At 41.2% G+C, this 68,273-nt stretch overlaps 1 protein-coding gene and 1 pseudogene across 1 annotated transcript; one reads left to right on the forward strand and one right to left on the reverse strand.

Moving 5' to 3' along the window:
- Positions 1-25,332: 25,332 nt before the first annotated feature.
- On the reverse strand, positions 25,333-26,459 carry LOC101675122 (annotated as a pseudogene).
- A 722-nt stretch (positions 26,460-27,181) lies between these two features.
- On the forward strand, positions 27,182-56,194 carry USP12 (ubiquitin specific peptidase 12). The gene is given in 7 exon segments (XM_045069572.1): positions 27,182-27,194; positions 31,774-32,003; positions 37,656-37,732; positions 37,851-37,934; positions 51,683-51,880; positions 54,492-54,570; positions 55,940-56,194. Coding segments are annotated over 7 exon segments (783 nt in total). The 3' UTR covers positions 56,042-56,194.
- Positions 56,195-68,273: the final 12,079 nt, after the last annotated feature.

Raw genomic sequence — 68,273 nt, forward strand, 5'->3', positions numbered from 1 at the left:
ACTCCTCAATTGGATCATGACTTCACGATTCTTTCTTACCCTTTTAAATCTTTGGTAGCACTGTATATATCAAAACTTCTTTTATTTAAACTCACAAGGGAGGGGTGCCTGGGTGGCCCAGTCAGTTAAGCATCTGCCTTCTGCTTGGGTCATGATCCCAGGGTCCTGGGATTGAGCAGCACATCAGGCTCCCTGCTGAGTAGGGAGTCTGCTTCTCCCTCTCTCTTCCTTTCTGCTCTCTGTCTTTCTCAAATAAATAAATAAAATCTTCAAAAAGATTTAAAAAATTAACTCACAGTGGAAACACGTTTTACAGTTAGATCTAATATACACGTACTTAATTATTGGAATAAAAGTTTCACACACCATTGTTCACTCATAAAGAGATATACCATGACCTCTTCTGTTTTACTGAAATAGCAAATGGTAGATCCAAATGGTAGAGACACTGATTTCACTGTCCACTAAATGGGTATTACAATTTGACAGTTATGTTCTACCACTTTTTGCACAGGACTGGGGAGAAAGTAGATACTCAGATACTTGGTGAATTTCACCTTCTATGAAAGACTTTTGAGATGATTTTTATGATGCCTGTGGAAAAAAAATTTTTTTTTAATACAGATTTTTGATGTCGCTGATACAGTTTCAGGGACACAGTATCTTCCAGGAGAACAGGTGTGGGTTTTTTGCCTTCCATTCTTTTCCATTCTCTGGGTTAGAATATTTGCTTCTTGTATCATCTCTATTTTGGATTCATCCTTTCACTGCTCAAATTCGCTTTGTCTCTTTGTGTTCATATCCTCATATGGGCTCTTCCTGTGCCTTTAGAATTTTTCCTAGTTTTACCAAGGTCACTTGATTGTCTCCTCTTTGGGAAGCCTTTCCTGCCTGTTTTGGCAGTTCTCCTTCGGGTACTGACCTGGTGTGACCCTCCAGTGTTATACTCGGAATGATAAACATAGGATTCAAAGATATGATTTGAAACAGAAGAGTGGGAAAAATGGATTTTATCATATTTGTTTTAAGCAGAAAGTTGTCTGGGAACTAATTGTTCACTGCAACTGTTCAGTATAAAAAAAGGAAGTAATCTTGATAAGTATATTTTCTAGGTAGTAGATATTCATCTTTTTACAATTTACTGTTTTTTTATTTCTTGCTCAAATGTAGTAATGTGTTGTCTTGTGTCTTTCTCATAATGGCAGAGTGGAGGGTGGTCAGAGAGGGTGTGATTGACCATGTAAAAATTATTTAACCAGAAACAGCCTCCCCCCGGGTTCTTTTGTTTTTTCCTTCTTGCAGCTGGTATCTTCAGAATGATAGGTCAAAGGCAGCTTTATAGAACTTACTCTTCTTGTACTTGGATGGTTATTTTTTGGCATGAAAAAGAAACATTGCTTAGCTTTCTAAGGATTCATAGTAGGCAGGTCGAAGGAGACACTTACTCCATGACCTGCAAATTATTGGATTGGATGACTGTTTCTGGGGATGTAATAATATATCCTATCTTTTCTTCAGAACTTGATGTTTGGTCTTTAATAGACTCTCCAAACTTTTTTCCTTAATGTCTTAATGAGATCAGAAGAACCAATAGATTCACACATTGCTAGACACATGGGGATGGGAGGTACTGTAGATTTTGAGGTCTTACTTATGAGATAACCAAGGTCCAGAGAGAGAAGCATTTTGCCTCAAGTTGTTTCAGCTAGTTAGTGACAAGGCCGGGACCAGAGAGACCCAAGTCTGTACCTTTCCTAGATCAGTGCCATAATAGTGTACCATGGTCTTGCTGCAGCAGCTCCCCAACTGATCCAACCCATTCTTCCATGAAATATTTTCTGTAAAACAACATTTCCTGTTTTTAATAAAAACATTAGTTTGAATTTCTAGCATTATATTGACAGGAATATTGACTAAAAAATACTACCCAGGGAGCCTGGATGGCTTAGTCAGTTAGGTGTCCAACTCTTAAGTCTCAGTTAAGGTCTTGAAATCAGGGTCATGAGTTCAAGACCCACTTCGGGCTTCATTTAAGAAAAAGAAAAAATATTAATTACTATTAACCTGGATTCTTAGGCCTAGCCGTTGAGTTTTTTCTCTTTTCCGACTAATTATCTTATTAAGACTTTCTCTTCTTGGGGGGTAGTACAGGGATTTTCTGTAAAGCTCTGCTCCACGTGTGCATAGCCTCCATCATTATCAGCGTCCCCCGCCAGACTGGTACTTTTTGATATAACTGATGAACTGCACTGAAACATCGTGATCACCTCAAGTCCAAGTTTATGATACTGTTTACTTTTGGTATACAGCCTAAAGAAATGTATAATGACCAGTCATCATTACAGTATTATACAGAATATTGTCAGTGCCCTAAAAATCCTCTGTGCTCTGCCTGTTCATCTGTCCTTCTCCCCAAATTCCAGTTTTTTTACTGCCTTCTATAGTTACCATTGAGTTTTTAGTTTCAATTATTGTAGCCTTTATATTTAGAAGTTTTTTTTTTTTTAAAGATTTTATTTATTTATTTATTTGACAGACAGAGATCACAAGTTGGCTGAGAGGCAGGCAGAGAGAGGAAGGGAAGCAGGCTCCCTGCTGAGCAGAGAGCCTGATGCTGGGCTCCATCCCAGGACTCTGGGATCATGACCTGAGCTGAAGGAAGAGGCCTTAACTCACTGAGCCACCCAGGTGCCCCTATATTTAGAAGTTTGATTGAGTTCTTTTAAAAAACCTGCATCAGCTTTGAGTCTCATCTCTGTTCTTATAATCAAGCAATTGTTATTTCTTGGCACATATTAAGCATTTGTTTTGTATCCTGTCTGAAATATTCTGGTATTTAGTATTTTGAGAGTCTAATTCTGCTGTCTGTTTTTCTGCTGGCTTTTATTCATAGCGCTTTATTTTCTTGTTTTGTGTATGTGTATGAGTTTTGATTGTGAACTCAAATCTCTTGGAGTTTTATTTGTGGGAATTTTTTGTGGAGTGGATTAACTTCAGCTCCCAGAGTGAACTTGTAATTCTGTTGGTTGCCAGGTAAAGAGGGCACCATCAACTCAGGGTCTCTTTGAATTATAGTATCTGCTTGAGTGGTTTGGTTTAAGATCATACAGCTTGTGTGGATTTGGGTTACAGTCTTTCATGAGGGTCAACTTGGGGTTATGAATTTTTGAAGCTGTCTTCCACCCCCAGTGCCAAGCACGTGTCACGCATGTTTCCTTGCTGCCTTTTGTGGTACAGGATTATTTCTTGCTCCCCCTGACATGAAGATCAGCCCTTTTAGAATCTTAGTGTCATGCTCAGGTCTTTTGTTGCCCTTCCTGTTATCCCAAGTTTTAGGTTTCTCTGCACTCTCTTTCATTCAGCTGTCAGAAAAGAGTATAAAGGTCACTAGTGTTGACACATAGCCTCACTGTAAAATCTCTCTTTGGCATTTGGCCTGTCTCCCAGGGTTCTCCCATCATTTTGTTTTTTGTTTTCTGTGGATTCCTCATTTTCTCACCAGGTCAGTAAATTACTAATTTTTTTTAAATTTTTTATTTTTTATAAACATATATTTTTATCCCCAGTGGTACAGGTCTGTGAATCACCAGAGCACTCACCAAAGCACATACCCTCCCCAATGTCCATAATCCCACCGCCTTCTCCCAAACCCCCTCCCCCCAGCAACCCTCAGTTTGTTTTGTGAGATTAAGAGTCACTTATGGTTTGTCTCCCTCCCAATCCCATCTTGTTTCATTGATTCTTCTCCTACCCACTTAAGCCCCCATGTTGCATCACCACTTCCTCATATCAGGGAGATCATATGATAGCTGTCTTTCTCTGCTTGACTTATTTCGCTAAGCATGATACGCTCTAGTTCCATCCATGTTGTCACAAATGGCAAGATTTCATTTCTTTTGATGGCTGCATAGTATTCCATTGTGTATATATACCACATCTTCTTGATCCATTCATCTGTTGATGGACATCTAGGTTCTTTCCATAGTTTGGCTATTGTGGACATTGCTGCTATAAACATTCGGGTGCACGTGCCCCTTTGGATCACTACATTTGTATCTTTAGGGTAAATACCCAATAGTGCAATTGCTGGGTCATAGGGCAGTTCTATTTTCAACATTTTGAGGAACCTCCATGCTGTTTTCCAGAGTGGCTGCACCAGCTTGCATTCCCACCAACAGTGGAGGAGGGTTCCCCTTTCTCCGCATCCTCGCCAGCATCTGTCATTTCCTGACTTGTTGATTTTAGCCATTCTGACTGGTGTGAGGTGATATCTCATTGTGGTTTTGATTTGTATTTCCCTGATGCCGAGTGATTTGGAACACTTTTTCATGTGTCTGTTGGCCATCTGGATGTCTTCTTTGCAGAAAAGTCTGTTCATGTCCTCTACCCATTTCTTGATTGGATTATTTGTTCTTTGGGTGTTGAGTTTGCTAAGTTCTTTATAGATTCTGGACACTAGTCCTTTATCTGATATGTCGTTTGCAAATATCTTCACCCAGTCTGTCAGTTGTCTTTTGATGTTGTTAACTGTTTCCTTTGCTGTGCAAAAGCTTTTGATCTTGATGAAATCCCAATAGTTCATTTTTGCCCTTGGTTCCCTTGCCTTTGGCGTTGTTCCTAGGAAGATGTTGCTGCAGCTGAGGTCGAAGAGGTTGCTGCCTGTGTTCTCCTCAAGGACTTTGAAGTAAATTACTAATTTTTTAATACTAAAATTCATTCACCTCATTGTTCTCATCAGGAGGGTCATGGATACCTCATTGCTTCTTTATGATGAATTCTCTAGTAATAGGTACTGACTCTAAAGTAATCTTTTGTGTAAGTTACAAAAATGGAGACAACAATCAGAAAAGAATGTCTTCTTCCTTCTCTGTGTGTCATGTACTCATACAATAAGAAGAATCCTGATACCTATGAAAGCTTTAGAGCAGAAATTCTAATCTGAGCATGCCAACATTTCTTTCCTTTATTCTGGGAAAGCAACACTGATGCAATAAACCACTGTTAATTGTAGTGGGATCATATTTCTCAAGTGTTGTAAGGATGGAGAATTGTTCAGAGCCATTATTATTGAATATTGACTTGTTCTAGGTTCAGTTTAAACCTTGAGGTTGCTGGTTGACCATTATTTGACACGATGGGGTTTGTCAACCTTCAACAACATCCTCAAGGGATGACATTGAGAACTCTTTTGAAGATACTAAAAATTCTACAGCAAACATTTGGCTTGGTGGCCCTTTCTCCCCAGCTATACCAAACTCTAGTGTTGAAAACCAGTCATCAGAAACCGAATTACTTCATCTCCTCTTTGCATTTGTAGTTAGCATTCTGCTATAGGTAGAAATATATGCTCTGATTGTTTCTGCAGAGAAGATCTTGAGTTCATGCTGAAAGACTATCCTGCACAGACACAGAATCTGCATTATACAGCATCATTATCATGGTAAGGTATATGTTACTATGTTGTCCTTTAATTTAGAACTGTCGTAAAGTGAATTCCATTCTCTCTTTGAACTTTCCATTTGGATCTGCTCCCCCTATTCAATCTGTTGCTCTGATCTTTCTCTTCTGAACTGTGTTGTTTGGCATGTATTATTGGTTGGCTTGGCCCTCCGTGGAGTTTTGTGCTGGTATAGTAAATGTTCTCAGAAATGTTGGTAAAAGTGATTGGTAATGGTAGAATGTTGAGTTGGAAATTACCTGGTCTTAATTTTCTAAACAGGCTTAGCTGTGAAAACTTTAATTTGGGTAAAGGCTTACTTGAGCACCCAACAGATAACCTGGGGGCTCGGGTTTTTGAAAATCAGTGAGGAGATGGACCCTTTTATTTTGCAAACAAAGCTTCATAAATCCAGAAAGTTCAATGGCTATGGTGTATGGCTGTTTCCATTTTATCACACTTAGCATCGTCTTCCCAGATCTCTGATTGGATTGTGGTTTTGCTTTATTGTCAGCCTCTGGAGACTACAGTGACTGTACCTCTGAGCCGCTTGGTGGAATTGGCCCGAGTGAGGAAATCTATGTTTTTAATAATACATTATTATTATTATTATTATTAAAGCGATCTCATTTTTCTTCTGACTTGTTTTCTTCTCTGTTGCATGGAGCAGATATTTATTAACATTACTGGCTAATGAGAGTAGCTTTCTTCCCCCACCTTGAATTTGAAGGGAAGGCAAAGAAGGGAACCAATATTTATGGGACATTGCTGGATGCTTTTATAGAGGTTTAAATTCCTTTCCTTGTAGCTATCCTCTGAAGTAGTTGGTGATATTTTCCTTTTGTAGTTAAGGAAACCGAGGTGCAGAGAAGCTAATAACTTGATCCATAGTGAGACTTACTTTGAGGATGCAGGACAGCTGGAGGATTTTCTAAGCAGGTATGAAAATCTGTGATGGAGGGGCAGGAATAAGTGGATCTTCTGGCATGGTTAGAATACACGGTCTGCGGTGTGTGATTGGCATTACATTGGAGAGGCAATGTTCATGTGTTACTGTGTTCACCCTAAGGGCCAGAAATGCTTTCCTGAGTTACATGTACTGGCATTTTACTGTTCCACATAAAAAGATGTAATAAGGTTGTATTTTGGGTAATAGAACCTTTCTTCTTTTTCCTCCTTCCCCTGCCTTCTCCCCTGCCCTTCTGTTTTGTGGGGAAGGGGTTATACTTATTTGAATAAACTAGTATTAGTTCTTAGAGTAGGTGGTAAACATCTGGGCCTACGGATATTTTTCAACATATTTGAGGAAATTTTATGACCTGATAACTTGTGCTGGTGGGGATGGGGAGAGGGGCTTCCAACATTCGCACCAAGACAGATTTGTTCAGTAGATCTTGTAGCTGCTGAAATATTTGAATTTGATGTTGTTCTGGAACAGTGGATAGCCAGATTAGAAATAAATGGTATCTGTAAACTAGCGATTATATGAAGGTTTTGCAGAAAGCCTAAAATAAGTCCTAAATTAAAAAAAAAATAATAAAAGCACTGTCGTGTTTATATACAAGGGCTGGAGGGCAGGAAGATGGTAAAGGAAATGTCTTGTTTTGGTAGAATTTGACCACCAGTCCACCAGGTCTGTGTAATCAGTACTTGCAATCAGGAAGTTGAGGATGTGTCGTCTAACAGAGGTTGGGCTTCCCAAGTCCAGGAGCGGAGCTCAGTCAGGACACAACAGGGATGGGCTTCTGGGCACAGAGGTAGCGTTAGCCTCGAGTCAGCACCTCAGAGGAGGCATAGCGTGTATGTTGTCTTGTGTGTGACTTTGCCAAGTGGTGTTCAGGTATTTTGTGAGTCATGCCGTATCAGTTTTATGTAGGTGGTGGTATGTTTTCTTGGGAGTTTTCAAGTAACCGTATCTAGAGTTGGGTTTTCAGTATTGCTGTCGATTCCCTTCCGGCTATGTTTGGAGTCCACTCAGTGGCATGTGCCACCACACAGGGACACCCTGCCCCCGGCCTCCCCCCGCTTTTTTTCAGGGACCCCAGTGCACAGAGTTGAGTCAGTCATATTCCTGAGACTGTGACACTCAATTGTTGTCTGGGCGCAGGGCCCTTTTTTTGTTGCATTTCATTTTATTTTTTCCCTTTTTAATCCCTCACCCTCAATGCCATGTCCCAGTCCTCTTTCAGCACCCACTCAAGTATGTTTCATGTCTGTTCTTAAGCCCATTTGCCATTTCCTATTTTTTATACACGTGTTAATCTCATTTTTTTCTTTAACGTTATCTTTTTGAGAAATGGTCGTGCTTTTCTATGTAAATCTAGTTCCAGGATTCTGACTCTGCTGCGTAGTAGGATGGTTGGCAGTTGCCCAGTCATCAGTGCCATTTCCCACAACGTTCTTGTCGTTTGGGATCCGTGGGGGGATTTTCAAGTATATCGCTTCAAAGAATCGTTAGGTTATTCCACCTCTGCATATTTGGTTTTCAGCTCTCCTGTTAGAGCACATGGTACAGCAGGGTCTTTAATGCATTACCCAGAAAATAGTAACACATTACAAATAGAATCTCTTTCTTTTTTTTTTTTTCAGTGTATGTAGTTCTTCTTTTTTTTTTTTTAAAGATTTTATTTATTTATTTGACAGACAGAGATCACAAGTAGGCAGAGAGGCAGGCAGAGAGAGAGAGAGAGAGAGAGAGAGAGAGAGAGGGAAGCAGGCTTCCTGCGGAGCAGGGAGCCCAATGCGGGGCTTGATCCCAAGACCCAGAGATCATGACCCGAGCCAAAGGCAGCAGCCGAAACCACTGAGCCACCCAGGCGCCCCTAAATAGAATTTCTTGATCCATGCTTTGGTTTCCTGAGGAAGTTCTTGCGAACTAGTTTTTAGTCATATTATTAAAATCCTTTACTCTGCACTATCATCCTTTATTTTCCAGTAATGTTAGGGAGTCAAAGGGAACATCGTTTTTAAAGGATTTCTCTGTAATGCCTCTATAACTGTGAAAATTTAATACTACAGATACTAAGATCTCTGCTTTTGTTTTTGTTTTTTTAAAGGGCGCCAATCCCTCGGCATTAGAGAAAGAGATTGGTCCAGAACAGTTTCCAGCCAATGAGCACTATTTTGGATTAGTCATTGTAAGTACCCATTGATACTTAGTCTTCACCAGTACCTTTGGAAATAGTTTTTAAAATAATGCATGCATCTCATCATTTATTAAAGGGAAATTGTTTATTTGCCTCACTAGGCTTAAGGCCAAGAAACTTGATTTGAAATTCCCTTTTTAATGAAAGGGAAACAAAGTTGCCCAAGGTCATAAGAGTTTTAAAATGGTTTTTAAATTTTTCCTATTTGGTGTCAGAATTTTTCATAACTTAAATTTTGTATGGCTTACACCAAATGATCTCTTGATTCTTTGAGAATCCTTTAAATGCCTAAATATAAGTGGTCCAAATGTACAGGTATAATAACCTTTTGTAAATGCCTCCCTGTGTCTGTAAAGTATTTGTCAACTTCTGGCTGTGTTTAACTAGTATAGATCTACAAGGGCAAAATACAAGTAAAGGGTACATTCCCCAGGCTTGTGGAGGTAATTCTAGTAATTATGCATTATTAAAACTTTGGAAGATCTTTCTTTTAGAACTTTTAACTCTTTTCTGAATCATCAGCACACAGCACAAATCTGTGTTGTAGGGTACTATTAAGTGGGTCCAGGGTGAGTGTTCTACACTATAGAGAGAGAGAGTAATACGGGTGACAAAGAAAGTTCCATTGAACACACCTGTGTGTTACTAAACACTAGTATGTAATTGTGATGTGTGAGGTGGATTTCTTGTGTGATTTGAAGCAAGCAGTTTAAGTGGTGTGGGTGTTTCCTTTTTCTTTGGGAGTCCTCTCGTGGGTGTGAAGCCTGTGACCGAATCAGCAGTCCCCACTCCACAGTGCCCTCTCCCCAGAGGAGGCTGGCCATTTTCCCTGGAATCTACCCCTGTGTTCTAGATCAAGTGCCTATGCTGCTATTAGAAACAGTCCATTGGGGCGCCTGGGTCATGAAGCATCTGCCTTTGGCTCAGGTTGTGATCTCAGTGTCCTGGGACCGAGCCCCGAATCAGGCACCCTGCTTGGCAGGAAGCCTGTTTCTCCTTCTCCCACTCCCCCTGCTTATGTTCCCTTTCTCACTCTCTCTCTGTCAAATAAATAAATCTTAAAAACAAAACAAAACAGTTCATTGACTTCCTGTATGGTAGGTAAGAAACTTAGCCCTCTTCTAGCACCATCCCTGCCCATTCTCTGGCATGGAATTCACCACTGCTTTATTTTTCCACATCCTTAATTTTCATTTATTCATTTTCATTAAATTTCATCCTTAATTTTCATTTATTCCAAGTCTTCAGCAGCACTAACAAATGCAAAAAGACTTCCTCAGTACCAGTTTGCACTGCCTCAGCCCCAGAATGTTAACATTCCTCTGGAGCCCTGTCATCCTGCCATGTGGCCTCTGCGTCCTTTTACCGTTACCCTGGACATCCCTTCGCTTCTCTCCTTCCCTGGATCCCCTCTTCTGCTTGGGTTTTTCCCTGCTTTGTGGGACATGTTCTGTAGTAGCTTCTTCTTCTTCTATTTTTTTTTTTTTTTAAAGATTTTATTTATTCATTTGACAGACGAAGATCACAAGTAGGCAGAGAAGCAGGCAGAGAGAGAGGAAGGGAATCAGGCTCCCTGCTGAGCGGAGAGCCCGACGTGGGGCTCGATCCCAGGACCCTGGGATCATGACCCGAGCCGAAGGCAGAGGCCCAAACCCACTGAGCCACCCAGGCGCCTCCTGTAGTAGCTTCTTTAGGGAGTGTGCACAGGAGGTGACTTTGAGATCTTGTGTATTTAAGAATGTTTTGGTTATTGTCAAAACTAGATGGAGATCCTAAGTTACAACCTTCCTTTAGAATTGTAAGGGGGTTTACTCTGTGGACTTCTGGCTTCCGTTGACATCGGCAGGACTGATGCCCTTCTGATTCTTCATCTCTTCTGTGTGTGGCTTTTGTCCCTTAGAAAGATGTTCTGGCCGGCTTTCCTTTCAGAATGTGAATGGATAGCCAGTGTTCTGAAATTTTATGATGTGTCTTCGTGTCTCCCGCTGTTGTTGTGGACCATTTAGACCCCAAGGCTCCATGATGTGGTCCTTTGTGTCTCCTGCTGTTGTTGGCTGTTTATCAACCCATTTAGACATGTTTCATTTTCCTCAGTTCTAGAATATTTCTGATACCAGTATTTGGATAATTGCTTCCAATCAGTGTAAATCTCTTTGTTCTTTTTTCATATAGTCTTAGTTGCATATTGAAATGCAGATTGATTCCTTGTTTTCCCTCCTTTTTCTTCCATTTTTTGATCATCTGATATTATTCTACATTTTGGACTATTGCCCTTTTTGGTCTAGTTCATTGCACTTTTTATTTCGTAGAGTGTTACCTTAATTTTTTTATCTTTGTTTTTTTCCATTCATGTTTATTGGGCCCCTTTCAGCCTGGAGCTGGGCCCTCCGCTGCTGCCCACCCTCCCGGGCTCTGTCCAGTTGCCCAAGGGCAGGGCAGGACAGGGCAGGCAGAGGGAAGGGGCTGGAGACAGATCATTAGCCCTCTCCCCTCCCCCCGGGGGAGGGCCATCCCAGTCTCCAGAGCTGGCCCCAGGGCCACCAGTCCAGCCGCCCCCAGCCAAATCCCAGCTATGGGGCACTGGTGGCGGCCCTCAAGGCCCGGCCTCTGCGAGCTATGTGGCCGGCGTGTGCCCGTTGGCCAGCCGCCCAGCTGTCCGGCTCCGAGGGCCGTCGGTTGGGCCGCCCCAGGCCTGGCAGCCGCGCCGTTCTTCAGCGGCAGGTGTTCGGGGACCGCCTCCCCGTCGCTCGAATCAGACTCGTCCACGTCGCTGCACACGTCCTTCTCCATCCGGTCTTTCTTCACAAAGCTGTAGATCATGCGGAGGATGAGGCATGACCAGAACACGTGCAGCAGCTGCAGCATCACCAGGAGGACGTTGAAGAAGTAGTAGCCGAAGAAGGGGCCCCACTTGGCGATGGACTCGTAGTAGGTGGTGTAGAGGATCTGCGTAGGGAAGAGCACGAGGCGAGTATAGAAGAAGGAGGCAATATTCTGTTTTTTTCCCCAAGATATTATTTATAATTTTTGTTGGTGAGGTTTTCTTATGCTTACTGGATTGTTTTGAGCCCCCCCCCGTTTTAAACTCCGTCTTTTCTAATGGAAACTTTCCTTAAATTTCATTCACACATACAAGTGAGATTCTGAAAAGCTGATTGGGACTTGGTGTACTATGGGTGGAGCTTGTCTGCTGTGGTTTCCTCTAGGGTGACCCTTGGCAGGCAGGTGTTAGAAATGATGAGGGAGCAGGAGGCTGGCTGAGGACAAAGCAAAAGCTGGCGCCTTGCACCCTTTCCCCTCCATAAGTGTAGCATCCCTCAGGCAGCCCTGACTGCCATGAACAATAAGCAAATAGTTAACTTGCAGAGCTCACAATCCTGCTAGACAGGAGTCTCCCTTGGCTTACAAATGTCCTAAATCTCACTAACAAAGACGATTGATAGCAGGATTGTGACACCCCACCAAAAAGTCTCCCAACTATCTTAATGTTAATGGCCGGTTTAAAGACAACACTGATCCAGCAGCAAGGGCAAGGCCTCCGGCAGGCAGGCCTGGAACATCCTGGCACCTTGTAGGCCCTCTTTAGCATATGAAAACTCCACTGACACCTCCCTTCCCCTCACCTTCCCCCAACAGCAGGGTACATAACCTGCCATCCCTCACAACCCGGGGCAGCAGCTCTTCCTGCCCACGGGTCCTGTCCCCGTGCTTTAATAAACCACCATTTTGCACCAAAGATGTCTCAAGAATTCTTTCTTGGTCGTCGGCTCCGGACCTCAGCCCACCAAACCTCACCTAGGTTCTAGAACTTCATCAGAAATGGCTGCATCCCCCCACCTCCCATTCCAATGGCTGGAGCATTTCCTCTGGGACTCTTAAACTTGGTGCTGAGGGACTTTCAGTTTCTGTCAGAGGTAGCTTAGTTCAGGGTTTTGTTGAGCCCTCTGTTTTCTGTTTGGTGCCTCACTGCTGTCCTCTGCTGTCCATAAGGGCTTTTGAACTGGATTCTTCTGTGCAGCTTCTTTGGAGACTAAACCTGCAGTTGAAAGAAAGGGTAAGTGTCATCTAGGGGTCTAAATGGTCCTTTTAAAAGACTTCTGACCAGACCGTGTTTTTAGGGGAAGCTCGATCCCTCCCCCTTTTTCTTGGCCTTTTGAGTTTTTGCTTAATATCTTCTTTTACTGTCATATTATTGGGGTTTTGTGGGGAAGGTGGGGAGTTGACTATTTAATTTCCCTGGTTTAACACGATCTGGGCCTCTTCTCACGTCTTAAGCATCCGTGCTTATGAGTAGAGGTGTCTGGTGATTGGAAGCCTGGTGTACATTCTGGCAATTCTGGCAAGGGCAGCACCCTAGCTGCTCCACTCCCATGAACTCCTTCCCTATGGCTCCCACCCGGATTCGGTTCACGTTCTTACGTTGATGTGTGTCTAGAATTGTGTCTCAGAAGGACCCATTTTCTTCAGCAGAGGAATGTTTTATATATTGAAGGCTGTTTTACCTTTAATCCTCTCCAGTTTAAATATTTCAGTCTCTCCGTTTTGTGTCTGACTGTAACTTTTTCTGTAGATAGACTCAGAACAACTAAAACAACATCCTTGAGAAAATTTATTATAAAATGAGTTCTGAAATTAGTCTATTTTTTTGTCATGCTGTTTTTTCTCTGATATATTGCTCTGTGTCAGCTGTGATAAAAAAAAGGATTTTTAAGAAGGTTTTATTTTTATTATTATTCTCCATGGATCAATCAATCCACATTAATAGGGTGGTATTTGTGCTTCTCCCTGAAACTGACTAACTGAACCTGAGTAACACCTAAGAGAAGCAGGAGGGAGTGGAGTTAATAAGAGATCTTTAGAGGAAGCTTTGTCTTTTATCCCTTCCAGAGACTCATTTAATGGGTAGAAATGTAGTTTCTGATCTCTGTGCTAGTTATTATGAAAAATTGGGATCTCTGAGGTAGCCAGCGCTCCAACTATGAAAGATTGATGAACACCTGAATTATATTGAGAAATTAATTGGTGGTCAGAGTAGATGCAGCAGAACTAGTATAGTGTTTAACTCTGTGATTTAAAATTTCAGGCTACCTCCGACTGTCTTCTATACTGTTAACTTTATTCTATAGGTCCTGTTTTGCAGCTCTTAAAATATCATCACACTTTCTCTGCCCCCCACCCCCGCACCTTCTTCCTGTTTACGAAATTTTTGGAGTTAATCACACTATAGGAGTCCCTTAAAAATGAAGGGTGGAGCTTTGTGGGGGGAGGGTAGGAGAGGGTAGCTTATTTAATTCAGAGGTAACATTGTGACTTTTTTTTCCCTCTCTGTACCTGTCTACAAGGTAGTTAGTGTTGAAACAACACTGGAATGTAACTGCTTTAAGAACTCTGGTTTATCTTTTCCAATAATTGAATTTTGTTAAAATGAGGCACACATGTATTTTCTTTCTTTTATCAGTATGCTCTTAGCTAAGTATGCATTTTCAAGGTTTATTTTAATTGCTTCTAACAAAAAGCTTACACCGAGAAGGGTTTCTATCAGAACTGCCTGTTTGGAGCCTTTTTGTGACTGGCTTTTTGTGACTGGCTTTTTTTGTGACTTTTTGTGAGTGGCACAATCATTCACTACCACTTGCCCTTTGGCAAATAGTACATGTATTGGGGCACTTAGAAAATCAGACTTTTTTTTTTTTTAAATGGACAGAAGAAAAATAACCACAGTTTAATTAACTGGCAGAAAATTCAACATAGGGGTTACTTTCCATATTGTTACTATAACCTATTTTCCATTACTTTCAGTTGCAGTTATCTTTTTTTGGAAGGATATTTTCACAGAGGATCGCTTTGATGGCAGTACTTTCTTAATATTCTGATGTCTGTCACTGTACTTTACGTAATACATTCAGTGGGGATTTCCTGTTGGTTTAATTCTTGTGAATGCTTTAATATTTCTGATGTTATTAGAAAGCAGGAGGAATACTACTGTGGAGTGGGGGTTCAGAAACTATCTTGAGTAGGCAGGGTAGCCTTTTGAAAGCTTTCTGTTGCAGCAGAATATCCTGCTTAAATGTCACCTTTATAGGGTCAGCTAACTTCTTTGAAAATGAATTGTTTTGATCCAATGAACCAGATTGCCTTTTTCCCCTTGTATCTTTTAGCTAGTGAGTACTTCTTTTTGTATGTAGATAGAAAAGGGGTGATTTCAGTTAGCAGTATCTCTTTTCTACTTTTGTACAGTCTACCTTTTTAAATAGTCTTTTCTCATTGTTTTATGATATGGTTCTGTATTAATTTTCTAATACAGTAGGAGCCAACAGACATGTCGCGTCAGCAAATCTATTTGTGAGGTTACAGTGGAAGGTGCTTTTCCCTAAGATCTTTGTTACGAAATAACAGTTGAGTTCCTACACCACCTTACAAAAGGCTTTTTACACCTGAATGGCTAGTGGTCATTGGTTCGAATTGGTCCAGGGGACAGGAGCATTGTGAAGAACAGCGACAAATAAAAATGAAACTTTCTTTCCATTTGTGGGTTATAAAAGGACATCCTCAAGAATAAAGTTGATTACGCAAATGTCTTGGTTCTGTTTTTGTTTGAATTGATTGATTGTCATTTTGTTTCTCTCCACCTGATGGCCATAGGCTACTTGAGGGTTAGATTATCAGAGATCCCAGAGAATGTTTACATTAGATCTGAGAGAACAGCTGTGTCCCAAGTCCTCTGCTGAGATTGGATCAAGTGTCCAGCCCTGTGGCAGGGTCTGTGAAAGGGTTTGTGATTGACAACCTTGCAGAATTTATGTAGAGAAGTTATTTTCTGTAAGAAAGGGTGGGGCAGCGGAGTTCAGGGGTATGTGGTGAGGAATGCATTTCCACTAGCACATGGAAGTACACTTTTAGATCTGGTCCACTTGGCTGTGGTGAGACTGGTGAGTAGGGTCATGTTGGGTACAGTGTTCTAAAACAGGGCCACCTAAACAAACTGTAGTAGGGGAAGAGGGTCTTAGAAGGGGATGTTCATATCCTTAGAAGAGGATAGGCATCATCGTCACCAGCCTCCAGCACGGGGGACAGTGGAGCATTTAAACATTTTAAAACTTTTTTTTTTAGGCGATACTGTTAACATAATAGTGGCAAACACCAATAGTCTCCAAATGATATATGTAAGATGAACGATTGGGCTGTGGAAAGAAATACAGAATTACTAATGTTTATTTTTATCTAAAAATGAAAGTGAAGCCTTACTAATTCTTGTTTTTAAAGATTCTTTTATTCATTTTATGGAGAGAGAGTGTGTGCACCCAACCGGGGCTGGAGATAGCTGGGTGGGGGGGGTGGCAGAGGTAGAGGGACTTCCCACTGAGTGTGGAGCCCGCGGAGGGTGGAGTCCAGAGGGTGGTGTCGGATGTGGAACTCCATCCCGGGACTCTTGAGATCATGACTTGAACTGAAATCAATATAGTCAGATGCTCAATTGACTGAGCCACCCAGGGGCCCCAGCCTTATTAATTCTTATTAAATGTTTGATACTAGTATCCACACTCTATCCATGTGTGAAGTGGTCCTATGTCACTTCAGGTTCCATAGCAACAAAGAGTTGACAGTGTAACTGTCTCTTATTCATTTATATGTTTATAAATTAGTACAATTTCAAGGTAGATTTAGAGATGATACGATTTAATTTCTGTTAATCTAATTTTTCAAAATGGTCAAATGACTTAAAAAGATAGTTTCAAAAATAACAGTGCCGTGATGAAGGCCAGGGAACTGTTGTTAGTGCTGCAGGTGGATTATTGGTTTAGTTCTTTTCAAGATTTTAGCAGGTGGGCCCTGTGTTACAAACCCCGTTTACAGCTGAGGACGCGGATAAGCGGAGTGGCGTGGCAGTTTCCAGAGGTCAGCGAGCAGGACCACACTTGGACCTAGACAGTTTGCTTTCAGAGCCTGTTCGCTTCGATGCTGAGCGGTGCTGCTTTCAAGGCCGATGATCACTCCAGTGAATTCAAGAAAATTTGGTAGATAGGATGGAGAATTTAATTTCAACAATACAGTAAGGCCGTAAAAGAAACTTTCCCCCTTGGACCTGTCTATGCATCTGTGTATCTATCTTTGATTGCCATTAAAGCCACATATAGAAATAACTGAACATAAACTCAGACCTGCAATCGAATATTAAAATCTATAGCCCACAGTTTATCACATGGAGCACTTTGTTTCATTGCTGTCACTTAAATATTAATAATTTTTAGTGAAAACAAAATTAATGTAAATAAGAAAAATTTTACATATTTACTTTGTCTCAGTCACATTCGTTACACAGTTGACTGTTGAACCACACAGGTTTGAGCTGTCTAGGTACATCTATGTGCAGTTTGCTTTTTTTTTTGGTACACAGTATAGTATTGTATTTTCTTTTATGATTTTCTTGATAGCATTTTCTTTTCTCTAGCTTACTTTATTATATATAATACACATAACATACAAAATGTGTGTTAATTAATGAAGCAGTAGTCTGTTATTAGTGAAGTTTTTGGTAAGTTGAAAGTTACACACAAATTTTTGGCTATGTGAGGGGTTAGCACCCTTAACTCCTGCACTGTTGAAAGGCTGACTGTATGTAATGTATATTTTTATATATATAAATTTACATTTTATAAAAGTGTATTTTCATGTATATGATGAACCATATAATTTTTATTTGTATTTATTAGGGATGTGTGTTCAAGATAATCTTAATGATGCGGCTATGATAAAGATTTGTGGAGGGGGCATTTATCTTAAAACTAGGAGCAAAAGGCAGTAGAGGATGTCATTGTGTCCAGTAAGCAACTGAAAAAATCAATGCTCAGACCTTGAGGAGAGTGGCGGCTTTAAAAAATTTGCTTCCCTTTATTTTGAACCTGGTTATACCTTTGATCTTCAAAACAAGCTGAGAAGACATAGGGTAGGTTTCAACCCTTAAAGCAATGTCTTTTTTGGAAATCGAGCATTCAGAAACAGGAGTGTGGGGGAAATCATCGCAGACAATCTTTTGCATGAAAGCTACACACTAGAGAGATACATTTTTAGGTTTTAGGAACTTGGAGGAAAGTTACTGTCAGGGAAGCTGAAGACAAATTTTCAGAGTTATGAATAAGATCGAAAGTTACTGCTTGTTCTGGAGAAATTGTAGTAGTTTCAAGCTTTGATTTTTCTTTAATGGGATTGATGAAGATCAGTGCAAGACCATAAGAGAAGACCCCAGAGAACTGATTATAATGTTACTCATTGCCTTATGTTCAGAAGATGAGCAGGAGTCTACCTCCCAGCATTCTGTACAAAAGAATAGACTCCCTCTGGTTCCTTAGCTTATCATTCCATTTGCTTCTTTTTTTATAATTTGGTCAACCTTTATTATAAATTTTTCTAATATACTGCGAAACGCTGTCTTTTGCTTTTACCTGTTTTGTGGAAGTCATTCGAATCCCTGTTGCGTATTCTTTAACAGAAGTGTCCAGTGATGGAGAGTGACTCTTCTCTCTGATGGCAGAGGCATAGTTTGTTGGTCATTAGCTTCATTAGACTGTGATACAAATACTAGTATTTTTCAGACTAATTAATACTGAATAATCGGTAAATTAATCTCAGTAATATTGTAGATTCTACTGCAGGTGTACTTAGCCCCCGGATAGGCTTTATTAAAGTATATCCAGAGTTACATTTATCAGTAGTACCAATGCATCATCTCCTTTTCATCTACTTCTTTTAGCATTTACCTAGAAAGCCTTTAAAGCACTTGTTTTTATGGAAACCACTTCTTGGCTCTGACCACCAATAGGAATGTAAAAATCATATATTCTCATTGGGCCTCATGTTCTATTCTTTTTTTTTTTTTTTTTTTTTTGTGGTATTGTGTAACTCATTTCTCTGTTCCTTAAATATCTTGTAAATTGGTAGATAGGTCTAGACATGTGATTGAAATTTAGTAGTTTAAAAAAAAAAGAAATTTAGTAGTTTAAAAAAATGTAGTACTTTTGTTTTTTAAGACAGGAATTCTTCCTAAGAGTTGCTACATATTTCTGCAAGAGACAAAGGTTTGGCTGTTCATTTTTATTTTTATTTTTATTTTTTATTTTTTTAAAGGTTTTATTTATTTTATTTGACAGACAGAGACCACAAGTAGGCAGAGAGAGAGAGAGAGAGAGGAGGAAGCAGGCTCCCTGCTGAGCAGAGAGCCTGATCTGGGACTCGATCCTCGGACCCCTAGATCATGACCCGAGCCGAAGGCAGCGGCTTAACCCACTGAGCCACCCAGGCGTCCTGGCTGTTCATTTTTAATTTGTAGTGCACTGGGGCTTCAGATAGTTTTTCAAGTTCCCATCAGCCACTAACGCTTTTGGTATCCATTGATAATTATTTCCTACTCCATTATTTGTAGTTATTTCTTCTGTATTTATTAGCTGGATTTATTCTATAAGCTGGAACTTCTTCATCAACTCTTTAGTTCCCTGTGAACTATAGTTCTTACAAGAAAGACAAGATAAGGGGCACCTGGGTGGCTCAGTTGGTTAAGTGACTGCCTTCGGCTCAGGTCGTGATTCTGGAGTCCCAGGATCTAGTCCCCCATCGGGCTTCCTGCTCAGTGGGGAGTCGGCTTCTCCCTCTGACCCTCCCCCTTCTCATGCTCTCTTTCTCAAATAAAAAAGACAAGATAAGGGGCACCTGGGTGGCTCAGTCAATTAAGCATTCAACTCTAGATTTTGGCTCAGGTCATGATCTCAGGATCCTGTGATCAAGCCCCTTGCCTGGCTCCATGCTGGGTGTGGAGCCTGCTTGGGATTCTCTCTCTCCCTCTGCCCCTACTGTCTACCCCTGTGCTCATGTGCTAGCTCTCGGGGCTGGGGGGAGGGAGGGAACAAGATAAAACATTGAGGTTCTCTTTTTATATATGAGTTTACAGCATCCATGGAGTCTAATGAAAGGTTTTATAAAATATCATTATTAATTCATAAATATTTATATGATTAATGTGCTTTTTATCAATTGCAGTATTTCTTTTGAATGAAATTTGGCTCTTGAATCGGTACAAAATATACTCCAGGCTGATCTACCTTTGTATATTTCTTGTCCCAGACCTAGTGTAGCCATATCTGTAAGACATCCTAGTTCCTTTTTGTGGGAAAAAGGTTCTTAAAGACTATAATCTGTGTGCCAGGGAAACTTGTTGCTGCTAGGCCTTTCAGTGGATAGAAGTTGAAAACACACACACACACACACACACACAAACACGAGTTTATACTAATACTTTAAATTCCAATTTAAGGGGCGTCTGGGTGGCTTAGTGGGTTTAAGCCTCTGCCTTTGGCTCAGGTCATGATCTCAGGGTCCTGGGATCAAGCCCTGCATTGGGCTCTCTGCTCAGTGGGGAGCCTTTCCCCTCCCCTTCTGCCTGCCTCTCTGTCTACTTGCAATCTCTGTCAAATAAATAAAATAAAATGTTAAAAAAAGGAATTGTTAAAAAAAAGATTTCTTCTTTTTATTCTTAGACTATTTCAATATGCATGGATAGTAAAAGCTCCATGTTTTAAAGTTGCTCGAACTAATTTTTTGTGTAGTTCTCCCACGGACTGGATAAACATTTAGGTGTCACTGATCTCTGTTTCCTTTCAGCTTTATGAATTTCTTTTTTTCCTCTGAGATATTTTCGATTTAATTTAGTTTAAAAAAAGATCGGTGCAAAGTAAATATTTTTAAAAAGGTACTTTGATTCCTCTCTACTCTTTCCTCTTTCTCTATAACCATTTTTATTAGTTTTTAATTTATCCTTCCTGGTTTTTAAATATAAGCAAATGTACATGTCTGTGGATGTGTTTGACATTACCCTTAAAAAAAAAAACTTATTTTTAGAGAGAAAGTGTGTGTGCAAGTTTGGGTGGGAGAGAAAATCTCCAGCAGATTCTCCACTGGGCACAGAACCTGAATTGGGGCTCGATCCCACAGCCTGATACCATGATGAGATCAGCTCCTGAGCAGAAACCAAGAGTCTGGTGCTTAACCGTCAGAGCCACCCAGGCACCTTGACACTGCCCCTTAAAACAGTCTCCTCTGCCTAGGCTTTTTAGGTTAGTGAGGATGTGACCTCCCTGCCTGGTAGTGCTTTGAGAAGTGTCCTCTGCCCTCTTCTTACACTTTCAAAGTCTCCCCATGTCCTCATCAATCAGCTCTCGGGTGTTTTGTCAGCTCGCTTTGGGAACCAGTGTCTGTTAGTGGGAAGGAAAAAGGAAGACAATGAATGTTGATCAAATTGTGTGTCATTGTCTCCTAAGGTAGGATTATTTTCCCCCATTATTAAAGAGGAGGACGTTAAAGTTCAGTAGGCTGTAGTTACACCCAGCTGGTAAGAAGTCGGTTCATGTGGAGGCTTCAATGCACCTGAAGTCTGTTTGTAATATATCAAGAGTGATGTGCAGGTATCTCAGCATTTCAGTGGTGGTTGTGCTAGCATACTGAAAAGTTGTTGTTGTTTTTAAGATTTTTATTTATTCATTTACTTGAGAGAGAACACAGTGTGGGGGGATGGATGGTAGGAGCAGAGGGAGAAATAGACTCCCCGCTTGGCAGGGAGCCTAATGTGGGGCTTGATCCCAGGACCCCAGGATCATGTCCTGAGCAGAAGGCAGACACTTAACCGACTGAGCCACCCAGGTGCCCTTGAAAATTTTTAATCTAACATTTCAGAGGATCTCATTTTATTTTCTTTTTATTATTAATATTTTTTAGATTTTTTAAATTTATTCATTGGAGAGAGAGCAAACATGAGTGGTGGGTGGCGGGGGAGAGATGGGGGGAGGGTCAGGAGGAGAGGAGGGAGCACACTCCCCACTGAGCAGGGAAGCCTGATGCAGGGCTCAGTGCTAGAACCCTGGGATCATGAACTGTGTTGGAGGCAGACGCTTAACCAACTGAGCCACCCAGGGACCCTTTGTTTTTATTTTTTGATGGCACTTAAGAATCTGATAGAAAACCTCACTTTTGTGTCTTTTCAAAAGAATTTTTGAGAGTTATATTTTAAAATGTATAATATATGAAATGCTTAATATCTACAATGTAACAATGGGAATTGAAAAAAGAATTATAAAGAAGTCTAAGCCTTTTAAGTACTCTTACTGTTTAAACTGTATAGTTTTTAAAATTAGTTTTCATGAAGGCCAAATTTATTGCATATATTTTCCTTCTGTTTTAACCTGAAACCAATGCCTGGAGCATCTGTTTAATGTTCAAATGGCAGATTAGCAGACAGAATAATTATTTCTACTCTCAGATACCTTGTAATTTATGAGGACCATAAATTCTCTATCTTCTCTCTGTTTTCGTAACTATACATGGAAATTCATTCTCTTGAAAATGTGTTGTCCCATATTTAACAAGTTTTTTTTTTTTTTCCTATTCTAGTTTGGGAATACCTGCTACTGTAATTCAGTTCTTCAAGCATATATTTTTGTCATCCATTTCGGGAAAAAGTTCTAGCATACAAGAGCCAACCTAGGAAGGAGAACCTTCTTACCTGCCTAGCAGACCTCTTCCATAGCATAGCCACTCAGAAGAAGATTCCTCCTAAGAAGTTCATAACAAGATTACGGAAGGAAAATGGTAATTCTTCTACTTCTGAATGTATTCTTACGTACCAGAAAGGGTAAATAATAGCACACCACAGTTCAGCAGGCACTGACTGAGCATCATCTAAGACTGAAAGTACGTTTGCCATGGAAAAACCAAAGCTGACGTTCCTGTCTTGAAGGAAGTGCTAGTTCAGTGAGGGAGGTAATCACACAGTAATTAATATGAGGTATGATTAATGTTGGAAGTATGTTCTACAAAGATTACATTTTGTATGCCAGGAAATGAGAAATGATAAATTTTTTATTTTATTTTACTTTTATTTATTTTTGCCTGCTTGGCTCTTCTATGGAGAATAAAGTTGGGTCTTCTTCCCATTATCTGTTGTTTTTGTAGTTTCATGCCTGTTTCATGTCTGCTTCATGTCTGTTTCATGTCTGTTAAGCCATTGGATCTTTACACTACCCTGATTAAGAGAGCATGTGATCTCTCCCACTTTAGCCCTGCAAAGAATAAAGGCTAAAAAGCTTTCCATAAACTTTTTGGCTTAGGGTAGGTGTAGGTGGTTTTAACTCCACAACCCCCTTTTTAAAATAGTTACTGATTAAGCCTGTCTTCTCTTTTCTCTCTTCAATGTTTTTCTTTTAGATTTGTATAATGTTCTAGCAGGCCCAGAATTCAGATGTTATTACCTCATTTTATATGAAATAGTGGATGCTCAGAGGAGTTAAAATGACTTACAAGGGTCCCACACATGTTTCTGACATCTAAGTCGCATATTCTTTCTGCTGTGTTATGTTACCTCAGAAAATTCAAGTAGGATTTATCTATTTTTTTTAATTTGCATTAGTTTTTTTTTTTTAAGATTTTATGTATTTATTTGACAGAGATCACAGGTAGGCAGGAGAGGCAGGCAGAGAGAGGAGGAAACAGGCTTCCTGCCAAGCGGAGAGCCAGATGCAGGGCTCGATCCCAGGACTCTGGGAATCACGACCTGAGCCGAAGGTAGAGGCTTTAACCCACTGAGCCACCCAGGCGCCCCTCAAGCATGATTTAAATCACATGTAGAATTCTGGGTTTTGTTTGATGTAGCCAGTTTAATCATTGTGGAAATAAAATTGAGTGGTATTTTTAGTTTGATTTATTATCAAAAGATGCTCACAGAAATAAGATTTGAGACGTCTTTAAGATTGGTTACCCAACGCACCATTGGATAATGCTGTCCTTAACTGCATGGACACTGTTCATTATCCCATGAACTGAGATAAGCCTGGGTCATATACAGTGTCCTGAGACGTGAGAAGACACTGAGATAACATGGCAGTAGGCTATTATTCTTGAATCTGATTCACCTGTTAAAAGATTTTGTTCATTTCCTCTGTAGACAGATACAAAGCAGTTGATCATTCATTCACAAAAACAAATCTTTTTGTGTTTTCCCTATGAAAGCCAAACATCTCTCTTAAGTTAGAAATCTGTGTAGTATCTTCTGTTTTTAAGAACACCAAATACAGCTCAGTTAAAGTTTGGTTGAGTGATTCAAGTCCCTTAAGTCATTTTGTCTGTATTGGTATGAAACTTCAGGGATTTTGTCTTGGTAGAAAATTCATGTACATGTTACTTGAACATGCCATCTTTCTCGGTGATTTTGTTAGTATTTTAGAAATGGTCAGCATCAGAAACATGAAACACAGAATACACAGTATTTTCTTTTTCAGTGAATAGTGCACTTTTCTTGACCATATTATTATTATTTTTTTAAGACTGATTTATGCGAGGGCAGCGAGGGCAGAGAAAGAGAGAGAATTTCAAGTAGAATTCCTGCTGAGCGTGGAGCTGGGCGCTGGGCTCAGAAGCAGAGCCTGGTCTCACCACCCTGAGATCATGACCTGAGCCAAAATCAAGGGTTGGATGCTTAACCAGCTGAGCCACCCAGGAGCCCCTTGACCCTATTCTTTTTTTTTTTTTTTTAAGATTTTATTTATTTATTTGACAGAGATCACAAGTAGGCAGAGATGCAGGCAGAGAGAGAGGAGGAAGCAGGCTCCCCACTGAGCAGAGAGCCTGGTGCAGGGCTTGATCCCAGGACCCTGGGATCATAACCTGAGCCGAAGGCAGAGGCTTTAACCCACAGAGCCACCCAGGTCCCCCGACCCTATTCTTTAATTTATTGTATGTGCTCTTAGTTTGGGCTGCTGTAACGAAAGTACCATAGCCTGGGTGCCTTAAACAAGAGACGCATGTTTCTTGCAGTTCTAGAGGCTGAGACATTCCGGAGTAACATGCCAGCAGCTTCAGCGTCTGCTGCGGGCTGTCTTCCTGGTTTACACATGGCTGCCTTCTCGCCGTGCCCCGCATGGTGAAGAGAGAGAAGCAAACTCGCTCATGTCTCTTCCTAAAAGGACTCTAATACCAGTCTTAAAAACCTAAAGGTAATCCCAAGGCCCCACTTCCAAAGAGCAGCACATTGGGGGTTAGGGTTTCAACATGGGACTTTGGGTGGACGTACATGCCTATGGTCCTGAAGTGAGCAGTGGCTTTTTAAATTTACAGTAAGTCACGCTGCACACAGAGCTCAAGTTACTGTGTTTTGGAAGTTGCATCTCTGTGGCTTTATACGTTTGCTTGTCAAAGCTGGAATGTTTTTGCAGTGTTTATATTTTTTTAATAATTCAGTATTTTCTGAAAAATTTTTAAATGTTTTGGCAGAGTACATTGTACAGTAGAATTCTTTTGTTTGATGAAATTGATTCCAGGGTGAATAGTCCAAACTAATGCTCTCATAGTTTTGTTTCATTTTTCTATACCTCAGAAACAATATTTAATGGAAAAGCATGTTTATTATTTGATGTTGCTGGCATTTGTATGAAGTACTGTTTTGCCTTTTGATTTTTTTTCCTGGTAATTTTGTGGAGGAGAGCATACAAGTTAAAGAGCATTTAATGGACTATCCATTGCTTAACTCTCCTACTGACCTTATGTTTGCTGGGGTTTTTTGTTTGTTTGTTTGTGTTTAAATCTATGGCACAAATGGATATTGCCCATTTCAGAATTTCCACTATTTTGACTGTTGGATTGTTGTTCTTTTTTTTTTTTTTAAATTCTAAAGAGCTTTAATATATAAAAAGGCCCATAGTTTCCAAATTCCCCTCAAAAAGGGAATTAATAATGAGTCCCGTCAGAGCTGGGGAAAAAAAAATGTTAAGGGGGTGGAGAGATGAAGGCTGACAATCATTCTCTTTCAAAAAGATCAATAATGTGTCCTCAAATAACCGCTCAGAAGGAAAAGAACTGTCCATATTTGCCTTACATACGGTATTGGGCAATTAAATGCCAACTTAGCTATTTAAGAATGACTTGCTAAAACGTTGAAAAAATGAAAGACTTCATCCTTGTCATAGACTGCCACTTCAGTGGAACATTCGGTGCACATGACTGGGTGGTAGAGTTCTTCTGCTTGTGCCTCTGCTGGCTCTGCAGCGTCCTCATGGCTGGACCTCATCTTCTCAGGGCCTCGCCTTTTCTTCCTGTTCTCTGGGATTTTGTATCTTAGAACCTCCTCTTTGTTGACAGAACAATTCATCACAAACATTGCTCTATACTGAGTTTTGTAGGATTCGTGCCTTTGGCCATCAAGACATAGTGTGGTCATGCAGGCAGGGCAATTCAAGACAGCATCACTATTTGGAACAGGCTGCTGTTGTTGATGTGGCCTTGTATTCCAAAACCATGGTAGCCTCTTCTCTGTGCATCAACCCAGGCCTGATCTCTGTTCTCTTTTTCAGGATCATAAAGTAACTCATCATTTGTTGGAATCCTGTGTCGCTTTTTCTTCTTCTTTTTGGTCACCTGTGCTGTTTTGTCTTCATCCTCAGAATCAGAATCAAAATATATATCATCATAGTACTTTGTCAGAGCTGTTCCAACTTTTCCAGTTCCCGAGGAAGACCCTGTTTCCAGAGAGGATAACTTGTCCTCCATTGTTTTTATGATAGAATTTAATTCGGCTTCCATTTCTTTTTCAAATTCATCTTCACTAGATGATTCCCTTTCTCCAGTAAGACATTCTCTGATGGGTTTTCGTTTTTGGTCAGGAGTTCCATGTAAAAGCACATTCACTTCATCTTCAGAACTGCTCAAAGCGGGTTCTTCGTCGCTAGGCTCTTCTACCGCGTAGGGGTCGCAGTCCTCCTGGAGCCGGTTCATGGTGGCCTGCACCCTCGGACACCGACTACGAGCTGCCGCACAGCATCTGTTTACTCCGCAGGTGCCCCAGCTAAAGCGTCTGCCACTCCACTTCCTGGATTGTTGTTCTTAAACCAGTTTTCTTCCATGGTATGCTGTAAATAAACACGTCATGTTTTGTACTTGCAGTCGATATTAGCTCCATATTATGTTAACCGCTGATACTTTATATAGCTAATCATTTCGATGTTACTTGGGAAGAAACTGTTTTAATTTCAGTAATGGATTTTTGCTTTTAAAATTTTAATTCATGTTCCCTAACCATAGCATATAAGAACTGTAGCATAGAAATTTTACAGTGTGATAAGACTTGCTCCATAAATGTGTTCTCCCTAATGATGGGAAACTAGCTGAAAGTTTGAATTGATTAACTATTATATATTTAGCTTCTGTTGACGGCCAGAAACTAGTGGAGAGAACCAATAGTCATGTAATTTAATGTGTTATCTCCATGAAAAAAAAAATAAAACATGGAAAGGGAGTTGATCAGTTATGTTAGTTCAGAGAGTTGAAGTGAGAAGCCTTTGGAAAATCCGAGGCAAACTCATTCCAAGTGGATAGAATCGAAATTGCAGTTGCCCAGAGTGCTTGAAGGATGACAAGAATATTCATGTGGCTGGAGTGGAGTAAGAGCAAAAGGGCAAGGGCCTAGAACTTGGGCTTTAATTTGAAAGCCATCTTGAGCCGTTAGGGTTGCTGAGCAGGTGGGTGATGTGTTTTGATCTGGCTGCTGGGTGGTGTGGTAGCATGAGCGGGCATGGGTCGCATGAGTACAGCCCAGGAAGCCAGCCAGGAGGCTGTTGCACTAACCTAGGTAAGAAGTAAAGCCCTCCGTTCTACACTGCTAACTTCCCATAGCCACTCTACCATTCTAGAAGACTCAAAACACAGACTGATGAGCTACTTGTGTGCTAGCTAGCAGTGACTTGGCTTGGGATCACTTCTGGGGGGCTTGAAAGTCCCATCAGCTGGCACGTGTAGCTGTGTGCTCTGACTCACTGGGTCTTTTTTTTTTTTTTTAAATATTTTATTTGATTATTTTGACAGAGAGAAATCACAAATAGGCAGAGAGGCAGGCAGAGAGAGAGGAAGGGAAGCAGGCCCCCTGCTGAGCAGAGAGGCCAATGCGGGACTCGATCCCAGAACCCTGAGATCATGACCTGAGCCGAAGGCAGCGGCTTAACCCACTGAGCCACCCAGGCGCCCCTGACTCACTGGGTCTTAACAGCACAGGTAGTTCACGCTATTGTTTGGGCCCAGATTTCTTCCCATGTTGTCGTAGCTGTTTCCGCCCCTGTTGTTCATTTGGTAGTTTATTCATTTGGTAGTTCATTCGTTCGTTCATTCATACAATGCCAAGCACATCTAAATATGTGGCAGGCATTGTCCTGGGTGCTGGAGATACAGCAGTGAATGAGACAGAAAAGATCCTTATTCTCAAGAAACCTGTATGTACCTAGCGATGCTACAGGTGATGCAGAGAGATACTGATATAAATATGTAAGAATATATATTTAAGGATTGGTCTTCCTTAAGTGAGGAAATTATTACAAATAACACCTGTTAAATAGATGTGAGTGAATAATTCCCATGTTCATTTTAATCCTGTTTCTCCAAAAGAGCGTAAAAGATTTTTGTATTAATGAAAGCTAACTATTTCTGAATTATGAAGAACACAGAACATTTTTACACGTTGATTTAGTTTCCCCCCCCTTTTTTTTTGCATTAATGTTGCAGCTATTTGGGATTAATAATTTATACCTTTCATATTCATTTATTTAATAATGAATTGTCCCATTAGACTGTCAGTTCCGTGATGAGGGGAAGCCATTTGTTTTTGCTCACCATTGTATTCCCAGCATGTAATCTAGTTCCTGGCACATAGTAGGTGCTTACTAAATATTTGATGAGTGAGTGAGTGAATGAGTGAATTTGTTTAATTTGCCAAAGCAACTTTGAAGCCCACCTTTCCCATCATGCTACTTAGCAGAAAAGAAAGCAAACCATAAGGAAACCAAGATTTTAGAAATTAAGTGTAATACAGTTTACGGGTCTTGTCTGTGGCCATTTAGTTGTTGTTTTGCTGTTTATGTGGTTCTGGTTGAAGTTTTTAAATCTGTATTGACTACTCAGGCATAGCAAGAGTCTGGCACATGTACCATAATATTTATAAAAAATGGGCTGCAAATTATTTTAAATATTTCAACAAAATGCTTTAAGAGTATTTTCTGGTTTACTCTATATCTCATTTCCAGAGTGTTCAAGTCAGTTGAGGTATGTCTGTGCATGTGAAGTCCTTTGTTCTGTGTTAAAAGAACAACATCTAAAAAAAGTTGTTTCAAGTTTTAAAAAAACAAAAGTATTTGCCTATTTTGCTTTATAAATTATTTTGAAAGACATGCATAGATGCTAAAATAACTTCTAACAGGAAAAAAAATGAGACTTCTTATTGTTTATTGTTTTTTCTTAACCAGAAGTTTTGAAATTTATATCTTTTTAGTTATTTTCTAATTTTATAGTTTATTTTAAATATTCACAGCCAAAATACATTTATTACAACTTTGGTTAGGGGGCGCCTGGGTAGCTCAGTGGGTTAAGCCTCTGCCTTGGGCTCAGGTCCTGATCCCAGGGTCCTGGGTTTGGGCCCCGCATTGGTCTCTCTACTCGTCAGGGAGCCTGCTTCCTCCTCTCTGTCTGCCTGCCTCTCTTCCTAGTTGTGATCTCTGTCAAATAAATAAAGAAAATATTTAAAAAACCCCAAAACTTTGGTTAGAAAAAACTTGATTTCATGGGGAAGAGACTACTTTAGACTGTGGCACTGAGCCAGCATATAGAGAGCCAGCATATAGAGTAAATTGTTCATATCTCACTTTAACTAGGCCCTTAGAGTTTTTATAAAATATTTTTATGGTGCTCTCCCATTATCCTTCCTTTTAGATTCCTCGCTGACTTTTCCAATTTGTTCGTATTTTCCTTGAAGACTAATCAACTCTAGCCTATTTCCTTCTTAGCAGACATGGGTGGTTGTTTTGTGACCTGGTGATAGATGAGTAAGTGAGAGATAAAAAGGGGACTTTTAAGGGTGTCCTGTACACTTCTAGAAGCTGCCCAGACACTCAAAGTGTCAAGGTTGGTGAAGGAGTCGGGATGGACAAAGAGGCCACGAATCAGGCCTTTAGGAGGTGAGGGGAAGTTGACAGATGACCACAGAAAGAAGGAGGTTCAGGGTAGTATGGCCAGACCTTAACAGCTTTTTTGACTGAGGGTGAGTTTTTCATATGCAAAGCAAAGTGTAATGATTTAGAAGTGGCTGCAGGGAGCTCAAAAATGCCAGAGGCTGAAAAGATGGGGAGTTTAGAACAGAACCTTGTTCTGGAGGGAACAGCAGAAAGGGTTGAGAAAGAAGAAAATCCCAAGGATGAGGAAGGAAATAAGGAACAATAAACGACTCAGAGCAATAGAGGATGGGAGAGTGGGGTTGGGAGGTAGACTAGTATTTTCAGGGATGAGGCATCATTGCACTGAGAGGCAAAGTGAAAGATGATTGACTTCAGTTACCCCAGCCTTGCCTAGACCCGTCCAGCGGTGGAACCATCTAAGGGTTCTGACCATGACTTGGTTTGTCTCAGGAAGATAGAGTAGACAGCTGGGAGGTTTTGCAGTGAGCTGTGTCAGTGTCGGGAGTGACACACAGACTTCTGGCGGCAACAGGGGATGGGGAATGGTGTCACAGTCTCTTGGATCTGTCCCTCATGGGCAAAAACCACTGGACACACAATATCATGAGTTAAATGTTAATGCCACATAGGCTAATGCAGTATCTCTCAGGACTCAAGGCTTTCATTGTTCTTAAACATAAAGGGCTTGTTGGAGGCTAATCAAATCCCTCAGGACAAGTTTAAAGAAGAGAAGTGGGGAGTGGCTCTAACTGCATTAGTATTATTGAGTTTGACTTGAACTCCAAGAAGGAGGTTTAATAAATTGCCTGTGACATACATGTAATGAAAGGTCGAACCATCCTAGGAATCCAGACAGTCTTGCTCGAGCAGCTGCACCTTACATCTGAGGCTCCTTACAGGTCTTTTTGACACCAAGAGTGAAATGAGGCTTTATTTTTATGACTGTACCTCCCAAATCCACATTTTCACTAGTTTCCATTCTGTTCGTACAGTAACTTTGCAAGAGACGATGGTATTCCGTTTTCCAGACCAGAAAATCAAGGCCTTTTTGATTACCATAAGATTGAACATTTTCTCACATTTTTTAACTTTTTGAATTCTGTTTCTATAAGTTGTTGATTTCCACACTTGGTATTTCCTTTTGTATAAGCTCTTCATGTGTTGAAGCTGTTAATAGTTTTTATGCTCTTTTTTTTAAAAACCTTTTCAGTGATTTCTAATGCACAGAAACTTAATTTTATGCAGTCATAACTGTAGCTCTTCTAAAATGTAATTTTTTGTTCTTTTTATCTTAGACTTTGCTTAAGTTTTGTTCCTAATTTGTTGTCTTTTATTTGAAAAATGTCAGCTGTGATATCTTTGGAATTTATTAAATGTGCCTTGAGTATCTAAAGGTAAAATATTGCTGGCCAGATCTTCTCAGTGTGTGTGATCGCTGAGCAGCAGGTGCCAGTTGTGGGGCAGGGCCTCCCTGGGCAGGCTGCTTTGTATGCAGCAGCAGGGCTGCTTGGGGACTGCCTGCTTTGTGTCCTGGGCCTGCCACTTCCTGGTGGCATGACTTTCCCTCTCTGATCCCATTCCCTCATTTGGAAGATGACAATAACATAGTCACAGAGTTGTTACAAAGAGCACCTGCAACACTGCCTGTGAAGTCCTTACCTTTCAGTTTCAGTGGTGTGATGTCCAGTGCTGGGTATAAAGCAGTTCATGTCAGTGACTGGTTTTTGGTGATTTTTTTTCATTTGTATAGTTACAGGGAACATTTCACAGAGTTACAAAATCTCACTTTTAGAGATTATCTGGATTGAATAGATCATTTATGATACCAATGTTTCCTATACCTGACTGCAGATCAGAGTCCCCTGGAGGAACTTTGGAAAGTTCCAGGTTCCAGGCCTCACCTCTGACTGAATCCCTAGGATGCATGGCCCACAATTCTCGTGGATCACTTAATATTGTTGCTTTAAAAAGAAGATCCTCATTTGTCTTAACTGTATTTTCTCCAAGTTTAGTCATATGTTTTTGTGAAAGATAATCTGTTTCTTGTACATGACTGACAATACCAGACGTTTGTAATTAGTTCTGATAGAATATTGGATATTTGTTTTACATCTAGTTTTAATCAGGTTATTAATTTTGAAGTAATTCTCTAATATATTTTTATTTTTAGAACTATTTGACAACTACATACAGCAAGATGCCCATGAATTCTTAAATTACCTGCTAAATACCATTGCTGATATTTTACAAGAAGAAAGAAAGCATGAGAAACAAAATGGCCATTTACCCAACGGTAATATTGACAATGAGAACAACAACAGCACACCAGACCCACCATGGGTTCACGAGATTTTTCAGGGAACACTGATAAATGAAACCAGATGTCTTACTTGTGAAACTGTAAGTATGTCATAAAATTTTGTATAGAGCAGATTGAATTCATTTTTATTAAAACTTCTTAGAGATGGAGTGTGAGAGATGAACATGAAGGTTGTAATTTCTTAGGTGTAGCATAAATGAATTATCAAAGCTGTACTTGCTCTTGTACTCAGTATGCTCTGTAGTAATGCTGCTTATAAACAGTGAGTACCTGGGCTGACAGAAAAATACTTACTGCGGTTTGGACCGTAGTTCACCCTTGAACAACAGGGGCTTGAACTGCATGGGTCCACTTATTTGTAGATTTTTTTTTTGTATACGTATACTACTGTAAATGTGAGGTTTTTAAAAATAATTTTCTTAACGACACTTTCTGTAGCTAACTTTATTATAAATACATACTATGATACATACACAAAGTGTGTGTTAATCAAGTTTTATGTTATCAATAAGGCTTCTGGTCAACCGAAGGCTCTTATAGTTAGCTTTTTGGAGACTCAGATGATTTTCAACAGTGGCAGCGTGGGTAGGAGGTTTCGGTACCTGTCACCCCCCCTGCATTGCTCAGGGGTCAACTGTATTTGTTTTTATTTCCGTGTAAGAGGCCATAGAGTCATGTTCTGGAAATTGTTCGTCTGTGTCTTACTTAAGTCCATAAGAAACTTACAGGTCAGGGAGGTACATTAATTTGTTTTCCCTTTTCCTGAAGTTGTGTTTATTGCTGATTGTTGGAATAAAAACTAAAGCATACTGTGTACACTCAAGCAGGGGGAAGTACCCACTGCTGGATACTTCGTAAAGCAGAGCAGTAGGGAAGAAGCCTGGAAATGGATTTTATGTGGGGTCAGATAGCCCAGTCCTTTCGTAGGATCATTACCTTCTTAAGACATTTACATTTTTAAAGAATATGTCCTTTTTAAAAAAGAAATCTAACATTTCTCATAATGAGTTTATCTGATGTTTCCTTCTAACTGAGACGCAGGTACGCATTCTTGGCTGGAGTGATTCAGTTAACGTGTCTTTCTCAGGGTCTCACGTGTGGGCACACAATATCCGTCTGCCTCTCGTTGGTAAAATTTTGATCTCTCATTCAAGGTGTTGTTCACTTTCTCTGGTTGATAATGTCTTGTTCTTATGCCTTGGTAAAGGCAGTCTGTGGGGAGACACAAATATCTTGTTCATCAGAATCTCCCGCAACATTTAGCATCCACTCAGGTCCAGTCCTACTATGATGGTTCTACGACTAGTCTTTAATAGCACAGAAGAGTAGCATCATCCATTGGAAAAGAGAATTCACAAGCAAGAAAAATAAGACAGATGTTTTATGGATGTTTGGAAGAATAGCATGGTTACTTGTTTTTCTAAATCAGATAAACATACCTAGTATGTTGAGTGAGGCTAATAGGAAATTACATTTTTTAATTAATGGACTTCAGAAAAATTGAGTAGAAAATACAGAAAGTTCCCAACTCTTTCTCTCTCCTTTCTTCTACTTTCCCCTATGATTCATGTCTGGTATTAATGAGGTACATTTGTTGCAGTTGATGGACCGATAATGATACATTATTATTATTATTATTATTTTAAGATTTTATTTATTTATTGGACAGAGAGCACAAGTAGGGGAAGCAGCGGGCAGAGGGAGAGGGAGAAGCAGGCTTTCCGCTGAGCAAGGGGCCAGATGTGGGGCTCGATCCATTCTGGGATCGTGACCTGAGCCGAAGGCAGATGCTTAACCCCTTAACTGACTGAGCCACCCAGGCGCCGCATGACACATTAACTAAAATCTGTAGTTCATATTTTGAGTTCAGTCTTGGTATTGCCTGTTCTGGGGTTCCATCTGTTTTGACAAATGTATAATGACACGTGTCTGTCATTAAAGTATCATCCAGAGTAGTTTCACCCTTTGTTTCACAAATTCATCCCGCCTTCCTCTCCAAATCCCTGGCAACCCCTGATCATTTTACTGCCTCCATAGTTTTGACTTTTCCAGAATGTTGTATATTTAGAATCATAGAAAAGTAGCTTTGTAGCTCATTTCTTTTTATCACTTAATTATATTTCATGATGTGGATATTCTGCAGTTTATCCATTCACCTATTCACTTATCCATTCACCTGCCTCCCAAGTTATGATGACTATTGCTTTGTCTGCTCTGGGCCTTGTGCTTCTCCATATAAACCGTAGAATCACACAATATTTAAAAACTAGCATTGTCCACAAGATAGTGTGCTGTGATTTCAAAGGGGATTGCCTTGACTCTGTAGATGAAGTTGGGAAAAACTGACGTCTTCACAGTCTTGAGTCCATTGTCCATTTACATAGACTGTACATTTATCTACATCTTCTTTGATTTAGAAAGAAATCATCTTGTAGTTTTCATGTTGATCTTGTACATATTTTATTTTGTTATTTGTATAGATGAGTGTGGGGTTTTTTTGTTTGTTTTTGGCTCTAATGTAAGTAATATTGTAGTTTCTTTCTCTTTCTCTCTCTCTCTCTCTCAAAGCAAATGGTGACTGTTTTGGTTCCACCATGAATTAAAAGATAGGGTCTTTAAGATTTTTTTTTTTAATTTGTCAGAGAGAGAGAGAGAGAGTGAGTGTGAACACAGGCAGACAGAATGGCAGGCAGAGGCAGAGGGAGAAGCAGACTCCCTGCCGAGCAAGGAGCCGGATGTGGGACTCGATCCCAGGATGCTGGGATCATGACCTGAGCCGAAGGCAGCTGCTTAACCAACTGAGCCACCCAGGCGTCCCAAGATAGGGTCTTTAAATAGAACCATGACCTATACGGATTAATGATCTATTGACTGTTGATTATGCACTGATCTGTTTAATTATAATCAGGCATTTGGAAAATGATAGTTGTCAGTAGTATAACTTTAGTTAATGAAGGACACAGTAGTAATAAATAAAATTCTTTTGTGGAAATACATTTTTATTGGTGACCCTCTCTCACATCAAGTGAAAGAGGTATAATTGAGTGTTTGAATATATTAACATGTTGTGAAGATGTTTTTGGGTTAGAGTAAGGATTATTGCTCACTGCTGCAGCCATTAGTTAATTGTAGTAAGAGTTTGGGCAATGTTTGATGGCAGGAATTGGTCTCAGTACTCATATTTATTCAATCTAACCAACTCCATTTGTTTTTTAACACAATTTTTGTAGATCCTATAAAGAAGAATTTTATTGGAGCTGAGTTCTAAGTAAATATATTGTCCAATTATTAGAGCAGTGTTTTGCTTGGAATAATAGGTACAATCAGAGAACTTGACAGTTGCTTTTGATGCTTATGATGGAGTTTGGTCTGTGTTAGAAGATATGTATAATTCATCCTCTTCAATAAAACAGAAAATAATTAAATTTGTTTAGCATGTTGAGAAATGCAGTAATAGGTGAAGCTGGCAAAGTAGATTTGGGAGGGTTTGGGGATACTGTGATATAAGGTCTTTGAAGTTTATGTTACAGACTGAGGATGATGGGAGTGAGGATTAGATGGAGAAAGTGATATCACCCATTCTTGTTTTGCTCAAATATTTATTAATTTTACTTGTAATGGATGGATAGTGATCCTTCTATCCATTCCTCGCTAGCTATGTCCTCCTGTGGTCTGCAATATGTATTTGCAGATAGTCTCCCAAGAATTAAGGGTATGAATTGAGAATATTTCCTCAAAATCTCAATCATCCTCTTGCAGACTCAGTAAATGATCATTAGTACCATGCCTTTATCAAGTTCAGCTAGAGGAATGACATTGAGAATTTCTCAGAATGAATATATAGCATTTCTTCATTTAGTTTCGTACAACTATTTGAGTACCAACTATGCCAGGTAGAAGATGGGTAGAGGTTGGTGGAAGATGAGTAAGACCTCAATTCTGATCTCAAGATGCTCACAGGTGAGCATGCAGGCTTCCAACAGATAGGTAATTCCAGTACAGTATGTTGTAGTTCAAGTAAGCACGAGTCTGTGGGAGTCGGACAACAGTGGAGCTGACCTATCCAGGTGGGAGTGGGATGGAGTGTGCAGGTTCAGAGTGGGCTTCCTGGAGACAGTGTTCATATGGCAGATGTTAGTAACACAGTGGCTAATGTCGCAGTTGGTAGAAGATTGGGTTTCTGTAATGGCACCCTCTTCTTGTGTTCTTCTGTTGTTTGATGCTTTCTTCTGGTCCCATTCTTTTTCTGCTATTAATCCTTCAAATGTGGGCTTCCTCCAGGCTTTTGTTTTGGGCTGCTTGTTGCTCTGCCTTGGGAGGGTCATGTTCCATTTTGTTATCGCCTGTGCTAATGACTCCTCACCCACATCTCTAGCCTATAGGGCTTTACTGAGTCTTCCACATCCTGGGTGTGACCTGATGTTAGCATGGGGGAGTCCAGCAACAACCAGACGTGTTTACCAACACTTTAAAGAGTTAAATACTGTCCCACTTGGTAGTTTCCCAGTACCAACAGAACTGTAAATCCAAACGTACTAACTCCAGAGCAATCATTATGTCAAAGTTTTTATGCTATTATAAAGATCAAAATCTAAAATGAAGACCCCTGAGGCCGTGCCTGAGAACCACAAACCTCATTTTGAGAAACACCAGACTCTCTAATCTTTATTTCTCTTTAGCCTACACATAAGGCCCTGCTCAGTCTGGCTTTCGCCTGTCTGTCCCATACTATACCTTGACATCCTACCCTTCTTCCTCCCAAAATGGGCTGATTCTTTTTCCTTAGCACCTCACATTCCCTTTCCTCTCTCTCTAAGGAGTCTTTCTTATTCTCTTTTTCACTGAATCTTTTGAGATCCAGATCATTTCCCTCGTGGTGTCCCTAGAATGTACGTACATGGTACCCATAGCTACTCCTGTTTGTGTAAGTACATAGTATGTACAGCCACGTAATCTGTCACAAGTTAATGATGCTGATCTTAAAAAATTGATGCACCGTTGAAGCAGGAAGGCAATTACTGCACTGGGCTTATAGCCCTTGTGTGTGAGAGGCACAGTCAAGAGATCTGTTGTGTGCTAACCTTATGCATAGAGTCTTTGAAGGGAAGAGCTAGGAAAATCGATGTCTGAAGTTCTGTCCTAATCCAATTCAAATGAATAAGTAATAACTTGAAATTTTTTTAATCAGATGAGTTACCCATAATACAAACAGAACTTTATGTTAGATTTTATTTTTGAAGAAGAAGAAGGATTAAAGGAGGTCATTGATGAAGACTATAATTTGGTCGTCAGTGAAGATTGTAATTTGGCATTTTAAGCAAAATTATTTCCTTGAATAATCAAACAGCACAGGTGTGATGCCCTTTGCCAAGTGTCCCCATTTAGTCTTAGCCCGTGTTTTTTTTAAGAATTAGTATATATGGGCAGTTTGTTTCTTGTTTCACCGTAATACCAAGGTTTTGGAAAATGATGTGATTTCCCATCCTCATCTTTGCCGGAAAGGGAATCAGTCACAGGTGGACTTTGCTGTTTAACCTGTACGTGTGTTGAGAGTCCTTTACTTAGTGTCCTTTTGGATAATCCAGATCCAGTAGATTTCTTTTGAACTCATGGAAGATGAATTCTTCATGTACTTACTACTACTAATAGAATGAATGCATTTAATTCTGTCACTTCAGAACAATGATGTACTGACAGTTAAAGAAATCAGAGGTAATTCCCTATTTTTACAGGTAAGCAGCAAAGATGAAGATTTTTTAGACCTTTCTGTTGACGTGGAACAAAACACATCGATCACTCACTGCTTAAGGTAAATGGAGAGTTACTTATTTTGGAAGTTTAATGAATATCTTTGGTTTAGAGTACTTTTAAATGAATACACAGTTTTCTGGTATAGACTAAATAAATTTATCTTGAATTTTACACAGGGGTTTCAGCAACACAGAAACTCTGTGCAGTGAGTACAAATATTACTGTGAAGAATGTCGCAGCAAACAGGAAGCACACAAACGGTAATGTAACGATTTTAAAATTTGGTACTAGTTCTCTGGCAGTGGGTCATGTGGATGGGCTTTCGAGCTGAAAGTTATGCCTGAAAATCTACAGAGTAAAAATGCCTAGTTTTATCATTAAGTAATTAAGACTCACTAAGTTATTCCTGGGTAAGCAACAGTCAGCTCTGCAACCTCCAGTGATTTTCTCCACTTAATGAAAATTTTTTAAGAATCATCAACCAGTACAGATAAAATACTTGACTTTGAAGCTTGCATGCTTTATGTAAACTTGGTCTTGGTGAGGAGAAAGAGTGGGGAAGATCCTTTTCCTCGCCTCTACTGTCGCTTCTGCTAGCCCCACCTAGGATCTTGTGCTCTCTCTCATTTGGTATTTGGTGTCGAGGAATGGAATTGCGTCCTCACCATTCTTATTATTTTACTTTTTATTTTGGAACAATCTCAAGCTCAAAGAACAGTACCAAGAATGCTTATTTACCCAAAACCACTCAAACGTAAGGTATGAACATGAACATGTGAGTGGCTGTTTCCTGCCAACAGGGAAGTTTCCCTATTGCCATAGTCACCCCCCTGGGGCAAGTCACGCTGGCATGTTAACTGTTCTAGTGGAAGGTATTTCATTAGCACGGATGTCCCAGTACTGTCCTTTCTGGAACAAAACGATCCAGTTCAGAAACACGTTATCTTAGTATTCATGTCTCTTTTGTCTTTTTACATTTGAAACAGTCTTTTCTTGGCTTTAAAAATCTCGACGCTTTTGAAAATTATAGATTATTTTATAGATTGTCCCTCTTTTGGTTCTTCTCAAAGATTGCCCTTCTTTGTGTTCTTATGATGAGGTTCAGGTTATGTATTCTGGTAGGCATCTCAGAGAGGTGATGCTCTATTCTCATTGTATCCTCTTATCCATGATTCCAATTTGTCTCATGTGTGGGGTCCCTCAGACCACTCCGGAGACACACTGGAAGGACTCGTGAGACTCTGCATGTATGGTCAGGCCCAAAGCCAAGACTTGTTACAGGGAAAGATGGCAAGGCATCTCCGCAGAGCACAAAGCCAGGGGAGCTTCCAAGAGTTCATTGCCATGGAGTCCCGCAAGACACCTAACCTCCTTCAGTACTGAGTAGGACATGGGGGAGGTGTCGTCTCCCCCAGAGCCTCATTACAGACCTAGTGTCCAAGGTTTTAAACTGAGGGTCAGACATGTAGGTACCCCTCTGTCTTCCAGAATTCTAGACCCTCTGAAGGAAAGGAGGTGTTGAGTGTAAACCATATTGTTTGTCCAGACAATTTAGGCCTGTTGAGACACTCCCATCATTTAGGGAATGGTGGGAACACTCCTCAAATCCAAATTCTCGTATGTTAACCACGGACCGTCCTTGCCAGCAGGCCTTTCCAGAAATAGTCTGAGGCCTGCGAGTTAACACTTTCCTGCCTATCCAGTTATTCAGTTATCCGGTGCTGTTCTGTTAGAGCACTTGACCGTGGTGATGTCTCCCAGAGGTCTTCACTATTAAGCAATGGTTTTGTCCATTTATATAATTCATAAGTATTTTGAGTGGAGGTATTTTGAGGTTGTAAATATGCCCATTCCTCATCACACTTCTAATTTTTTTCATTTTCTAAATCTCAGCATGGACTCAAGGATTTTTTTTTTTTTAATTCAGTGGGTAATGCTCCATTACCATTCGGCCAGTGGGGGCCCCTTCAAGCTATCACCCGTGTCTTTTTGGCATGTCCCATATTCTTGAGTGACCCTTCACTTTGTAGCGTAACAAGATGTTCCGTGCTCGTCTTGTACTCTCCTTGCCCCGACTCTGGTATCAGCCATTTATCCCAGGAGGCCTGCTTTCTTACAGGAGGACGATGATGTTTAGGAAGCAGGACTTTGGTATATAGGTATGCTCACTGATACCAGGATGTCTGTGTTCCTGAGCCCCCTAGTGAAAAGAGCTGGACGGTGTGTGTGTATGTATGTATGTACTCCACACATGCTTACGTCTGTCTACCTGTCTATATTATCATGGATCTGTCTATATTGAGAAACCATGAAGTCACAATTATATCCACAGTTTCAGCCGACACCATAGGGTTCATTCTAGCTTTGTCCTTTTTAATATTCATAATTTCCTTCTGACAGTACAAATTGGTTCCCAGTATCCTTCTGTATTTACTTACTTGGTTAGTGACCCTGTCCATAACTGATCTTATCCCCTCAACCGCCATGTGTGCACACAACTCCATATTGCACAGACATGCTTTCTGCTCTGCTCAGTCTTCTCCTCTCCCCTGCCTGCCCAGATGTCTACCCTGGAGGGCCCTACCTCCAGGTTACACTGAAACGTTCATGAAAGGAAGAAGAACTTAGATTTTTAAATGACTGTATTTTGATCTGTATTTTGGACACATGTATCTATTAGGAAGGGAGAGGTTTTAGGTGATGGGCCCAAGTAATCAAAACATTGTCCCCTTCTATTAGTGAAGACGATTAGAGTACCTCCCCTAAGTTTGGTTATGTCATGGGGGTTGATAAATTAGATTAACCCTGAAAATGTTGTAGAAGGTGCCTAGGACTATTGGTTAAGGAAAATAGAGTTGAGGACTAAGTGTAACTCAGAGGAGTGCCGTGATAAACTTCTTTGGCTCCATGGAGGTAAGTGCATCTGTGAGCATGAGCTGATCTTCATCCAGAATCACAAATAGCCAGACATGAGTAATTAGAAATTGTCCAGCAACTCTAGCTGCTTGTTTTGAAGACATCCATGTGAATTTAATATAGTATTTAATGGTAGTACTTTAATTAATATGTGTGGGAAATACATATACTCTGTCAAGAAATTAGAAAACACAGATTAAGTATAAATCAGTTAAGAATCGTTATTTATAAAAGCATTGTTAACATTTTTGTGCGTATCCTAGATTTTTAAAGAGTATATGTGTGTACACATGTAATTCTTGAAATGGAATTGAATTCTATGTAGAGTTTTATAATTTTTTCCCTTAATAAATTACAGATGTGTCAGTGAAAGTATACTTTTACATCATTCTTCAGAAGTGCTGCATAGTACTTTTTATATGGGCATGCCATAATCTACTGAGTTTCTCAATCTAATAGTTTAGATTGTTCCCTTTTTTCACTGCTATAAGGCTTTGATAAACATATTTTGTATGTATACCTCTACCCATACACACATTTTCACACAAGTTTTAGGCTGTTTCTATAGGATAAATTGTGTGTGGGTTTATGGAAAGATAGCAGTACAGAAATAATTTTCTACTAGGATCTAGTGTCAGCCCTTCTGATAACTTGCATTGTGATATTGGGCAAGTCATTTAACCTTTTGGGTCTCACTTGATTAGATGCTATCTAAGATCCCTACCAACTGTAGAAGTCTATAGTTTCTAGTCTCAGAATAAAAGAATAAGATAGTGGATATACAGATCATCATTCTAATTAAACAAAATCATTTTGACATTAAAATGTTTCAGTCTGGGGGTACTGGGTGGCTAAGTTGGCTAAGCATCTGACTCTTTATTTCAGCTCAGGTCTTGATATCAGGGTTATGAGACCGAGCCCCCACGTGGAGTCTACTTGGGATTCCTCTCTCCCTCTCCTCCTATCCCCCTTCCTGCTTGCACACATTCTCACTTTCAAGTAAATAAATAAATAAATAAATAAACAAAAGGTTTCAGTCTGTTTGAAGGGCAAAAACCACATGATCACCTCAGTGGATAAAGAAAAGGTATTTGATAGAATTCAACACCTGTCTATGATAAAAAAACAAACACTCAACAAACTCAATTTAAAAACAAAACCTCAACATAATGAAGGCCCTCTGTGACAAGCCCACAGCTACCATACTCACTGGTGAAAAACTGAAGAGCTTGTCCTCTTGGATCCAGAACAAGACAAGGATGTCTACTCTTGCCTCTTTAATTCAACATAGTGTTGGAAGTCCTAGAGCATTTAGGTAAGAAAAAGAAAAGAAAAGAAAGACAGCCAGATGGGAAAAGAAGTTAAATTATCTCTGTTCACAGATAATATGATCTTGTACACAGAAAACCCTAAAGATTAAACAACAACAACAAAAAGCCTTGTTAGAACTAGTAAGTATTCAGCAGAGGTGCAGATACAAAATCGGCACGTGAAAGTCCATTGCATTTCTGTACCCTGACTTGAACAGTTAGTGTATAATCTGAACAATCTGAAAAGATTGTTGAACTATCTGAACAATCTGAAAAGAAAATTAGCAAAATAATCCCATTTACAGTAGTATCAAAAAAGAATAAAATATTTAGAAATTGACTTAACAAAGGAGGCCAAAGACTTATGCACTAAAAAAATAGAAGACATTGCTGAAAGAAATTAAAGAAGGTAAAAAATCAATGAAAAGATACTCTGTGTTTGTGAATTGCAAGACTTAACGTTAAAATGGTCATAGTACCCAAAGCAGTCTGCACATTCAGTTTAATGCCTACCAAAGTCTCAATTGAGTTTTCTGATGACATAGGGGAAAAAAATCCAAAATTTCATATGGGAAATCTTAAAGGACTCTTAAAGCCAAACAATCTCAAAAGAAAAAGCTGGAGACCTTATAGTTTTTAACTTCAAAACATATTATAGAGCTACAGTAATCGAAGCAGTGTGGTAGTAGCAATAAAGACAGACATGTAGGCCAATGGTATAGAATAGAGAGCCCAGCAGTAAATCCTCATTTATATAGTCAGATGATCTCCAAGAGTGCCAGTGCTACAGATAGATAAAGTATAGCTTCAACACATATTTTGGGAACACTGGATATCCACATGCAAAAGAATGAAGTTGGACCCTTATACCATATACAGAACTCAATTCAAAATGGATTAAAGACCTAAACTTAAGGCCACAACTATAAAACTCCTTAAAAAAGAAACACATGGGAAAATCTTCATGACATTGAATTTGGTAATTGTTTCTTAAGTAGGACACTGAAAGCATAAGCAACAAAGGCAAAAATAGGCTGGACCATAATAAACTCAAAAACTTCTGCATAACAAAAGAAACAATAAATGGAGTGAAAAGGCATGAATGGGAGAAAATACTTGAAAACCAGTATGTGATAAGAGGGTAATATCCAGAATACATGAAGATCTCCTATAGCTCAACAACATAAACCAGGGACTCAATTTAAAAATGAACAAGGACATAGCGTGGCTCAGTGGGTTAAAGCCTCTGCTTTGGGCTCTGGTCATGATCCCAGAGGCCTGGGATCAAGCCCCACATCGGGCTCTCTGCTCAGTGGGGAGCCTGCTTCCCCACCCCTTTCTGCCTGCCTCTCGGCCTACTTGTGATTTCTGTCAAATAAATAAATAAAATCTTAAAAAAAAAATGGACAAGGAACTTGAATGTTTTCCAAAGAAGATAATAAATGGCCAACAAGCATATGAGAAGACACTTAATGTCACAGATCATCAGGGAACTGCAAATCAGAACCACAGTGAGGTATCCCCTCACACTTGTTAGAAAAGTCACATCGCAAAAAGAAAATAAGTGTTGGTAATGGGGAGAAATTGAAACCTTGTATACTGTTGGTAGGAAGGTTAAGTGGTGCAGCTGCTTTGGAAAACAGTATGGAGGCTCCTCAGAATACTAAAAACAGAATTACCACATGACCCAGCATTCTTGCTTCTAGATACACACCCAAAAGAATTTGAAAACAGTGTATCAAAGAGATTATATGTACTCCTTTGTTTATTGCTGCAGTGTTCACATTAACAAAGAGGTGGAAACAACTTAAATGTCCATCAACAGATGAATGGATAAAGAACATGTGGGATGGACATCTAGTAGATATTATTCTGCCTTAAAGCAGAAAGACATTTGGTTATACCACCAGGTGGATGGATCTTGAGTGTATTATGCTAAGTGAAATAAGCTAATCACAAAAGCCAAAAAGACACATTGTAATCACAAAAAGACAATTTCTGGATGACTCCAGTTATATGAAGACTCTAAGTAGTCACATTCTTAGCAACAAGTAAAATGCTGGTTGCCAGGGTCTTGGGGGAGGGGCAAAGGAGAGATGTTCAGTGGGTGTAGAGTTTCCGTGAGCAAGATGAGAAAGTTCTAGAGATCTGTTGCACAACAATGGTGCTAATTGGAAACACTGCTATACTATATGTTTAGAGAGGGTTAAGATGGTGCAGTTTATGTTACGTGTTTCTTAACCACAGAAGAAAAAAGCATGTGCTTTGGCCTTCATTCAGACTATATATGTTCCTATATGCAGACAATGTGTTCCTCAAAACCAAAGGTTTCAGTATTGGAATCCTCAAGAATGAATTTGGGAGATGTTACCATAAAAGAAGTAATCCATGATCAAATGAGTTCGCTCTATAATAAAATTTCCTCTTCATTATTTATTCATGCTTCATATTACAGACTCTGGGAAGACTCACAGAATAGGAGAAATTTATCTTTTTATCTAGCTTTATGCAGAATTTATCTGCACAGGGACTCCTTTTACATGGCCCACCTGTTGGACTGTATAGGGCTGTATACCCGGGCTTGGCATGTAGGTGAACAGCCAGAAGCTGATGCCCAGTGGGAGGATAAAGCCCCTGAGGAAAAGCAAAGTGCTTTCCCGCAGGGAACTGGAATGTGAGGATTAGGATTCCCATGGCTTTGCTTTCCAAGGTGTTTTCCTGTCCTCTGGGGTGGGGGTGGTGGGGGATGTTTTTGAAGCTGCTCTGCTGTCACTCTTCTCTGCCTCAGAGCAGGGTTCAGTGAGTGGCTGCACAGGGGGCTGAGCAGGCCTGACTGGTTCTCTGCTAGGCGTCCTTCCTCTCTTCACTCTTCACTTCCAGGCCTGGGGCCGGCCGTGTGAGGCATCGGGGAAGACCCGTGCGGTGCCCAGGTCAGCAGCATCGAGGTGTCATGGCCTCTGTCTCCCGTCTACTCTGGTCTAGTCGTTGAGGTCCTTCCTGTTTCTGAGGGCAAGTTCTTCAATTTTGCTCCATTTTCACAACCAGCTCCATATCCGATTCCTCCATGTGCAGGTCCTAGTCACGGCTAGTGTCATGTTGGCAGCCTTGTCGTGGCCACATGCCCTGTCACTCCTGGCATGTACCCTGCTGTAACAGGATACCATAGACTGGGTTGCGTGACAAGCGCCAGGGGCGTCCTTAGAGTTCTGGGCGCTAGCAGTCCCAAATCAAGGCTCCAGCATGCCCTGTGCCCATGAGGGCTCTCTTCCTGCTTCCTCGAAGGTGCCTTCTCACACCGCGTCCTCAGGAGCTGGAAGGATGCTGGCAGACTGTCTCAGGTCTCTGTTACAAGGATACCAGTTCCATTCCTTAGGGCTCCAACCTCATGACCTAAGCATCTCCTGAGGCCCCGCCTCCTAGTACCATCAGTTAGTTTTTTTTTTTTTTTAAAGATTTTATTTATTTATTTGACAGAGAGAAACCACAAATAGTCGGAGAGGCAGGCAGAGAGACAGAGGGAAGCAGGCTCCCCGCCTAGCAGAGAGCCCGATGTGGGACTCGATCCCAGGACCCTGAGATCATGACCTGAGCCGAAGGCAGTGGCTTAACCCACTGAGCCACCCAGGCGCCCCCATCAGTTAGGTTTTGAACATGGACCTTCTTGGGACTTTCGGGGGCTGCCTTTCCTCTCAGTGCTGACAACTCAGTCATATGGTGTCTTCGTCACCTGTTCCCCTCTCACTCCTTAGCCTGCCTACCCCAGGTAGGCCTTCTGAATGAGATAGTATATGAGAATAATGGGATTTCATGTGTGTACAACTACGGAACTCTTCTGTGTGGTCATAACTTCTCTGCTGCGGCGCCTGGGTGGCTCAGGTCATGATCCCAGGGTCCTGTGATCCCCCCACCCCCTGCTTAGCGGGGAGCCTGCTTTTTCTTCTCCCTTTGCTGCTCCCCTCCCTCGTTCTCTCTCTCTCTTTCTCTGCCAAATAAATACAAATCTTCAAAAAAAAAAAAAAAAAAAAGAAGGACTTCTCTGCCAACAGAATTTTATTAAGTTCTTAGGTGTTTGTGCTAGGATATTAAATTTTTCTCTGGCAGAGTTTGCCTATTAGTGCCCTTTGGCCCACATTCACCGTACAGCCCTCTTTGCTGGGCTCACAGGGCTTATACAGATGGGGAGATATACTTTAAAAGAGTGGCTTCTGGCTTTTCTTGACCAGGGGGGAAGGGTGAAAAATCAAAACAGCAGACAGCTTTGCAACCTGACACCTGCGTTCCTGGGGCCATATGTTGTCTCTGTGGAGTAGCTGGTATTCCGGTCCGGGAATGGTGGCAGACCCTGCCCGTTCTCCAGCGCCCCCACTCCTGTAGGATGCTCTCACTCTGGCTCCTCTCCGAGGGACTCCCCTTGGTCTGCTGCTGAAAGAAGCTCCCGAGAGTTTCTTTACCCCAGTGGCTTTTGACCAGTGGATGGAGATGAGAGTGCGAAAACCCAGTTACCTTGCTGTCTGTGCAGAGTAGAGAATTCAGAGCTCAGAGCTGAAGCTGCCCTCTGTGCCACCTTTCCAGAGACTGAATCCTTAGCTGGCTTCTTCCCTTTCCTTCTTGGCTCCCTCCGGTCAGGGTCTGCTTCTGGCTAATTAGACCCTGAATAAGAAGGATGTGATTGCTGCCTCTTCTTACAGTGCTTTGATTTGTGACCTGGTGTGTAACGTCGGCAGTACATTTTTGCCAAGAAAATAAGTCTGCCCTTCCCTGGTTTTCTAGAAAAATATTTGGATTAGGTTGGAAGAGGACATGCTTGTTTTTAAAAAATCACATTGCTGATAAGCATACGTTTTCTGCCAAGATGTAAAATTTCTATAAAATTTAAGTGGGGTCAAGGTTTCTTTTCTTCAGGAGGAGAAGGATGCTATCTATTATCTTAAGATGCCCCTTACGTATTTATTATTATTGCTTTGCTAATTTAGGAATATAAAGAAGTCTTTCCATTTTTACAGTTATTGGTCTTTAGAAAGAACCTGAGGACAAAACATCATTTCATTTAGAACTATTGTATCATCCCCGACTGAGGTTTATATGTTGCTGGGTTCAGTTCGATAATGTTCTCTTGATTTTCATATCTTTGAAATATCATGAAGGGTATCATTAGTCTGTAATTTTCGTAAGCCTCTGTCAGGTTTTGGTGTCAGGTTCATGCTGGTCTCAAAAATGAATTGGTGATATGAACATTGGAGTACAGATGGCCCTTTTTTTTCACGACATCTGTATCTTTGGGGTAAATACCCAGTAGTGCAATTGCAGGGTCATAGGGAAGCTCTATTTTAAATTTCTTTCTTTTGTGTGTGTGTGTGTGTGTGTGTGTGTGTGTGTGTGATGGAACTGTTCTTTATTTTATTAATTTTTTAATTAATTTTTAAATTTTTTGTAAGCATATAATATATTTTTATCCCCAGGGGTACAGGTCTGTGTATTGCCAGGTTTACACATTTCACAGCACTCACCATAGCACATACCCTCCCCAATGTCCATAACTCCACCACACAGTTGCCAAACTGTGGAAAGGACCAAGATGCCCTTCAACAGATGAATGGATAAAGAAGATGTGGTCCATATATACTATGGAATATTACACCTCCATCAGAAAAGATGAATATCCAACTTTTGTATCAACATGGATAGGACTGGAAGAGATGATGCTGAGTGAAATAAGTCAAGCAGAGAGAGTCAAGTGTCATATGGTTGCACTTACTTGTGAGCATAAGGAATAACATGGAGGAGATGGGAGATGGGGAGAAGTGAGTGGGGGGAAATCGGAGTGTGGGGAGACAAACCATGAGAGACTGTGGATTCTGAGAAACAAACTGAGGGCTTTGGAGGGGAGGGGGATGGGGGGTTGGGTGAGCCTGGTGGTGGGTATTATGGAGGGCATGTACTGCATGGAGCACTGGGTGTGGTTCATAAGCAATGAATGCTGGAACACTGAAAAGAAATAAAATAAAAATGAGTTGGTGATGGTTCCCTCTTGCATAAAGGGGCTTGTGTAAGGTGGGTGTAGGCACAGGCATATCTCACTTTATTGTGCTTCACAGATACTGCATTTTTTTTTTAACAAGTTGAAGGTTTATGGCATCCCTGAGACAAGCAAGTCTAGTAATGGCCTTTTTCTGATGGTATTTGCTGACTTCACGTCTCTATGTCATATTTTGGTCATCCCCACAGTATTTCTGACTTTTTCATTATTATTACATTTGTTACAGTGATCTGTGATCAGTGATCTTTGATGTCACTCTTGTAATTGTTGGGGATACCATAGACCATGTCGTATAAGATGATGAGCTTACCTGATACATGTGTGTGTCCTGACTGCTCTGTCCACTGGCCATTCCCCCACCTCTTCTCCTTTCCTCTGGCCCTTCTGTTCCCTGAGACACAACGGAACTGAAATGGGGCCAGTTAGTAGCCCTACAGTGGCCTCTAAGTGCTCAAGTGAAAGGAAAAGTCACATGTCTCTCACTTTGAATCAAAAGCTAGAAATGGTTAAGATTAGGGAGGAAGGCATGTTGAAAGCCAGCATAGACTAAAAGCTAGGTTATTTGTGCCAAACATCAGCCAAGTCGGGAGTGCAAAGGAAACAATCTTGAAGGACATTAAAAGTGCTACTCCTGTGAGCATATGAATGATAAGAAAGTGAAAAAAGTTCTGTTGCTGATACGGAGAAAGTTCGAGTGGTCTGGAGAGAAGAGCAAACCAGCCCCAGCATTCCTTTAAGCCAAAGCCTGAGCCCAAGCAAGGCCCCAGGTCTCTGTGATTCTGGGAGGGCTGAGAGAGGTGAGGAAGCTGCAGAGAGAAGTCTGAAGCTGCAGAGGCTGGTCCATGAGGTTGAAGGAAAGAACCAGCTCCATAAGAGAAGGTACAAGGTGAAGCAGCAAGGGCTGGGGGAGAAGCTGCAGTGAGTTCTCCAGAAGGTCCAGCTACAACAGCGATGAAAGCGGCTACACACTACAGCAGGTTTCCAGTGTAGACAAGACAGCCTTCTACTGGAAGATGCCATCAAGGACTTTCAGAGCTAGAGAGGAGAAGTCAATACCTGGCTCCACAGCTGCAGAGGACAGGCTGACTCTCATGTTAGGAGCTGATGCAGCTGGTGACTTCAGCTGAAGCCGGGGCTCACTGACCATTCCGAAAATTCTAGGGCCCTTCAGAATTACTCTAAACCTACTCTGCCCATGCTCTAGAAATGGAACAATGAAGCCTGGGTGACAGCACGTCTTTTTCCAACATTACTGAATATTTGAAGCCCACTGTTTAAGACCTGCTGCTCAGAAAAACAATTCTTTCAAATACTGCTGCTCACTCACTGATACTGCACCTGGTCTCCGAAGAGCTCTGATGGAGATATGCAATGAGATGAGTATTTTCAGGGCTGTTGACACGGCATCCGTTCCATAACCTACGGATCAAGGAGTCATCTTGACTTTCCAGTCTTATTCTTTAAGAAATATATTTCATAAGGCTCTAGCTGTCTAGAAAGTGATTCCTCTGATGGATCCGGACAAAGTCAATTGAATGCTTCCTGGAATGGGATACAATTAAGAACAATCAGAAGAGGTCAAAATATCCACATTTGTTTGGCGTTTGGAAGAAGTTAGTTCCCACCGTCCCTGAGGACTTGGAGGGGTTCAGGCCGTCCACGGAGACAGTCACCACAGAGGTGGTGGAAACAGCAAGAGAACTGGAGTTAGAAGTGGGGCGGGAAGATGGGCCCGCACGGCTGCCGTCTCATGATCAGACTTGGACGGATGAGGAGCTGCTTCTCGTGGATGAGCCAGGAAAGTGGATTCTTGAGCTGGAATCTGCTCCTGGGAGAGATGCCGTGAAGACTGTTGCAGTGACCACAAAGGATTTAGAATCTAACATCAACTTACCTGAGAAAGCAGCAGCAGCTTTAAGTGGACTGACTCTAATTCTGAAAGAAATTCTGTGGGTGAAACACTTGAATAGCCTCCTGTGCTACAAACAAATCCTCTATGAAAGGAAGAGCCAGTCGATGTGGCAGACTTTCTTGTCTTCCTTTAAGAAATTGCCACAGCCCCCACCAGCCTGCAGTGGCACCACCCTCATCAGTCAGCCACCATCAACAGGGAGCCAGGACTCTCATCCCCAACAGAGAGATTATGACTTGTTAAAGTTTTAGATGATGGTTTGCCTTTTTTAGCAATGAAGTATTTCTTAATTAATGTATCTGCATTGTTTTTCTAGACATAATGCTGTTGTGCATTTAATAGTAATGGTATGGTGTAAATCTAACTTTAGTATGCACTAGGAAACCAAAAATTTCATTTCACTGGCTGTATTGCAATATTTACTTACCTATGGTGGTCTGAAACTGAACTCACAGTATCTCTGTGATACGCCTGTCTCCTGGATTTTTCCAGTTTTTCACAATATAAGATAACTCTAGAAAATTTTTTTTTTGAGAAGTCTTGTATTTGAGATGATTTATTTCCCTTCTAGAAGTGGGATTACTGAGGCAAAGGCCATAAAGACTCTTACACCGCTGGATTTCTTTCCAGGAATGATTATCTGTTTATGTTTATTCTTACTAATCTTTTTCAAAGGTCAGGGTAGAATAGTAAATGTTTCTGGAATAATAAGATGCCCACCACATTTAAGATTTGTAGGATGCAGATTTACTATAATGCTACAAAATGATTCTTGTTTTCATTTCATTAGAGACACTGGCTTAGTAAATTCATTTTTTAATTATGAAAAGCGTTTTGCTTCATTGAACACATACAAAATTCGGTTCCGCTACATTTGTCAACTATCTGTTGTGTGCCAGGCGTGTTGTTCAGTAGAGAAATAAAATGGGGGGGAAAAAGGTTTCTACCTGTCAAGATTTCAGATCCTAGAAGAGAAAAACCCACAGTCATCTAAATATTTTACGGTGTAATAAACCGTATTCGCCCACTGTGACTCCGCGAAGTGCCGATGGCGGATTGAAGGGAGGAGGCACTGATGCCAGGGTTACAATGTGAGTTGAGCCTTCAGAAGAATAAACTTCTGGTAGATGAAGTAGAAGTGCAGAGGTCGTGCCAGGGAGAAATGACACTGAAGGTCATACTAAAGATTGTCCAGAATGTGGAAGATGGCCAGTTGTTTTACAGTTAAAAACTTTTCTCCTAAATTTGCAGGTCATTTAACTCCCATCCTAGAATACATGTCGTCCTCATTCTTCATCTGGAGCTGTTTACCTCTGGCAAACCCCTTTCACAGAATGGTCTTTAGTAATGCTTTTCTCCCTGCGCCTGTCCTCCACCTGTTAGTGAGTTCTACTGACCGATGGAACACGCAGCTCTCGGTCTCCACGCACACCCAGAGGAGTCAGCAACTGTGAGGAACCGCTTTTCCTCCACCCATCGTGTCGGCCTCCTGTGCAGTCCGCCCGGTCCTGGGGGCCTGTATTTCAGAATACAGATTTCTGAAGTAACTTTGTTCAGATTTCTGAACAAAGGACTGTTTTGAAGCTGTATGGAGTACAAAGTCCTGTTACATGGTTTGGTGCTGGTGGTTGGGGTAGGATCTTCGCAAGACATTCGGGATGTTGCTTCGCCGATGTAAAAATAGCGGGTAGGAATACGCAAAAGTGGTCAGTGCTGGGCTACTCACACTTTCTGTGACCTGTTTGTTAATGGAATCAGAAAGTTTGAGAGTTCTTTCAAAGATGTGTTCTGAATGCCTTTCCTGAAATTTTGTTTCCGTGTTTATTTGAATAGGATGAAAGTTAAAAAACTGCCCATGATTCTGGCTCTGCACCTGAAGAGGTTTAAATACATGGATCAGCTTCATCGATACACAAAACTGTCTTACCGGGTAGTGTTTCCTTTAGAACTTCGTCTGTTTAACACCTCTGGTGATGCGACCAATCCTGACAGAATGTACGACCTTGTCGCCGTGGTGGTTCACTGTGGAAGGTAAGCGCAGCCGTGGGCCGCGCGGGCCAGGATCTCTGTCCATGGGGCAGGCGTGCAGGATGTTCTGTGCCTGCCATTTGTGGCTGGCGTGGCTTCGTACAGTACCCCCTGAATGTCCACGTTCTCCTACGCAAAATGCAGTCCTATTAACAACCTGCCACGGTGTTACTGTTAAAGGGGGAATGCAAATCACTTAGCTGCTGCTACTGTGTTCTTAACAATAACGACACCCTTAGAGTACCTTTTCACATCCTAACTTAACTGTGCCGTAGCCTCTTCAAATTCGGGGACAGTTCTTAGGTTTCCCTCTGCTTGGATGATGCTGGGGTTCCTGGAATTGCTCTGCTCACAAGACCGTGAGCTCTGAGATTCCTGGTCACAGCTGGGCTCCCTCCCCGACTCCTTATTCCTCTTCTCTCACTGCAATCCCCCTGCCGCCTGCCCCTCCTGGCCTCCTCAGACCTCTCTGAAAGCCGTGCTGGGTGCCCTTCTCATCCAGCCCTGCTCCATTTGGGGCCACGCCTCTGTGTTCACCCAGCTGCTGGATGTGTCCTGCCCGCAGTAACTCACTGCTCGGTATGGTGTGTGTTTATCAGTTTGGGGGGCTGTCTCCGGTAGCAGAACAGGCCCTTCTTAAAACAGGAAGTGATCCTCCCATTAACGAAAGATTGAAAACATTTTCAAACCTTATTTTCTACTGACAAGATTTACTCGTAGTTACGTTTCATACGAGACTGTAAAGGGTTTACATTGCCGCATCCTTGCCGCGGTGATGCCTATTGCCAGCAGGCCTGTGCCTGCCCAGCTCCCGTGGTCCTGCTCCTGCGTGTCTGGCATCTCGTGGATTTCCGACAGGTGCTTCTGGACTTCGTGCGTGTGATCCTTTTATTCCGTCTCAGGGCCCAGCTCCACTGTAACCAACTTCCTCAGCCCTCCTCCCCCCAGCTGCCCCCTCCTGGGTGAGGCCTGTAGGTTGCACTACCCCTGCAACTCCGCTTTTATATCGTATGGGGCCCCGTATGGTGTTCTTGGAGAGGTCTCTCCTGTACTCACGGTGTCCTCAGGCCAGGAGGCTGTGGATGCCTTTCTGAGCCCCACAGCAACCAGCAGTTATTAGCACATGAGATGTATTCATACCATACTGCACTGAGCATGTCCTGTGTTCAGGATGCACGTCCCTAAGCCATGGCTCTTGTAGGGTGAAGTTTTCCAGCCTTTCTTCTCTTACTAGTTTCTGTAGTGAACATTTGTCTTTTGTCCTTCAGACTGCCTCTCTGCCAGAGGAAAAGGCTGCTACCCTTTTCAGTCTCACACCCAAGGGTCCTCAGCCCACCCGCCTCCTTTCCTGTCTGGCTCTGTTCCTCTGCCTTTCTGAGACTTTTTCTTTATGTTCACCACTTTAAAAATTAAAAAAAAAATTCTTATCATCTCACTATGAAACAGAAGACTCTAGATGACTCCTATAGGAATGGGGAAGTTTTGTTCTTGTTTTTTTGGTGGCTTTTTTGTGTTTTTTTGTTTTGTTTTGTTTTGTTTTAGTTTTTTCCAGTATTAAAAGCCTTTAAAAAAAAAAAAAGGTTCTTGAGGTATTTTCTTCTGTGGAGAAAGAGCAGTACTGTTGTTTTGTCATTTTTGTCACCTGAGGTACTCGTCTCACCTAATAATCAGAGGAGCCTAGGCAGGGACACATGGGAGGGTTCTTATTCTATTATCTGATTATCTGATGTTGCTAATCACCATAAACAGCACTTTGTGTTGAAAATTATCTCAAATTCTATAATATAATAATTCTAATAGAATTAAAACTTAAAGAATTATATAGGAGCTTTTATAAGATTGAGTCATACTTAATCTGCGAGAGGTTAAAATCCTTGCCATGTCCTTTATAAAGCAAAGGATTTTTTTGAAAAACAAAACAAAAAACAAAAACAAAAAAACCCACCTGCATTTTAATGCATTTCTAGATTTCTTTATTCCAGATTTGTTTAAAATGAGCTGCAGAGGCAATTCCAAGAATTATAATGACTAAGATCCAGGTACTTAAAAATAGCACTAATAATACTAGCAAAATGTCATTTGTTTTTAAAGAAGTTTCTGAGGGTCAAGCTTGATTTTAGAACTATAGATGTGATATGTGTTTTTTTAGTCATCACAAGGTATTTTTCCTCAAGAGAAAAATGATGGCCAAGGGAATAAAACTTAGAAAAAATTCTACGTATGTTCTGTAGTTTAACTCAGGGGGCTCTGACCCTTGATCCTTTCTCTCTCCCAAATGCTAAAAAATATATTTAAATTTTTCAGAGAAGCAAATTTGAAAATTATTTTAAACATTACAATTAAAAAATTATTACAAAGACCACAAAAATTTTAATAACATAGATTTATGTAAATAGAATGCTCGTTATAGCTCTCAAAGTAGAGTACTGATTATTTGATTATAAAATTGAAGGCCAGTTCACATCAGTGTAGCTTGATATTTTGGGGAGGAATAGATAAGGAGTACTTTCATCAGTTTCAGTTATTCTCCTTTATAGAACATAACGTCAAGGGCATAGAAGAGTGGTATTAATAAACATTGTATATAATTAACTTCTCTTTCTCTTTGTTTTAGTGGTCCCAATTGAGGACATTATATTGCAATAGTTAAGAGTCATGATTTTTGGTTATTGTTTGATGACGACATTGTAGAAGTAAATAGTTCCTGAATTTCTTATTTTTATTCAAAGTTGTGTGTGTATTTTACTCTTCAGTTTTTTTCTCCCAGCCTCTCATTCATATGACAGGTGATGAATATTGGATAATTGTTGAATTTTTCAGATTATAGTCAATTTCCTACTTCTTACTCCCCAACAGCCAACCCCAATGCTTGAATGGTCAGGTGACCTTCAAAATGCATAGAGTAAATCAAAGAAAAGCTTTCCACAAGAGAACTAGTTTTAAAAAGTCTTTCATTGTCTAAAAAAAATGATTGAGTTATAATACACCTACAGAAAGTATATGGATCTAAAGCAGCACTTGAATTTTTTTTTTTTTTTTTAGATTTTATTTATTTATTTGACAGAGCTCACAAGTAGGCAGAGAGGCAGGCAGAGAGAGAGATTGGAGGAAGCAGGCTCCCCACTGAGCAGAGAGCCCGATGTAGGGCTCTATCCCAGGACCCCAGGATCATGACCTGAGCCGAAGGCAGAGGCTTTAACCCACTGAGCCGGCCAGGTGCCCCAGCACTTGAATTTTTTATGTGTGGGTTTGCATACACACGTATGTATGTGCACATGCACACTCTGTAACCACTCTCCAGACCAAGGGAGAGGACACTGGTAACACCCTCCGATAAGCCCCCTTATCCTTTTCCCGGTCAGTCTTCACGGATTTCCCTCCCACTCCCCACTGTCCTCTGGACCCACTATTGATGACTGATCATTGTGATTAGTTGTGCCTCTGTTTGACTATAAACGAACTCCTCCGGTGTGACTTCTTTAGTATCTAGCAGTTCACTCTCGCTGCCTATGGTAGTGGTTCTTTTTTATTGCTCCGTAATTTCTCATTGTAAGAATATAACAAGTTAGAGATTTGCCCTTTTATCCCTTCCTGACTATTCTCAATAAAACTGCCTCAATCACCCCTATCTAATGCTGGATATACGCACTCATTTTTCTTGGGTAATTGTTAGGTAGGACCATAAGAAATTGCCGTTTTCGTAGGTCACAAATGGTTGGGAATTGTTGGTTTCAAGTGGGTCAGGTAATTCTGTTCCCTAGGAATAGACTTGCTGGATCGAAGGCTAGTTGTGTGTTCAGCCTTACAAGATAATGCTAAACATTTCCTCAAGGTCTCCGTTCCATTCTGCCTTCCTGCCAGCTACGTGTGGGAGCCCTGTTTACTGCACTTTCTCACCAATACTGGGCATGATCAGTTTTTTTAACTTAAGCCATTCTTGTGCAGAGCTGTTTTTTTATAAACATAAGCAGGAAAATGAGAGGCACGATTCTAAGAAATGTGCAAGACTTTACTGGACTGTAGAGCTCATTTCTGTACTAATATTTCCATTTTGCCTCACAGAAAATAGATGCACAAGCTATTGAAGAATTCTACGGGTTGACATCAGATATCTCAAAGAACTCAGAGTCTGGTTACATCCTTTTCTATCAGTCTCGGGACTGAGCGGGACCGTGATGAAGAGATACTTTCTGCCTCATTTCTTCTCTGGTTATTTTGGAAAGGATCAAGCACTGATTTTTCAAGACAAGAGAAATGCAGGAAGCTCAGGGGGCAGTAGCACACTTTGCACACAATAAAGCAAAGACTATGGATTAACAGGCTCTTCCTATCATGGTAGTTGATTTATTTGCTCAGGTATCATGCTGTCTGTGCAGTTCCACACAACAAGGAAGTGAAATCAGAGATAGCAGCTCCTCTTGTAAAACAGCCTTCCAGTAACTGATATGCATTTCTCTTTATTAATTGCACCAGTAATGAGTTGAACTCCTTGGGGGTGCAGTAGAAAGACTAGGAATCTGTGCTAGGTTGTATTGATCATTTAAGGAGATCACACCGAACACACTGCGTAAATTTGCCCGTGTTGAAGCCACACAGAAGGAATATTTGGTGTCTTTTCAAGTGTAAACCAGAACTGCATTTGGGCCCAACACTTGCGGTTGCCTTCCTGATGTCAGAACTCAGCTCACTAGAATCTAGTGTCAGGAAGGCAAATATGTTTTGCTTCTCTGAAGAAGCTTATAATAATATACAGTATATGTATATGTAGGGAACAATTGGTCAAAAGTGGCTTTTTGTTTCCCCAAGGGGAAAGACTGGCTTTGTAATTATCATTTTTTTTCTTATTTATTTTACTTAAAACTGGTAGAGTCTTAAGTATTTTGTGAAGTGCCCATGATTCTGTCAGTAAATTTGAGCATATTTTTATTAGTTTTTGTCAGTTTTACTAGTCCTTTTGTTTGTTTCTATTTTGAAGGTGAATTTTAAACTCTATTTTAAAGTCCTAGGATACCTTAAGAAAAATTTGCTATGAGAGGAGGTAAATACTCTTTTTCAGGAGGAACTGATATCTCTGGCTAATATTTGTCCTTTGTTAGAGTTTATAAATCAGTTGTTCAGCTTTAATCTCAGCAGCATAAAAAACTGTCAGAATCTCCCTGTCACAGTTGGAAGGATGAAGGAACGTGTGGCCCCGTGGGGGCGCACCAGTCCTGAGCACTCTCAAGTTCTCGGACGTTTCAGGATGAGGCCGTGCTTGGAAAATTGGTGTCGTAGCAGTTATGTTGTTTTCAAACGTCATTCTTTACCCGGGAAAGAAGTAATCTGTCAGAACCCCAGCAGCCCCCGAGGCTCGCTGCACACACCGACGAAGATGAAGCGTTTGTGGCGCAGGCTGGGCACACGCGGAGCAAGTCCTTTTCTCTTCCTCCCACCCCCTCCCGCCATCTTCACAAACCTTCCTGGAAGAGTGTTCAGAGATTACATTTTGCCTTTGTTAAGACTTTCTTCTGTTGGGAGTTTGAAGAAGTAATATATATCATGTCAAGTGCGCGTGAACCATGGCGGTCGGCACTTTTCCACGCATCATTAAGTTGTCGGACGGTGGCCCAACGTAACATGCAGGAGATGATTGAATACAGAGTCCAACTCACAGCGATCAGGCCTTGGATGTTCTTTAAGTCCCTTTAGGAAGTAATTTTTTTTTAATTGCTGTAATTTTCTAAACTTCTTTGACTAATACTGTTGAATATGAAAAAAAAAACTTTTTTGTCTGCTGCTATTTATTAACATTTATTATCTGTATCTGTTAGCTCAGGAAATGACTTCACCTACTCGTTCCATGAACTGATCTTTAACAGGGTCACTTGGCTAATCGGGCTGTTTCAACAGATGTGCTGGGAGAAAATGATGTATTTTGACAACTTGCTTTTTAAGATTATAGTTGCTAAAACCTGACGCTGGCTGGAGGGGGTTTGTACCAATTATGTAGCCTTCCCAATGACTACATTGCACAGAGAATCATGACTGAGAATGTGGGGAAGGTCACAGACGTGGAAGTGGATACATTTTTTTATTTTGAGGGCTTAAACCAAATTGTCTTGGAACTCGAGGCTGTGTTTCTGCAGCGTTGAGCGCAGAGAGATGTAAAGTGAGGCTGAGGCAGTCTTCACTTGAGTCAGGCCACAGCATGGATAAGAGAGATAGATGAAGTCATTTGCATAGAGGTACAGCATTGGAATACTACGCTGTGTTTGTTTCTACATTTTGCATTTTTAAAAAATACAGTAAAAGCAAGGTTAAATCTCCTACTAAAGCAAGTTCTAGCATTTTTATTGAGTTCTTTGGTAGTCACACACTGTTCACATCTACACCATGTTTAATAGTATGATTTGTCCGGGGAGGGACTGTGGGGTGATGGTTCTCAGTTTCCTTTTTACTCTGGTACAGCTGCATCTACATAAAATGTTTTGAAGCTTATCAGAAACTCAGTATACTTTGAAAACAAAGGGTTAGGGTTGGGGGGAAAAATGCAGGTATTTAGTAAGAAAAATGACCCCTCTTGAAAGCATTGTGAGGTTGTATCTTGGTTGACTGTGATTGAAATGAGGGGCGGGGGTAGTAAAGGGTGGCTGACTGCTCTCTAACCATGTACATGTTTGTTGGGATGGCTGTCCCATATTTTTTGCATATTGGATTAGAAATTTCTATAAATTATTGTAACTGAAAGTAAATATTCTAAATTAAGTCTCACTGCTAAGTCCTATGGCTTCTGTCTTGGAAACTTCACCTTTAGAAGATTGCTTAAGACAGGAACCATGAGACCAGGAAAAGGGAAAAAAAAGGACATGTGTAATATATGGGTCTTGTTGCCTCTAACCATCAGTATCGGGTTTTTTTCTTTTTGGTGATGGCAGTAGAAAGACCTCACTTTCATAACATACTACTCTTGATACTTTCTTTAAGGACACTTTTCATTAAAGATTCTCCCATGAGGTATTTAACTGGGAGCCGGGAGGCTAAGGCGCTCAGGTCCTGGCTCTTCAGTGAATTTAACTGTGTGACCTTGGGCAAGTCACTTAACCTCTCTGTGCTTCAGTCTCCCTATCTTGTAAAATGGGAGTAATACCTGCCTCACAGGGTTGTTGTGGGGATTAATTAGATATAATGTCTGTAAAGCATCTAAGGTTCTTGAAGAAGGCGCTATATAAATACAAAATGATATTAAAGTTGGTTTATTTGTGCTTGTGGGCTTTTGAGTGTGTTTTTTTCTCTCTGCCTAAAATATCTTTGTGAATTAGAAGAAGAGTTGACCCATGAACAACACAGAAGTTTGGGCTGTGTGGGTCTGCTTTTAAGTGGATTTTTTTCGATAAACATAGTACTATGAACATGGTTTCTCTTAGGATTTTTCTTAACATTTTCTCTTCTCTAGCTCTGTTGTCAGAACAAAGTATATAAAACATATACAAACGGTGTGTTAATGGCCTGCGGATGTTATCGGTAACAGGACAACAGTAGACTCATAATAGTTTTTGGAGAGTCAAAAGTTAGGCAGGGTTTCTTCGACTGCCTAGACACGGTGCCCCTTACCCCTGGGTGGTTCCAGTTCAACTGGATACACTAGGAGAACGGCCTTACTGCTTTTGCTGCGAACTTACTCCCTCTGTTGCCCAAAGAGATTGTCCCAGAACAGCCTTCAGCACGTGTAAAACAGCACGCGCAGTCACGTGTGATCCTCACGTACCTCGCATCCATCTTTCCATAGTAGCACTGTCTTTCCCCAAATCCCAAGATTAGAAATGTAAATTTAGGATCACAGACTCTGAGAGGGGCAAATAGGTTAAAGGGCAGCATTTTTAGCACTCCTTGCCCCTCCCAGTGTAGCAAAATCGGTATGTTGGGGGTATTCCCCCTGTGCTGGAGTACTCGAAGCCCTGCTCCCCCGCTCACTGACTCAGTAAGTAGGCGCTAATCCTGCCTTTCTGTGTAATCCACCTCCCTCGCTCTTGGGTGACCATCCCGGAAACACTCTTGGGTATTCATCTCTCTGAAGGAGCGCAGTAATGGGCGAACTAGATCATCACTGGGGACCTTAGATGGCATTCTCTCTTATAAACATCTGTATCACACCTTGTGTGGAAACTTTAATCCATGAAAGTGTCTGCACTCTCGAGAGCTGCTCGTGAACCGTTGCAAAGCCAAGACTTCCCCTCCCTTTATTCAAGTTCCTTCGTTACCCAGTACCTGTTTCTCTTCTTTTGAAGCTTTTTTTTTTAAAAAACTTTGTGCATTTGTGTTTTCTTTTTTTTTAATTTTTTAAAAAGATTTTATTTATTTTTATTTGAGAAAGAGGGAGAGACTGAAAGAGACGTGAGAGGGGAGGAGACCTGAGGTAGAAGCAGACTCCCCACTGAGCGAGGAGCTTAATGTGGGACTCGATCCCCGGATCCTGGGATCATGACCTGAACCAAAGGCTGTCACTTAACAAGCTGATCCACTCAGGAGCCCCTCGATGTTTTCTGTGATAACATAGTACTTTTTTTTATTTCCAGAGCTGCTGCAATAACAACCCATCATTTGTTGGTTGATGGCATGAGAGGCTGTTGTTATACTCAGCATTTTGCTTTCGATCTTGACAATGACCTCCATGGATATGTGGAACCCTCATTTTACAAGAAGAAACGAAAACTCTCCAAGGCGGAGGCACTCAGCTGGAACGTAGTAGATCCAGATTTCAAGTAGGTAGAACTTTGCGGCCCATCCCTTCGCTGTGGCTGTCATTATTAGAGTGTTTTATTGTGGAAAAAGCACAAGACATACAGTTTGGCATTTAACCATTTTTTTTTTTTAAGATTTTATTTGACAGCACAAGGAGGGAAGGCAGCGGGCACAGGAGAGGGAGAAGCAGGCTCTGCTAAGCAGGGAGATTGATGCGGGGCTCCATCCCAGGGCCCTGAGATCATGACCTGAGCCGAAGGCAGACGCCTAACCAACTGAGCCACCCAGGTGCCCCCATTTTAACCATTTTTAAGTGCAGTGGAGTGACATTAAGCACATTCACAATGTTATGCAACTGTCAACACCATTGATTTCTAGGATTTTTCATCTTCCCAAACAGAAACTTTGTATGCATTAAATAATACCTCCCCACCCCTGGCCCCAGTAACTCCTTTTCTGCTTTCTGTCTTTATGACTTTGCCTGCTGTGGGTCACTCATTCAAATCCTATAATATTTGTACTTTCATGTCTCGCTTATTGCACTTATTGTGCTCGTTGCACTTACGTAACGTGTTTAAGCTTCACGGTGAGGCACGTATCAGCATCTCCTTTGTTAGTACTTGGTAACACTTCATAGCATGCCACATTTTTATCCATTCATCTCTTGGACATTTGGGTGGTAAAGCCGCTATGAACACAGATGGACAAATATCCGAGTCCTTGACTTCAGCTCTTTCAAGTCTATACAAGAGATTGTTGGACCACTTAATTCTATTTTACCTTTTCTCCCCCCAAGATGTTATTTATTTGAGAGAGAGGGTAAGGGAGAGAAAGATTGAGAGAATGAATGGGTGCAGGGGGAGAGGGCGAAGCAGATGCCTCGCTGAGCAGGGAGCCTGAAGCGGGACTCAGTTGCAGGACCCTGCAATCCTGACCTGAGCCAAAGGTAGACGCTTAACCGACTGAGCCACCCAGCGGCCCTGTTCCAGCTTTTTAAGGAACTGTTTTCCATGCTGTTTTTCTATACGCCTTTACGTTCCCCACCGGTGATGCCCCAGCACGGCAGTTTCTGTATAACCCCGCCAACAATTGTTTCCACTTCACTGGAATGTTTTTGGTAGTGGTCGTCCCAACTGGTGTGAGGGGATCTCACTGTGGTTTTGATTTGCCTTTCCCTGATGACGAGTGATGTTGAGCAGATTTTCATGGGCTCCCTGGCCATTTGTATAACTTCTTCAGAGAAATGTCTATTCAAGCTTTTTGTTTTTAAAATTGGGTTGTGTATTTTTAAAAATTGAATTCTTTGTAGGGGTTCTTTTTAAGTGCTGAATATTCATCCCTTTCCAGGGAGATATTTTCTCCCTTTCCACTGTCTTACAGATCGTATCCTTTTTGATGTAGTCCAGTGGATCTGTTTTTGTTTTTTTTTTCTTTTGCCTTTGGTGTCGCATCCTAGAAATCACTACCAAATCTAGTCAAAAAACTTCTCCTCTGTTTTCTAGTAAAAGTTTTATTAGAGTTTTAGCTCTTATATTTAAGTCTTTTATCTATTTTGAGTTAATTTTTAAACATGGCATTAGGTAAGGGTCCCACTTCATTGTCTTACATGTGGATCTCCAGTTTACCCAGCACTACTTGTTGAAAAAACTGTTCTTTCCCCATTGAATGATCTTGGCATTTGTATCAGAAGTCGATTGGCCGTATATGTGAGGGTTTATTTTGTTCCACTGGTCAATATGTCTGTTCTTATGCCGCTGTGACACTTTTTATTCCTGTAGTAAGTTTTAAAATCAGGAAGTATGAGGCCCCCATCTTTGTTGTTCATTTTCAAGATTATTTTAGCTGTTCAGGGTCCCGTGGAATTTCATATGAATTTTAGGACTTAATTTTAGGACAACAAAAGTTTCTGTTGAGATTTTGAGCAGGATTGCATTGAATCTGTCTTCCTGGAAGATGTCTGTTTATTTGTGTTGCTTTCATTTCTTTCGGCAATATTTATTTATAGTTTTCAATGTAACAATCTTTCACCTCCTTGGTTAAGTTTATTCTTAAGTATTTTATTGTTTTGATGGTATTCTAAATGGATTGTTAATTTTCTTTTTCAGATTGTTCATCGTTAGTGTATAGAGAAGAAACCGATTTTTGTGTGTTGATTTTATGTCATGCAACGTTGCTGAGTTTGTTTATTCTGAGAGTTTGTGGGGCAATCTTTGGGGTTTTCTGTATCTAAGATCACATTATTCACAAATAGAAAATTTTACTTCATCTTTTTCAAATTTGTATGTCTTTTATTTCTTATATAATAAGGCAACAGCCTTATTGCTCTGGCTAGAAGTGAAATCAGGCATCCTTGCCTTGTTCCTGATCTTAGAGAAAAAGCCTTCAATCTTGCACCTCTGAGTGTGATGTTAGCTGGGCATTTTTCATGTATGGCTTTCATGTTGAGGAAATTTCTTATCTGTAGTTTGAGTGTTTGTATCAAGGAAAGGTATTGAGTTTTGTGAAAAGACTTTTTTTTTTTTTTTTGCTTTGCTTTGCTTTGTTAATGTATTATAGTGATTTTCATAAGTTGAACAATCCTTGCATTTTGGGAGTAAGTCCCATGTGGTCTTAGTATACAGTCCTTGAAATATGGTGCTGAATTTGCTTTGTCAGTACTTTGTACATGACTTTTGCATGAATATTTTAAGGGATACTGGTCTGTAGTTTTTTGAATGATCTTTGGCTCGGGTATGAGAGTAATGCTGGCCCTATAGAACGAGTTAGAAAGTATTCCCTCCTTTTCAACGTTTTGGGAGACTTGGAGAAGATCAAAGATTTTTACAAATAACCAACACTTACATGCTCACCCTGGGTCATTAAGAAAGTCAAAGGCATAGTCTTTGACCTTGAGGAATCTACCACCTAGGAAGGAGTCAAATGGCTTGTTTGGAAAGTCAGCTGCACGCTTCAATATACACACAGCTTTACAGAACAGGTGGAGAAAGGTGAAGTAGAAAGATATTGACATCCACAGAGATGCAGTCAGACTACTATGCCTACAGAGAGAGCCCCACAGAGAGATCAGGAAATCAAAAACAGTCAAAGGGATTGGAGATACTAAGTGTAGCAAGAAATCAAGAATACTAACTCCTAATACTCTCCAGTAATAGAATTTCTAAGCTTGATTCAAATACTTACTCCCCTCCCTCCCAGCCCCGGGTTCTCCAAGGAGAGTCTCTTAATTTAACTCTCAGGAACTCACCAGGCAGCTACTACGGACCTGATTCCCAAAGAAACCAGCTTATGCCATCCTGTAGCATGTTGCTTATTATAATTCACCTAAAAAATTGGTTCCTTTCTTGAATTTCCTCACCTGTTGTCAATGATTTGCCCTTGACATGAAGACTTAATTAAATGTTCCTATGTTGCCTCCTAATTGTTTTCAAATAAGCAAAATTCTGTTTGAAGATCAGGAAAAACGGTCCCACTACCTTGATTTGATGAGTCATTCCCAAACCTGGGTGATGAGCAGAGTCAATGGGGAGTTGCACAGATGTTCAGATGCCGGGCATCCCCAATTTTGATGCTCTGGAAGGTTCACAGGTGATTCTAATCACCCGGGTTCGAGTCTCCCTGGGGTAGAACTCCTCCCAAGTTCAGTATCATTTTTCTGTAAGGTCACTGCCAAACTGGAGTTGACCTGAAGCATTCTCAATAAAACAAATTATTTCAGGAACCATCATGGGAAATTGAAGGGGAGAGGATGGGCACTTGTCTTTACAGCATTTGAAAGGTTGCCATCCGGAGGATGTTTTGCCATTGTGGTTCGATGGGGACAGAGAGGCAGAGAGGGCAGAGACCATATTAAGTACAAGGAAAAGCCTTCTGGTTTTTCAGCAATGAGAACAGCCAGCGAGCTAAGAAATGAAGAGCAAAGCTTCTAATGCCATTGACTGTTTGTAGGTAGGGCTCTTCGCTGGCTAGGAGGCTGTACCAGAGAACCCTGTGCTTCTTTGCAGATGAGGCAGGGAGCCAGAGGACGAGCGGTAGGCTGGATTTTGTATTCCGGGGCTCATACTTAGCTCTTATCCACACATAATTGGACGTAGAGGGTCATCATTTACTGGGGGCAGGATTTAGGTTGCTCTCGTGGTTAGGATGGAAAGCAGCCTGTTCCCCAGTCACTGGCTCAAAAGGAGGGAGGTGGGTTGAATAAAACATAGCAGTCTCGAGTTTTCAAATGTGGCAGTTGTAGAATTCATTTTTCCTTCCGTTGGAGCAGAGAGACGCCCTGGGCGAATCGAACGTCATAAATCCAGTACTTCCCACTGTCTCCCCAAATACTTCTTTTGAGGAACGGTCAGCTCCTTCGGATTTAGGGAACTCTGAATTGTGGCTGATAACAAGACACGTTCAAACTGGACTGAGGTGTGACCTGCTCCCATTCTATGAGGGACACCCTGCTCACCCAACAAATTTGGGAAATCGCATGTTAGGTCATTAATAAGGAAAACTGCAGAAGAATAAGGTACAATCTTGATTTTACTATACTCAGCTGTGTCATTACAAAGTGTTTCTCCATTCCCTGCAGGGCCCAGAAAGAAAACAGTGAAATCATGCTGCCTGTGCACATTTTGGAACAAATGCAATGATTGTGTTGTTTTTCACTGAAACTTCCATTTGCTGGGAGCCTTTTTCCTTCAGGTAGAAACCATTTTCCTAACTGTGTTGATTTTCAGCTGCAGAAATGTACATTTTCTTCGTTGGAGTTCTGTGGCTAGTTTTGTTTAACCTGCCAGAGTTTTTGCATGGATTTTAAGGAAAAAACCGTAGATGATAGAATGATGAGGAAGGTAAACTTGCAAAATTACAGGTCAGTGGATTAGATGATCAGATGTAACAATGGAAGCTCCCCATTTTCCCAGTGTTCCATAGATTTATCATCCTAAAAATCTTATCGGTTGCTGCACTGTGTTCAACAGATGTATTTTTAAATTCCTGTCGTGAACACAGTAGGGGCCATGTACTCTCTGATTTCTATACATCATAAATGCTCTGTATACTCCATATACAGCTACTTATTAGAACTGATGTGAAATTACATTAATTGAGTTAGTTACAAACTGAGATCAGGTTTATGAACTTCTGCCAAAGCAGGGAGGGGTGGGGAGATTTGTACTCCCAGAAAGTGCTCCTGGCTGTGGTGTGGAAGGAGCCAGAGTGAGTGTGATGAGGCCTCAGGGGTCAGGACTTGGCACCAAGTCAGCTGGCTGGGGACACAGGAAGGGGAGTGTCAGGACTTAGTTCACACAACCGGGATGAGAGGAGCCTTTTGCTGGGAGCCTACGAAGAGGACCAGGCTTGGGGGGTCAGATCACAGTGCTCCGTGGTATGGAGGTACCACAACTTTACAAGCATTTGCTCTTAATAGGCCAACACTGCCAGGCAGTGTGAACAGGCCCAGCCGAGAAAGCGAAATTCCTGTGTTCAAACTGTACCCCACGTGCCCCACGTCCAAAGCTGTGACTTCAGACATGAAGATTTGGTAGAAAGCTGAAACGACCATTGTACTTCTGGGGTAATTACTCTGGGTGAACTCACTGAATGTCTCCCAGAGTCTGCAGTGATTTTGAGGCATTTAATAACTGAGGACAGACAGAGATAATGTACACCTCATGCTGAAGAACGCTGGGGCCTTGTGAAAGCTTTTACTGGAAAAAAATGTATCATTTGTTCTGGCATTCAAAAAGCTTCCTTTCCTTTATGGAAAGTTGATCCATTTAAGGATCCTGGAGACACCTGAGACTAAGGCAAAAAAAATGCTGGTCCTCCTGAAAACTTGTGGAAAGAAGTTTTGTGAAGTGAATGTAATGCAGGCATAGAGATGAAATCCTGGATTAGAGAGATCTGAAGACCCCCCCCCCCCACCACCACCACCACCATGGCTGGCTGTGGGCTGCAGGGGGTACTGTCTCATCTGCGGTTGGGAGGGCTTCCAACCCTCGGTCCCACGTGGTGTGTGTCTCCAGGAGAATCCCCTTAAGTGTCTCTGGCCGAGGTCTTGGTCTCTTTCCCAGCCCCTGTTGGCCCCTTGGTGACCATACTGCTTCCCACCTCCTAGCCTCCTGAGCCCACATTCCTCATTCACAAAATGGCAGACGTAAGAGTTCACGTAGGAAGCTTGTGAAACGGACTTGAGATACATTTGGTACACTTCAGGGTCACAGTTGCTCTAATAGTGTTGTTTTAGAAACTTGGTATGAAACCCCACACTGATTTCTTAGGTAGGTCATGACTGAGGGGAAGGAGGCATTATGGGAAAAGCGTTGTATCCGTTGTTCCAAGGGACATAAAGATGAAGAAGGCATGACTCCTGTGCTCAGGGAGCTTCCAATGCAGAATGTAAAGTTCCTTGGGAAAAAAAAACAAAAAACAAGACGAAATGTAAGTAAAATATCCAGAAGGAGGCCAGAGGTCATGTGGTGTGGTCAAGAGCACGGGTTCTACAGGCAGACCCCCCTTCACAGCCCCGCTTGAGGAGACTCCTGTCAGAATAGAGAAATTCTGTGGGTGTCCACTTCACACATAGTGAGACGAGGATTCAGGGAGCAAGGATGACTTTGAAGGCACTCAATAAATGTTAGCAATGATGTCCTAATTTGGTGCGTAGTTACATGTCTACTGCGCCAGCTGCCGAGAACACAAAGTTGAATGAGACTTTGTGTATTCAGGTCAGCGAAGGAAACAGACCCATCAATAATGAATTGCAATGATGCAGAGTGTTGAGAGCCATAATGGGTACATAAATAAGATAATGTGGGAACACAAGAAGAGCATCTAAATCAGATTGCTGGGCAGGGAAGGCCTCCCAGAGGAAATGCTACTTGAACGGAACTTTCAAGAAGTAAGGTTATTCGGATCCAGGAAAGGAGAGAGGAGGAGGCATCAGGTTTAAGGAAAGGAGATGGGGGAGGGCACCTGCAGAAGAATCCTGCATACTGGAGCACTGTGGGTTTTGTGTGGCTGCAGCAGACTATGTTGGGTGACATGGAGCAAGAAAGGTCGAGTTCTAAATCCCAAAGCCCTGATTTATTAAGCTATTAAGTTCGGATTTTATGAAAATGACATAGAGGACTTCTGAAAGATTTCAAGTCGATGACTAATTTCTCAGAATGACGTTTAGCTGCAGTGTGGACGCCAATCCATCCTGATTAGAAGGGGAAGACCAATGAGAAACTTGTAGTAATCCAATCAAGAAGTCACCAGAGCCTAGACAAGGTGGCATCAGAAATGGAGGTGGGGGGTGGGGAGCTAGAATCTAAAGGACCTGATTGAAGAATTAGCTGTGCAAGTCAGCATGGGGGAAGGGTTCTGCTTGGGCCCTGGGGGTGAGGGGGTGTTCTCCAGGGTTCTCTTCTAGGTCATTCACTCCCTTCCCTTCACAATTCTGGACACCGTTCATCAGCACCTGACACCAGTGGCTACCAGAGTCTCACCTCTAGCCCGGGTACCTGGAACCCACATGCTTCCAGTGATGTCCACAGACACCTCAAACTCAACTCAGAACATGGCAGCTGGGACCCGTGAGGAAGCATCCCCAAAGAGCAAGGCAAAAGTATATGGTGTTTTAGTGATCTCTCCTCAGAAGTCACCCAGCATCTCTTCGGCCTTACAGCATCACCCAGATGGAAGGGAA

Source organism: Mustela putorius, unplaced genomic scaffold, assembly GCF_011764305.1.
Source record: "Mustela putorius furo isolate JIRA1106 unplaced genomic scaffold, ASM1176430v1.1 tig00003942_pilon_pilon_pilon, whole genome shotgun sequence".
In the NCBI taxonomy this organism is placed as follows: domain Eukaryota; kingdom Metazoa; phylum Chordata; class Mammalia; order Carnivora; family Mustelidae; genus Mustela; species Mustela putorius.